We start from the raw sequence: 60,948 nt of genomic DNA, 5'->3' as shown, positions 1-60,948 counted from the left end.
GATTAAGGCAGCCAAACTGAGTACACTCCAGAGAGACTTTGGATCCCAGCTTTACACACTTCTTTCCATATGAAACTTTCAACATCAGACTGTTAAGAGGCACTGGTACTGTGCTTCCAAAGGGGGGTGTCTGGAACAGAAGTGCAGCTCTCACAACTGGAGTTACTCTGCTAATTCCCTCTGATTCTGACATTGTAGAGTGAGTAGGTAGGTGCTCTTTTTTTTTTGCTTAAAATGCTTGCACATAGCATGGATAAAGCAGGGGAAAATGAGGCCGTATTAAAAGGGCTGATTTAGAAGGAAATAGATTGCAGACTCCTGAAAAAAATGTGCTTAGTGTTATGGGTTACTAATGTAATAAATGTCACAGGGAGGTTACGTTCTACTTGAAGCATAAAAGTAGGGTAGAAATGCCTTGTTGGACATTGAACTCTACCTCCAGTAGTGCTTCTGAACTATGGCATTTGTATTTAAATCTGTGTTCAAACCTTTGTGACTTGCTACATGACAAAGGTTGTTTGTACTGATTAAATACATGGATTTGTATCTCCTAATCTCAATTGCTTACAAGAGTTTGCGAGTAGAAACAGGACAAATATAAATTACTGATGCGTTCAGATGGTATTGTATTGTTTTTTATCTAAAAGTTTTTATCACAAAAAGATGACGTTTGTTCACATGCTAGCTATCACCTAAGTCACTTTCGAGACTAAAAATTAAGGTTACACCATGGTGCTAAGCCTTCCCATACACCCGTGACTAACGGGTCTGTTGCAGGCTGTGTCTCTGCTGTGTTTCTGTGGGCTCTTGATAGATGCTGTGCATTCAGTGTAGTCCGGGAAATCGGAGGAGTGCTGGATCTCAGCGACGTTTCTGGGCCAGACCTTGTCTTGGCTAACTTGCATTGTCTGATGAGGTGTTCACGCTATCTGCAGTGGAAGATGATAGATTTGAAATGCTGTTATTTTGCTTGGCGTGGCGCATATTTAATTGAGACTGTTACTGAAAGAATTGCTCTGTCGAGGACATCATATAGTGCTCTCTCAAGAGTTCGTACTTCATGGTGGGATTTTTTTGTTCTAAAATTCTCAACATCAGTCTGGTTGAAATCAATAAATTCCTGCCAACTCTGACAAAAGTGCAGAGTTGGGACAGTGTTTAATGTTTTTGAACAATCACACTCAGGCTCTTCCCTGTAGTTGGGAATGACGTGATGAGAAACTTTCCACTACTTTAAATGTTAAGGAATCTCTGAGAGTATTTAAAAACATTCAGCTGCAAATGTTCCATGGTTTGGGTGGTTTCTTGGAGTACAGCATGTTCTTCTTCAGATTTTCATCCAATCTAGATGCTTGTGTCCCATACTTGTCTCCATGGTTCATTTGTGTCTCTATCATAAAGCACGTGAAGTGAGTGACACACGCATACGAGAGGCAGATCTTTGTGGAGTGTTTCATTTTAGGAGTGATCTGCTAAAGGCAGCTGAACACAGGCTGTTTGTCCATCACAAGACACAGAAAATGAACAGCTCTGCAGGCAGCCTTGATGCAGGAACACGATTTGGGAACAAGCACTTTGAAAATACTTAAGTTGCGTGTATCCAGCTGGGGTCTATGTAAAACTCCAGTATTTTCTTTGTCTCAACAGTATCTATCAACCTAAGTAGCTTTTGGAGATTTGCTTAATGTCAGGCTCCTCCACCTCTTCCTAAGTTTTCTGTACGTTTCTGCCTGCTAACTGACAGAAAAGCAGCCTGGCACGTACTGGTATTTTAGTTCAAGTGAACATTGCAAGGAGTTGGGGGGAGGGTTTGTGTTCTCTGTTTTGGTCTTGTGAGTGTAATAATTTCTTGTAACTTGGTAGTTCAGCAACATTAAGCGTTTTTTAATTCCGCTCACCGCAGTGCCAATAAAGCAGCGGGAGGTTTCCTGTGGAGGACCATTACTGTCGTCATCACGTAGGCGTCCTCGGCTCCCTTCTGCTGCCAGCATCCCGCGTGCTCAGGCCGGCTCTCAGAGATCCCAATCGCACCCAGACAGCGCGGTTTGCTTTGCAGTTTTATCCTACGTGACTTGGGCAACGTGCTAGGTTCTCACAAACTCCTGGACAGTTATTTCACCTTCAGGAAGCACTTCAGGAGTGCTCAGAGGCGAGCACTGCGACCTGCCATTTTTTGTTTTTTTCACCCATGACATTTATTATGATTAGGCTGTGTTTTGTGGTGCCCTCTGTGTGTAGACAGACCCTGCCCGTGCCTCGCAGAGCGGTGCTGTGGCGATGCCCACACACAGCCTGAATCGGGGCAGGGTCACAGCGCCCCGCTCGGGGGGACCCCGGGGCTCTCTCAGCCCCCCACACCCCCGTGTCAGGCCGTGTGTCGGGGAGCGCCGTCCAAGCGCCCCTTGGCCGTTCTTTGTCCAGACACCGCCGACCCAAACCCGAGGCGTTTGAAGCGGCCGCCCCGCGGGGCCCCTCCCGCGGCGGGCCCGGCCTCCAGCTCCCGGCCTCCAACTCCCGGCAGCCGCCGGCAGCGGAAGCGCGGCCCCGCGGCAGCGCGGGGGATTCGGACTGGGGCCGGGGCAGGGCCGGGCCGGGCCGGGCCGTGCCGCCATGGAGCTGCCGCTGCCCGAGGCGCCGTGGCCGGCGAGCCTCACCCCGCTGAAGGTGCGTGAGGCGGCGGCGGGGCAGGGCGGGCGGGATGGCGGCGGGCGGGAGGCCTCGGCAGGGCCCGGCCCGGGGCCGGCGGTGCCGTTGGTTGGCGGCGAGCCCTGAGCCCCGCGTCTCGTTTTGCAGGCGGTGGACGAGCTGCTGCGCTGCGGGATCTGCTTCGACTACTTCAGCATCGCCATGATCATCCCGCAGTGCTCGCACAACTGTAAGTACGGCACGGCCCGGCACGGCTGTAAGGATGCAGCCCAGCAGCTGGCGGGGGCGGCCTCGTCCCCTCCGTGTCACCGCGCTGCTGCCTCCTGCCCCGTTACGCACAGAGCAGGGTGGCAGTGACGGGCACAAATCCTGGCGTTCTGACTGCCCTGAAGCCTGGCTTGGTGCTCAGCTGGCAGCTTCGGTCAGACAGGGCCGGATAGGCACATGGATATGATGGGTGGTGTGGCCTTCATCTCTCCCAGCAGATCCAGGACTGGAGAACGATCCTGTGGGCCTTACGGGCTGGCAAAATGCTCTTGGGCCTTATCCGGATGACAAAAAGCTGTTGAAAAATATCCTCATCAAAATTTCTCTGCTTTAGCATGAAACAGACCAGCCATCATACAGCTGTTTGTTATTTACGGGTGCGCAGTGCAGATGTTACTGATCCCATATGTCCTTTACAAAACATGCAGCTCGCCTGCTTGCAGTATGGCCAGCAAGGATGTTTCCCTTGTGGCACTTCAGAGGGGCAATTTGGGACAAAAGCTGTGAAGAGGCCACCAACTTCTCTACATTGGTTATTGCTGCAGCCGCCTTCTGACAATACAAACACTTCTTGTCTGCAATGATGCACTTAAACGCCACCTTTTCCTAAAGTCCTTCATATAAATATCTTTAATAAGATCATAAGGGCAGAGCAAACACAGAGCCGTATGGCAGAGAGCATGAAGTGTTACGTGATAAAATTTCCCGTGCTGCTCTGCCTGCCTCAGGCTGATATCTGCTGGAACATGCTAGCAAAGTGGTGTGCTGCAAGTCAGCTTAGGGAAAGGCACACTGCCTTTTCTCTCTTTAAAATAAATACTTATAATAGGTTTGGAAACAGCAGCACTCCCTCTGCCTGATGTCAAGGAGAACAAGGTGGTCAGGCAGCAAAATTTACTTTAGCTTGACAAAGCTCTAGCTGTTGAAAATGGGCTATTTGTGGTGGGGAGCACTGGAAATGCTCTACAGCAACTGGTGTTACACCCTGCCTGTGACGCGGCTTGGTTCAAAGGCCTGTAATTCAAAAGAATGATGGAAGTGCTCCCTCACAAGTCCTTTGGGGGAGCAGTGCAACACGCTGCTGGGGACTGGCGAATGCGCCTCGTTACCCCTTAGCAGTGGCACCAGGCTGAGGTTGTCTTGTCCTGCTTTAATGAAACAAAAATGCACTTCTGCTCCTGCCAGTGGGACTGAGAGTACATGTTGAAAGATACTTGCATAAAGATCGCCATCTAGCAAACCTGTCCATATTTTATTCTATGGAAAATGGTGTATTTTCAGTATTGCTGTGTTGTGGAATATTCTTGCATATACTGAATAAAAAGGAAAATATAATAGCAAGCATGTGTTGAAAGAAGGCCTGTTTAAAAATGATGTTTTTTCTTTTTCTAGATTGTTCCCTTTGTATACGCAAATTTTTGTCCTACAAAACTCAGTGTCCAACATGCTGTGTGGTAAGTGTTTTTTTTCCTTTTTTGTTGTTGTTTCTTTTTTGACCAATCTTGGGATCTTTTCCCTTTGGACTATGCTAAATAATTAATTGTGGTCATATATTACCACCTTTCCTTTCAGTGAGCAGCTATTTAGGCAAATTGTGGTGCTCTTATACCTGAAACTCTTCTATTTCAGAGATACATTTATGTCAGCATAGGCAGAAATACATGTAGCATCAAAACTCCAGTTTTGGCTCAGAACTGAGTATAAAATCTGTCACGAAACGTTTAGTATTGCCTCCTGATTTGTTAAAATAAGCCAGCATTTAAAATGTGAGCGCTGAAATTGAAGCACTTGCATTTTCCATGTTTGAGTGTCCTCACTTCCAGTTCCAGGGCACCCTTAGAAGTGCCCACAGAGCACCTAGTGACGGAACGCACTGACTGGACGGTGTGGCTTTTTGGGGAGGAGAGAGCTATGTTTCACAGCCAGGAGAGGAGGTGTTTTCTGTGAAAATTAGGTTAAATGTGAGAAGCGCTAGTGACAGGTTTGGCCTGCTCTGCAGGTAGGTTATTATTACCATCTGACTTGAAGGCCTTTTCTGATTAAGGAGCACAGAATACAATTTATTCTAGGCCTTAATCTAGCTTTTCATCTTAAGCCAACTGGGTTTTATTGAATTCCTAAAAATGATAGGCTGCCTGAAAACAATGAATGGTGCTTCAACAGTATTGGCAAAATAGAAGTAATTTTCTTTTTTGTTGCTAAAGCATGAAAAGACTAGACTTTTCAAGATTGGAACAGATCTATCTGTAACATTGTCAGTTCTTAAAACAAGTGCAGACTGATGTATTTTTCTGAGAGTACATTTTACCAATGCCTTCTTAAAAATCACAGGGATTGATGTGAGCAAGACTCATAAAATTTTTTTATGACAAAAGAATAGATAAAACCAGAGAGATAAAAATCAGAAATCATTTTAAAAGAATGAATCAAATGCGTAATGCCTCTCATAATTCATATTTTTATTCCATTTTCACTACCGAGATTAGCGTTTTCCTTCATCTGGTTTCATTCCTTGTTGCTGAAGGTTCCTTTCACATTCATGGGATCCCTGTTGTGTTTTCCAAAGTGATTAGAACTGCACTACGATAAAGCATTGATGGAGACTGGGCACACTGGATTTTGTTCTTTTAGCTTCATGCTTTATTTTTGTGTATTGGTGATCATGTTCCAGACTTACAGTGCTCTGGCAGTTATTTTAGAAGTTTTTCAGAAAAAACGAATGCATAAAGATGCTTTATGCATCTTTATTCACATAGCAATTTTGGTGGTTGAAGCATTGATTCACAAAACAAGTTATTGGTCACTTGAACACTTTGCGGATATTGCTGTTTTTACTGTATTTGATTGTTCCTTTTTTGCCCTTTTCTTTCTTTCTTTCTTCTTTTTTTCTTAATAGGCAGTCTCAGAATCTGACCTGAAAAATAACCGGACGTTAGACGAACTAGTAAAGAGCTTTAATTCTGCAAGGTATTGTGTAATTTTATGAATGCTTTCTCTGGTTTGGTAGTTTGAAGGGCAGATGTGACTGAATTTGTTTGTATTAATTCAGATCTTGTGCAATATTCAGTGTCTGCATTTGTGCTAGAAACTGAAATTGTGTTAGCAAAGAAAAGAAAAGATTCTAACATCTATATTCTAATAATAAAGGATTTGATGAAGATGGTTTATTTTCCAAGTCTTGAATGCTACAAGACTGTGTTAACTGCATGAGACACAAAAGATCTGACCATATAATGTGTTTTGAAAACATGTATAATTAAATTGTATAGTGAAAAATCAAGTGAAGTGGTATAAAGATATTATCTTAAGATTTGTTGTCAGATTTTTTTTTGGTAGATCATCTTTACAATTAAGGCAGGTGACTGTATTTGGCAACGTTATTTATTTTAAGTGTCATCCAAAATGATGTAAAGATCTGTGTGATCATCTTTGTGACATACTAACTAATGAAATCCATTCATCCTGATAACCAGCTGTACGCTTAAATTTTATTTTTGGCTTCCTTAGTTCCTTTGCTTAAGGCCAATGCCTCCTGAAATCTCTGGGAACTTTTTGTGGTATTCTTTATTTTCTTTTTTAATTAGAGTTTGCCAGTAAGACCCTTAAGATACATGCCTGAAAGTACTTGGTAGAAGAGTTGCAGCCTTGCAGTGATGGTTCAGATACTTGTAGTGACCTGCCACTTGCCAGTGGAGGTTTCCTGCCTCTTGTCACCAAGGCAGGAGCCCATGTGGGTGAGCAGAGTAAGGAGAAGCGTGAGGAGTGAGCAAAAAAAAATCCAGCGTTGGAGAAATGTCAGATGAATGGTTGCACGTCTGGAAAATTCCTGCAGTTTTTCAGCTGAAGGTTACGGTCCTCTCGGGTGATGTGTGGAGTCTGTGTAAACACATTTCACTTTTGTTTCAGGTTAGTTGCTTTGTTAGTTACAGTCTCTCCTGGCTTGTAGGAAGACAAGCAGATGCTGGGAGTTATCTTCTGTGGTGAAAATAACGGTAATAAAGATTTTCTTGGAAGAGCCTTCCTAAATGTGCATAGGAAATTCTGAACAGAATGATTTTGTCCAGTGATAGTGGTCAGCTTGTGAGGGAATTCTCTTGGTGAACTCATTGGATAAGAAAAATGTACGTGTTGAGGGACAACACGTGGGAATCTTCCTGGATTAGAGAAGTAATGGAATATTGTACTTTCACCGACGTTTCTGTTCATTTAATTTACCTTTGATCTCCTCATCCCTTCAGAAGACATTGACAACAAAATAAGCCTGACTTGGTAAATGCTTTCTGCAGTAGACATGACATTTCTTCTATGATCTTTGTTTTCTTTTGGTTAGGAGCAGCTCTGTGATTTGCTAAGCATTTTGCAGGTATTCCCATGGATATGGGAGACAAATACGCTATCATCTTTTTCTCTGAAATGAACCTGGAGCTTGAAATCAGAGGGATTCTTGGCTTCAGAAGTGATATGAAGCATAATTCATGCTATGGCTTTGTTTCTTAAGAGAGTTGCTATGTGATGAAGAACTAATCTTCTGTATGGCCACTATTAGATTTAATAGATTTTATTTGGAGAATTGAAATTCTGCAGTTCCAGTATTTTAGCTGTAGTGTTTCCTACTGATAAATGGGTTACTGTTATTTGGTAACATCTAATTTTGCAGGGAACGAGTAGTGCTGACTTGGATCCATTATGATAATGAATCTTAAACATTACATTTTTTTGACTGCTTTAATGGATCAGTATAAATCTTACCAGAGTAGTTTAATACCCGTTCCTTCTGTGACTTGGAGTTCAATCAATTTCTCAACATAATATCTGATCAATAAACCTAAAACTGTGACGTTCCGTTCCTTATTGGAGTGGGAGGTGAGAGAGCTGGGGCTGGGCTCTTCTGGGTCTCGCTAAGAAAGGCCTAATGGCAAATGGCTAACTAAGGTAACTGCTTTAGCAAGACAGAAGAAGAGGAATATAGGCAGTGGATAAATCTTACATCGCTTCAGATGCTGGATGCTCTGTGTTTTTTCTTCTCTCAGCCTGATGCTGCATTTACTCAGCGAGTGGTCCTGAGCTAGGAGAATGCTCGACCGGACAGTGTTAAGTGATGAGTGTCGTTAAATCACAGGGGCGTTGCTGGTTTCTGCCCTAGAGATGTTGGTAGAAGATGAGCCTTCTGTCTCCCACCCTCTTCTTCCCCACCTTCTTCTTTGTTTCTCTTCAGCCCTCCCCAAAACAAATCCAGACTCCAGGGTCTGATTTGTGAAGCGTGCGAAGCTCTCCAAGTCCATCCTGCCTTGACTTTGAGCCTCAGGTAATTTAGCGTTTATGAAAATCAGGCTTTAAATCTTTTCAGCATTTCAGAAAACGCAAATGCATTTCTGAAGTCAAGCCTGTAGGGAAAGAAAATGTTAATGTTGCTAGTACTTAGCAAAGTAAAAGCTGTGCTCCAAGGTCAGCGCGTGTGTGGGAATGGTAATCATTCTAAATAGACCTGAATGCTGATCCCATTTGTACTTATGCTCAACATTTAGCTTGTGCACGAGTGTTTGCAGAATGAGAGCCCTCACGGTAATTTGTGCTCAGTGAGAGTTGTCTTTGGAGTCCTTCCTGTGCAAGCCCGTGCAAGCTCTGATACTTCCAAGTGGCAGGGAGGGCGTCCGTGGCGTTCCTGGTGGCCCACTGGTGTTGTGTTCGCTGCGAGGTGGAGGAGCTGTTCTGAGCTGGCTTTAATCGGTCAGAACCTCCCGTGTTGTGTTCAGCAACACGTGGAGATACTGAGCAATGAATGTGTTACGGGAGTGCATCTCTCTGACCAGTATAACCCGTAGGGTGTTCTAGTGGGTGCAGAGCAACCTTTGCTTGGTTTTCTCTCTGCTTGTGCTGTGGTTTGTGGGCAGGATCTGTCTTTGGTCAGGGTGCTCCTACTGCTGCAATCTTCCTTTAGGAACAGTGCTTTTATGTGCTGCATTGAGACCAGTCGCTTCCAAAACAGTAAGTGTAAAGACAGGGGGTTGTTTTAAAATTAATTCCATTGTCCTTTAATAAAGAGACTATTCTGATAGAAATTGTCAGTTTCTGTATCACATAATTAGAAAATTTAGAAATTAGAATTATGCTTGCATGAGTAGAAAGCTAGTCATTGCTGGGAGAACAAGCTGTGCTTTTTTCCTACATGGGGAAGAAAAATATGTTTTCACTTTCAAAGTTATAACTTATTTTTTTTATTAGGGTTACTTGCAGCTAGTGAGTGAGAGGAATGAACACATCCACTCTGAATGCGCTTAGAGAGCAGGTACTGTCGGTTCTGAAACACTGATGGATGTCCAGGAGTAATGCAGAAGGAATTTCGAGGGGAGGACAGCCCTAGTGCTACTAAAGGACAATTTCTATGTGAGTTTTTCCTAGGCAGATTTGCAACCCTATCTCTTCCTCTGAATTTATTTGTCTGGAAGCATTGGATGCCCATCTACTTTCTCTGCTTTATAGCTTCTTTGGCAAGGGAGGAGTAAACTGCCCATAAAATGGGAACTGGGATCTTGATGGAAGAGGACGCTGAAAAATTCTGTGTGGGTCTTGCAGACTTGCAGAATAAAATTGTCACTCTCTGCCAGGCATGCTTTAGCATGCATGCTAAAATGGGTATCCTTTTACAGTTCTGCCTAAATAACAGGAATTCCCTGCTCTAACCCACACCGTCCGTTAAGGAGGATGGATGACAGAGAGGGATTTGTGTCGTGGTTACAACAGTGAATAGGACACACTAACAGCTCGGTTCATATTTCAGTCTTCAAAAGGTACTCATGCTCTTAAACCGAGGCTTGTCAGTTGTGACACATTTACTGATTCTTTGCCAGTACAGTAAAATTGTATCTGCTAAAACCTTCCCGAGCTGATAGCCTGTGTTAAATTCATAAGAGCATATAGTAGATAATGAGGTAGAAGTAATCAGTAAAAACTGCATGCAGAATGCGAAGCGTTCTAAAAATTGTGTTGTGTTGTCCTGACATTTGCCAACCCAGTCAGTTTCTGGGTGAGCTGCATGATGTGGGGACGGCAGACAGTGGGCTTTGCTGGTAATCTCACGCATTCTCCCGAGTCTCCTGTCCTTTCCTCTGTCATGACAAATGAATCTCCAAACGTAATTGTGCTCGCCAACTTTATGTGAACAGCACCTGTCAGAATTCATGTGAATAACAAGAAATTTGAGCAGTTCTGCCTTGGTGCTGAGGAAGGGGAGCGGAGGCTGGCAGGGTAAGGCCAGGCAGCCACCTGGGTGCTGGGTGTGCAGAGCCACTAGGTGTCATCCCGCGCCGAGGGACAGCCTCACAGCCAGCCCGCCTGTGGCTTTTCCCTACCATTTTGAATTTAAGGCTGGCATGGTCTGTATTTTCCCACCAGAAGAGGCATAGAGACTTACTGTGTTTTGGCAAATGAGTTATCGCACTCTTGGTGTTCTTTCCATTGATGCTGTACCAAAATCGGATCCCTTCGGAAGATTTCTTTAGGTCTTTATCCTTCACATCAAGGAATAATTCCGTAAGATTATTCATACAGCAGTGGTGTAATTAAAGCAACCTTTATTATCGACTTATTGCTAGGATAGGTTTTGTGTTTTTTGTGTTGTTTTTCTGTTTCCTCTCTCTCTGTTTTATACCAGGCCACGTTGCATTGAGAGGGCTGCTGCAGACACTGACGTTTGCTTAGAAGATTTCTCAGTTCTGGCTGTCTCCATGCAAGCATTAACTCGCTGCACACGAAGCAAGGTGGTCTTTTACCTGGGTAGCCCATCCTGCAGCTTCAGAGCCGCTCTCCCCGAGTGCTGTCGCTCGGCTGGCTCCCGAGCTGCCTGTGAAGCTGATCCTATGACAACAGTAGCTAGACCACTCTGTACTTGTGTCAGCTGGGGAATTAACCTCCCTAAAAGCTTCCAGTCCATATCTAGGCATGGGCAGACAGAACAACATAGTTGTGCTGCCACGCTTAATTGGGCTTGTTTGTACTGCAGAGAGTCAGCGTCTTGGGATGGCTGCGAATTGCTGCTGACAAACGCGGTCATTACATGCAGTAATCCAGGAAACTTCAACTCCAAGTCGGGTTTCTGAGTCCAGCTTGAATGTAACCACTGCAGAACGTTGTGTGCTGAGCTGATTCTGTTCATTTATCAAAAACCTATCTTAAACTGGTAGAATTGTAGGGACACCCCGTGACTTTGCACCTGCTCACAACATTCATATATGCAGAAAACTATTAATTAGGTATTTTCAGACGTGATAAATCTTTACCTTAAAAGACTTAACAGTTTTCTAAGTAGTTACCTGAGGCTCAAACATCTTCAGCTGTAAAATCTGAAAGCACAGCTGTACTTCAGACTTAGTATGGCTTCTGTGCCATCGTGAAAGTGCAGCGAGAAACAGTGTAATGGCAGTGTGCATTCTGTAGGTGCATCACTCACAGTCTCTTACTTTTTTCTTTTTTTTTCTTTTTTCTTCCAGAAAATGAATAGTAAGTAGAATTAGGTCAACTCTTATTTATTCTTTTTGAGTCAAAAACTTTGCAGGCTGAGAATGTAGACTTGTGTGTCTTAGGGGCAATCCCTTCTGTTCTGCAAACATTATGGGAACAGTGTGTTCTCACTGGGCTGCAACGCGCGGTTCGAGCTCCTTTCTCTTCAGCTCATTGCACTGGGTAAGCGTGGGGATGTCCTGAAACAGCTGATACCTGGTCAGGTGTCTCATGCCATATGTGTGGTGGAACAGGAAGGTGATATAGATATATACGGGGAAGTCATATGGTTTGGGGGCTTAGGCGGGGCACAGAAATGAAGCTCAACTCCCACAGCTGTTCCTTTCCAGGGGCTTTGACACCTCAGATGGAGTGAATTGTCAAAATCGGGGCGGTAAGGTCATGGCATTTCATTAGAGAGCAAGTACTATTGCCTCTTTTTTTTTTTTATTGTAGGACTTCTGATGGTGCAGTGGGCTGGGGCTTGGCAGGTGATGGTGGTGAGAATGGCAGCGAGGCAGGAGGGAAGCTAGTAATGACCTGGGCAGCTGTGCTTGTGCACAGCTTTGTGCTGTCTGTGCTTGGAGGCCTTGGCAAGTGCCTTGTGTGCAGGTTGCTGAGGGGGGATTGAGCAGGAAATTAGAGGGGATTAGGTTAACAATCGCACATGTGCTTTTGCTGGCTCTCTTTGGGTGGATGACATGAACTTCTTTGTGACCCTCGGGATGTGGAGGACTTGTCAAAGTGTCGGTGGGTAAGCACAGTGTATGTGGTTCGCATACTGTTGCTGTGGGTAGGGAAAGCCTTCCCTTCACCTGTGGTGATTCAGGAGTGAAAGTGAGCCCTGAGGTATGTGTGCAGTCTAGACAGCTGCAGCGCTATGCAGCCTGCGTGCCAAGAATGCGGGCTCTGGCTTCACTTGGCTTGGATTGATCCGTGTAAAATGCGTGGCAAAATAAACACAACTCTGCAAAAAACCCCAGGGGAAGTAGGAGTAAAAATGCCTTTGAGACCTTTTTCAGTTGTTTGAGTAGGACAACAGACTTTGTAATTCTTTGCATTAGCCCAAAGCTAGGAGCGCTGACGAGACAGGCAGAACAAGCCTTCTCCTCCCGTGTTCCTACTGATAAAACTCGAGTGTATTTATTTGAGAAGAATCTTCAGTTTAACATCTTTACGTTTGCTAGCCCTGAGGAAGGCAGCGAGTGAGGTGGAGGAAAGCCACACATCCAGGAGCAGTCGGCGTGATGCTGGAGATGGAAGCGGGCTGTCTCGGTTCTCCCTGTACTGAGAAAAGAGTGGAGACTTTGTGCCCTTTGGCTGTTCAGCACTGGAGTGTGTAACAAGGACTAGCTGAGGTTACCTGACACTCAGCCTCAAGGGCTGACAGCCGTGTGGTCAGTGGGATTCTGTTGGGCTGGGAGCTCTGCTCCTAGAGAGCATGGGAACACTCCCTGGTAGGCCCCGTGGTTTCAGGAGCCACGGTTAGCTGTGATCTTCAGGAAGGGGGGAAAACTTTGTTCTTTGTTGCAGTCCGTGTGATGTGTTGACACTCGTTTTGTTACGTTTGCAAAACGTTATTTATTTTGTTTGAAAGTAGGGAAAATATTTTTTTATATCCTGCTAAGCGTGGCAGTGCTGAACTGTGGGGCTCCTGGTTTGCGTGGGCGAGATGAGTCCCAAGTGCTGCATGTTAGCAACTGGACAGTGGGGAAGGAATGGAGGAAAACTCCAGCTGTTTTCCTTCTGTTTTCTTCTCAAAGGAGAAGCTAGCAATGCTGTTAGATGTAGCTAACTGCACGTTGTCTTTTGGATACTTCTAGGCAACAGCTGGTCCAGTTGGTCTTGGATACTCCACTGATTTCATCTCCATTGGCCTGTAGCAGGCGTTCAACTGGCAAAAGCCACGCTAGGACTCCTGCGTCTTGGCCAGTTTTAAAAGAAGAGGTGCCAGTGATTGACAGTTTCTTGAGAAAGGAAGATGTTTGCACCCTGACAAAGACAGATGGTCTGGCAGAAACAGATCGGAAGGTTTGCAAAACTGAGAAACAGCATAACCTCTGTAACAGCTCTGCAGAGGCTGGTGGCAAAGACAACGAAGTGGGATCACAAGAGAGTCCTGAATGCACCAAAAACCGTGAGAAACCTTCTACGTCAGTGGTAAAAGTAGTCAACAAAGGTGAGGGGATTAATTTTTTTTTGTTCTGCTCACTTCCCCAAGTCTGTAGCTGCAGCTGGCTGCGTGCATTAAAGTAGCATCAGTCTGTGGCATGCATCTCGTTTCTGCGCTGTCCTGATCTGCACTTAAAGCACGGGTGTGCTCAGATGCTTCCTGCTTTGCTGGACTGATTCGTTCAGATTACTGCTACACGCATATTCTTGATGAGGGAGTTTGGGCTGATGTCAAGTAATTAAATTGAGTTTGACTCTTATAGATTCCTTTGTATTGTGTAACAACTCTTTTAAAAACAAACAGAAAAGTTGCACAATAGATTTATTGAGTAAAAAGTGAAGTCATTTTCTCTTTTTCTTCAATTTGATGAGCAGGCAGACAACGTTGATAGTTGTTGTTCTCTTATATCCTCTGCAACCATAAGCAAGGTATTTTACAATTTGTTTGTTACTTGAGGGGTACACCCCCAATCAAAATGATCCTGGTTTCAGTTCTGTTAATGTTCCTATCCATACATTTTTCAGATGAAAGTAATCCACTTTATTCTCCTGTAATTGTAGATTAATTTATTGAAGCATGGAAATGTCCATTTATACTAATCAACTGCAGAGAAATGACAGTATCTTCTTAATTTTGACATCACAGCAGGCATCTTATTTAATTAAAAGTCTAATAAGATCATAGAATATCCTGTGTTGGAAGGGACCAGCTTGGAGTTGGTTGGAGTAAAATTTTGAGACTCAGTAGTTCATGTTTATATATTCTTCTGTTTAACAATTTATTTGACTGAAGTTTGGGAGTTCATATGTATTCACTAGCTGGGTAGGATGTAATACTGCCAGAAGAGTGGCCATATGAAAATGGTATCAGCCTGGCCAGAAGGTATGTTTTCTGGTTTTATTAATCAGATTTGCTCACATTAGGAATTTCAAACTAATACGAAATTTTAGCTCTCATTTATTCATGAGCAACTGAAATTTTCACTTGCTGACCTTTTTATGACCTTATTAAATGCTCAGGTATGCATTACATTGAAATTCCTTCAACAAATGCAAAGTAGTTGGTCACAGAATATAAATGAGTGATTCAAAACGAGGCAGTGCTGAAGTTCTTCTAGTAACTATTAATTGTTGTGTTAAGAATTGAAGTGTAAAATTCCAATACAATACTTACGAGTAGTCTATTATTTTGTTAACCGTGCCAGTTAATTGTTGTAAGTCAGGGACTGTAAAGCAGAGTTACCAGATAGCTCTGAATTCACACATTTCAGTGTTTATACTAGGTTGTGTTTTGCTTCTTTTTAAAAATCCAGATTGATTGTCTTCATACTACTACAGACAATAATGGTTAGAGAATCTGTCTCAGGGTGTTCGTTTAAAGTTACCCTTTCGTTTTTTTTTAAAGAATGTACAGAATGCAATTGCAAAAGACAAATACTTCAAGTCTGTGTTTTGACTGTCATTACAGGTGGCCTTCACAAGTACTTCTTGCAAATATGATGCAAGAAGAATTCGGACATGGGTGGGGTCAGTTACAGGGCAGTTGTGAGTGAGTGAAAGTCACAAAATTGAGTTATAGGCACTTCACAAAGAAAGGGGGGTAGACTATGAAGCGTGGTCGGATCACAGAATTCCTGTGAGGTTAACTAACTCATGTGTTGATGTGAGCTCTGAGACCCACGGATTTGAAATATGGAAACACGATGTTAATATGAACAAATTTTGGCTATACTGCTCTATCAAAATACAACAACCTCTTAAATATAGGAGTGAAATACTGCAAAAATGAAAGGGATTATCACAGAACTAAGCCTATGTTTATATTGGCAGTGCTAGGTTAATGATTGGACTTGATCTCAGTGGTCTTTTCCAACCTAAATGATTCTATGATTCTGTATTAGTCCTTAGGGTTCCTTGTAGCATGCATGTTCTAGATTTTTAGTACAGTTTTAATTCCCTTTGATTGCAGGGAGAAAGATGAGATGCATTCTGATATTACATAGAAAGGGGAATAACTTCTTGAGAGTGAAAATGAGTGCTAGAAATGAAGGTTCTGGACAAATGTGCCAAAACTTTTTTTCAGAAACCTGGAATTCTGTGCTTGTATTTTACTACATCAACAGTTAGTTTTTCTTATGAAAATACCTGATTTTTGTTGTAATATACATGCTAGTAAAACCATTCTCCCTTGCTTTCAGTGGAGTGTCCTGTTTGTGGGGTTGCTATTCCAGATGAAAATATAAACAAACATCTAGATAGCTGCTTGACCAGAGAAGAGAAGAAGGACCGCCTTAGAAGGTAAGAAACACCTCAGAACTTTTTGTGTGCATATGGCTATTGTTCTGCACTGAAATAAGAAACATTAGTTGATGGGTTGTAATAATATAGTGGATTGTGCTTGTTTCTTGATTACCTGTAGCATATGCCAATGTAAAATCACTCTATTGCTCATCTGAGAGTTGTGTCTTTATTGAGGCCATTTTCATAGAAAGCTGAAAAAATCTCATAATCAACTTTGGGGTTGCAGTTTTAATGCTTTTAAAACTTCCCCAACTAATTTGTGCAGGACATGGCAAGTATTTGTCTGGAAAGTCTTTGTGTTTCAGCAGTCTGAATGCAGCACACATCCTTCGGAAACCAGACTGAACATCAGCTTCATCCTAATGAAGATGAGCAATACTGAGTTTGCTGATGTGATTTGAAGCCCTTGCTGTCAATATTAAAAATGGAGCTGCAGTACTTGTTACTTGGGAAGTGGCGTTTGCACAGTTCCCTAAAGGAAATCAGACGAGACCTCTTGCTTTTTGTATGTTTGAAATGCTCTTTGTGCTAGATGAAAAAGTGCTCTGTCTTCCTAGAGCTATTGCTGTTGCATTAGTCAGACGTTGTGTGATGTGCCATACGTCGCTCATGGCTGAAATCATTCCTTCAGCTATTCCTTACCCAAAGTGGGTGAAATGCCCTGTAAAAATGCAAGTCAGTATTTGTGTTCTTACTAGAAGTATTAATGAAAAAATGTTTGTTTCCTCTTCCTTTTGCAGTTCTACTCAGAAAAGGAAACCTATGCCTAAAGTTGTTTACAACTTGCTCTCTGATCGTGAGTTGAAGAAGAAACTAAAGGAACACGGACTGTCTGCCCATGGGACCCGGCAACAGCTCATTAAAAGACACCAGGAATTTGTGCACATGTATAATGCTCAGTGTGATTCTCTAAATCCCAAATCTGGTAAGTTAGAAATTCTAGGAATGTTTTTATCATCACAAACTTTTTGTATGCGTTTCTCTTTCTTTTAGCTCACAGGGTAGGAATAGGCTGGTTTAAATATTTGGAATGATTATAAGATCCTGATTTTTGAAATCATGAATTAACTTGCCAGCTCTGGGCTTGGCGTGTAGGAGCAAGCGTATGAGAAAAGCAACCTTGCAATCAACACTATTTGATTTTTCATTTTGCTCCTCTAAACATTTTAAGAGCTTGAATAAGAACTAAAGAAAGGGCAAGTCTGTAAGTGACTTAGGTGCCAAGCACCACCACTTGGTTTGCACCATGAAAATAAATATTGGTGTGTCTAAAAATTGTTTTCCAGGACTTTGGGAAATCTCTGTGATGAGAACCAGCGCATACAATTAAGATTGCGTTTGATTTCAGCAAGTTTTGGTTTTATATTTCATTTTAGCAAGACTTAGCAGGGACAGGGTCTTAGCAAGTTTATGCCTGCAAGAACAGCACTTGTATCAAATTTCAATGTCAGCGATTTGTGCTGGTCTGGCAGTGCAGCTCAGTCCCCTCAGAGCCCCTTCCCGAGTGCCCCCAGAGGCAGGAGAAGACGAGTGGCTGCAGTAGGTGCTGGAGGTAGGCAGCCCCTGGCAGGCAGGCTGGCAGGAATCGAGCAGCCCCGACGCCAGTGAGGAACAGAACAGACTGCTTGGTGCTGCTGCTGCCATGCTGGGCTCGGGGTGAAGGAAGGGAGGCACAACCCGGCTCGTGCTGCTGCTCCTGTGCAGCCGGCAGCCACGGGAGGTGGGCGCTGCCCTGGCTGGAGCCTCCTGCCTCTGCTGGAGCTCAGCTCTGCCGCACGCCTGGCTCTGGCAGCCTCATGATGTGCTAGGTGTTGCCCTTCTTGGAGTGATTCTTCACTTGATGCTCACGATGAAGCAGCAGGGAGCCCCTGGCTGTGTAGCTCATCCAAGCTAGCTAAATGAAGTTACACGGTGCGTTGCACTCTGCTTTAGCTAGGATCCTCTAACTAAGGCAACGCTCTCATCGAGTTCTGCCTCCGTACCTATTTATGAAGGGTAAATTATTAAACTAGCATTTAGGATGCAGACATGCATTTTTGATGGTAGCAGTGAACCTAAGGTCACTGTAAAATACAAAGCATAGATGCCAAATTCCTGGATTTTGCTTAAACCAGTTTTGAACAGGTTTTACTCCTTCGCAGCATAATCAGCTTCTTGTTCTCTGCCAGCTTTACTCTCTAGTGGAAGTGTTTGTTTTAATAATCTGCGTAGCTACCTGGTAGCTCTGTGAAAATGATTAAGTGTAGAAAAGTTTGTAAAAGTAAACATCAAAATAAACCATGCAGACAGTGTTGTGTAATGTTTATATTCTTTTGAGGTGTCTGACCTAATGGTTTGGGTGGGTTGTAATTCATACTTAGTCTATGGGCTTTGAGTATAAGCCTGCAGACAGATTTTTGTTGCCTTGGAAGGTACTCCTTGGAGATAAAAATAAGATAAGCAGTATATTTCATCATTTTCTGTTTAAGGATAGATTATAAAATGGAAGCTTTTTATAAAGATGTGCCTGTATGCCACAGATAGTGTACAGTGTGGTAGAGAAAGATTCAAATATGATTTGAAAAGACTACACTTTGCTGTGACTTTGGTACGGAGGAAACGTGAGCACGAGGGCCGAGGAGCTGCGGGAGGCAGCTGCCGGAAGCGCTGCCCGGCGCTCGGCACTGGCAAATGTCCCGAGTGCTGGTGTGAAACCTGTCGGCTTGTATGTGCTTGGGATCTGAGCCCGAGTTTCACTGTTGGAAAGCTAAGGCGGGTTTGTCTCCGTGATTTAAGTTAACAGTAGTTTCATTTAGTGCTGGGAGTGCTCTAACAGCTCCTGTTTTAACGATCTGTTTCTTGTGTTTTCAAACAGTTGCAGAGATTGCTAAAGAGCTGGAAAAGAATGAGAAGATTCGGGTTCAGCTTGAAGTTAATAAAACTGGTGAAAGTGTAAGCTAATTATCCTCGTTCCCAAGTTGGGGGTGGATAGGAGAAATCGTAGTGTGGGCACTGAGCACGTTTGCCTGTCATGTTACTGTGGCAGCTCCCAGGTTCCCCAACTGCGTGTTGGACTTTGCATGTACCATCTTCTAATCACGACTTTCTCATATCGGTCTTTTGTCACGGGCAGTTCTTAGTGTACTGCTGATGTCCCTATGGCCAAACCACTTAAGTAAGACCTTTTTTTTTTTTTTTTGATTACAATGAAGATTCTTGAGAAATGTTCCTCTTGGTCATATTGGAAGATTTTGACCCTCCTTGGTAGTGCGGGGAATATTTTGCTTCCTAGAATTCTCTAGGATTTATCTAACAAATTCCTTGTTTCCATATTAGCAATAGTGCCTGTTCTTTTCCCATGACATATGATACTTTTGTGACTTTTGGTGCACATTTATTGCACAGTATTAGGAAGTACTTTTTGGCCCACACACGCTGGATGTTACGTGGGGCAGTTTGGCTTCGTCTCGTTGTCTTTGTGAAAGCAAAGCAAGACAGCATGTATACGTACTTTAAATATATATTTCTTTATATATTTATATATTTGTGTATTACTTTATATTACATCACTGCAGATGAGGTAGTAAGAACTAGTGGGCGGGGGAATGAATGGCTGAGCCTTCGTCCACTTAAGTCTGTAGTTTTAAAGTTTGCAGCTTTATCAGCTTTTTCTCTTTGTAAATAAACATTCATGTGCTTTCCGTAGAGCTTGACCTTTACAAAGGATCAGACAGAGGAAGAAATAGACAAGATCCACTCTGGATATCGTAAGTAATATGCAAGTTTCACTTCATTTTCCTCATTAAGTCATCTTTTTTTTTTTCCCTCTGTGCTAAAACACACACATGGACACACACCTGTTTATTCCCCACGCCCCTCAGTTTAATAGATGAAAGCTGAAAGTTCTCTTATTTGGGCTGAAATTTCCTCTTTGAAACAGTCTCTGTTAAGAGAGAAAGCTCACTGTCAGGAGGGGGTAAAATTGAGGGGGAAGCCTCCTTGAGACACCTCCATTTATGCCCTTTCTGCTTACCTTCTGGTTCTCCTCCGTGTTCGCTGGATATAAAGAGCAGCAGAGTTTTCCTGTCAGCCTCCCTGGATGCACAATGCACAGTTGTGTGGTTTCTCTGGGAACCCGTGGGCAGCGTGAGGAGCAGAACTCTGGAAGGACTCCCTGAGACCCAAGCATTGCCGGGCATGTGGGTGGCAGAGTCCTGTTGCTGCCCAGGCTGCTGAGGAGTTCTGTTCCAGTTTCCTGCTCGGTGTAAGAGTCTGTGTGATTCGTAAAACCCGGGTTTTGAAATACAGAAAAGCAGTTGTGACTGCAGGGAAAGCTGATTATGCTTTGCTTGAGAGATTTCACCCTTGTTTGTGCTGGGCTTTGTGTTTTGCCTCTCTGTGGAACCATCTAACTGACTAACCATCTTTATTTGTGGTTATTTCAGAAGCAAAGATTCTTGTGAGATTTAGGTTGCAAGACTTGCATCCTGTTTTGGTAATTCATTGCTGAAATTGCTCATGTAAACTGATTTTTACAGGTGATTTGTGCGTTTGTACATCAGGGTTTAAATAGCACTAATTCATTCGTAGCTCCCTAATGTTGTTATATTATTTGCAGTTTCTTTCCTGCTGTTACCCACTCATTTCACTTCACCTGCACTGTGCTTGTACTCTCAAACGTGGTGGTTAACCAAGGAACACTCAAACAATATTCAGTGAACGTTAAGCTTCTCATCTTTTGGCCATGGAGGAGCAAAGCACTGAGAGGACAACTTGTTCTGATTATACTTAAGGGTGTATTTAAATCTGCAATATGGTCACATTTCCTGTGTTTCCTTGTGTTGCTTCAGGCATATAAATTATTCCATAATGCAGCTAGATTTAGTCTTGTTGATTTTAGTTGGTTTTCTGCAAAGGCTAAATAAGGACCTAAATCTTTAGCAAACTTTTCCCTTGCTTTTTGCTGCTCTTCCTGAGAATATTTTCTTTCTAACTGTACAAACTGTTTGTGGTTTTGAATATGAAACATTCTCCGCTAATTCCAAGTAACTGGTTAATAATTACTCTCTTGCTGTGCAGAAGTCTCTAGCACTGTAATGCAAAAAAAACAAACCCCAAACAAAAACCCCAACCCAGCCAGTAACAAAAAACAGACAAATCCCCCTTCCTACCACAACAAACAAACAAAAAACCCCTACAAATCGATTAATTCCTCACCTAGGTATTTTTCCCTGTGAACCTTTGATAGCTCTCTAAAGACCAAACCCAAAGTTCAGTGACTTGGTCGACCCCCAGAGCAGAGCAAATGCCATGCAACTGACCATGCCCTGCTCATTCGGGTCGTATTGAACATGGTTTGGAAATTTATCACGATTAAGTGAATGAATTAGCCTCAGGAAGCTGAATTGAAAATCTAAAATCTAAAATTATAAATTCATAGGAAGATGTGTTTTAAAAGTGGTAAAGCATGATGAACAAAGATGTAAATTTTAATTAATGTCAGCAAATTATTTCAAGTAAAAGCAATAGGGAAAATGTTAGCTTGAAAAAGAAGTTAAAATTAGAGGACGGTTAGAGGTTAAAAGAACCTTCATCAAATGCTTTTTTTGGTGTAGCCTTTTTGTTTTTCCTGAACTTCAAAAAGCTTTATTAGGCAATAAAGGGTGTTTTTTCCCCTTTTAATTTGCAACATGTATATCCTAAACCCTTAATTCACAGCTGAATTGCTGAATTAATTTAACTCTGACATGATTTCGGTGGAAAACAAAACAAAACAAAAAAAACTACATCCTTTATTTGTGTGCATTTCCATACAAAACACACAACGGAGTGGAGCTATGGAACAGCCTTGCTGTAAAGCAAGGTAAGGCAGCTGGGATAAAACCCATTTTTTTCCTACCTTCATTACAATTTTCCAGGCTACTGTCAAATTGCAAATAACCCCGTGTTGTGTGTGTGTGTTTTTTTCTTTTTTTCTTTTTTTTCTTCTTCTTTTCCAGTATATGAAGTGTTTTTGAAAGACCAATTAATATTTTGGCTTGATGAACCTGTGGTTGTATTATATGCTAGATGGAAACTGCTTGAGCAACCGCCACGGTACGTGCCTGCAAGGTACAATTACCTGCAGTGTCCTGTGCAGCAGCTTCCTTCTGCTCCTTGGGAATTCACCAGTAGGCAGTGGGATGTTTTCCCTTCAACCCACTGTCAACCTCATTCTGCATTTTTCATGGGCAGGCCTTTATATCAAGGTTTTTTTTTTTTTTTTTTAATATATATATGTACACACACACAAAATACAGATATATTTATTCAGAAAAATTATTCTGCTGCTCTTCCAGTGTATAAGTCATAATTTGCAGTGCTATTCGGATGCTTACTGACCTATGTCTTGTGTTTTAAATATTTTTAATTACACCTGCGATGGTTTGTTACTGAAGTACCTGTAGTTTTACAAAATGTGCGCGGCGTGTAGCTGCAGCACAGCTGCGATTTATGTTGTATTTAACAGTGCCTCGTATTGCCAGGACATTTCTTTTTTAACTTGAAAATCCTTGTAGTTACAGCACAGAACAAAGCGACAAAAAATAGTAATACTGGAAAAACTGAAGCACCAAAGGAATTACGTAATAAATGTCCAGGGCTTCAGCTACGAGCACCCAGGACAAGAACTTTTTATTACAAGGAGCTGTTGACCTTATGTGGTGTCTTCAGCTATGCAGAAAGGGAGTAAGTTTGAGACAGTACGTGGGAAAATCATTTAATTTTTTTCTTGTGTGGGGCAGAACTTGATATCGTTCTGCTGTAGTGCTTTTCCCCTCCCGTGGGTGCAGCAGGGGACGCTGCAGGTCAGACGCAGCGCTGAGCGGGCGATGTCCTGTCCTTGAGGAGCTGCCCTGCCCCATCCCTGTCCCTGTCCCCATCCCATTGCTGCCAGGAAGATGTGCTGGGCTGCAGGAGGCTGCAGGGCCCGCAGGGGAGCCAGACCCTGCCAGAGGGTCAAGGCGTGCTCCGTCCTCGAGCTGCTTGACATTGCCCCTTGCAGAGGACAGCAGAACAGCAGTCTCCTGGCGGGCTGTGCGTGCACTGCGAGCCCTCTGCTGGGGTGCTGGGGGGAGCAGGGTGGTTTCTCCTCGCCCCCAGAATCCTCAATTCCCATTCAGCGAGGAACTGGGAAGTGTTCCCTAGTGAGGCTGGGATTTTATAGTCAAAGCAGCTTTGACGTCTCCGTGGCTGGTGGCCTGGCCAGACTTTGGAGAGGCAGCAGGGAGCGTGCAGCAGGGGCTGTGCTCTGCTCGCCTTCTCCTGCCTTGGAAGCAGCAGCTCTGCCACGAGGACGTTCACGATGTCCATCAGCCCCTTGTGCCTTTGCACAGGAAACATTTGCAGTGCTTTCTCTGTAGGCTAAAGGCTTTAGCCGAATTAATCTGTTTTTCTCAAAAGGACAGATCTGTTTCTGGGAGTGACTTTTTGTTGAAAGTCCTTCCAAATAAATTGATATTTGCTGTCTTCACTGTAATACATCGATATAAAACCGTGTATGGGCTGATAGACTTCCGTGCTATGCTAGCTGTGGGTAGCTGCAGACAGATATGCTGTTAGAGGAGAAGTTGGTGTATTCTGTCAGAAAAATGATGTGTTCTCCTCGTGCCTGGTGAGCATGAGGTAATCACATCGTCTGTTTGAGGAGACCGCGTATTTTCCCAGCCTCTGAGTAATCTAGATAGGAAACAACACTGCTCGGAGCAAATAGCAGAGGATTACTTAAAACATGCTGAATGACCAAAAGGGCAAAGAACATGCCAAAGAGCAATTAGCTGTGATTAGAGGATCTCAATCAAAAAAAAACACACCATAATAACCATGATACAAAGTCTTCAGAAATTGCTTTACTGCAGAAGCAGGGGAAAAATCCAAAGCTACGTTAAAGCAGCTGACAGAGTAGCTGTGAGATTGCACTCGTTCTCTGTAGTAGGGAGGACAAACTCTACTATAAGGTGATAAAATACGAGGTGTGACAGCTGGGCTAGCAGCATGGGGGTAGAATCTTTCACTTGCTTTTGTTAGGTGATTGGGAAAAGTGCACTTCTGGGAACATGGGGCTTTGCTTGGTCGGCAGGGTCGGTCACATACCGAACGGTCTCAAAAAGCAAAGAACTGGGATTTTGGATTTCATAAATTACAACTGGAAGGTAAATCAGCTTAGAATAAGAAATTTCAAAATTCCTACCTGGGCTTCCCTGCACGTTGGGGTTGGGCAGCGTGTTGCTTTCTGCTCACAGCTCGAAGGAATCCCCGTAGTTAGCCTCTGTAACGCTGCAGCGTGCGGCTCCAACCACAGTTCTGTTTGGGCCTGTTGCTTTTGAGAAGTGCTCTGTTGGAGAGTCCTGGCATACCTGTGATTTCCAGGGCCCTAAAAGAGAAATGTGATTAGGTTAAACTGGGAGATTTGTAGGAAGAATGGTCAAACAGGCTCAGAGTTGCGGTTAACTGAGGACACCCCTGTCAAGCAGCAAGGCCAGTCTGCCAGATCTGTGGGTACTGTGGGGAAGAAGACGGCACCAAAATGTTCCTGTGTGGTTGGCATTTGTGTATTTAGTGCACGGCAAGCTCTGGAAATCCTTTGCCCTTCATTGCTCCTAGCAGTGACCTGGCATTGCAGTACCAAGCAGTTCCCCAAGCTGGTGCCAGCTCGGGGCACCTCGCTCACCGTCTGCCCCCGCCGACTGGAAGAGCTGGGGAGGGAGCAGCCAGTCCCCGTGGCCACGTCCCCCATCCAGGCTGCACCCAGGGACACACGGAGCGCTTCCCATTTTGGAATAGATGCTTGTTGTCTCTTGGCAAAATGCTTTGAAATGGCAAGCATCAGTTACACAGGCCTCCGAGCATCCAAAGCTGATGGGCTGTTGCCCATTTGGATTTGGTGAGTGACACAGAAGTGAAAAATCTGCTCTTAATTGCAAATGAATGCTCTGAGCAGCACAGACCCTTGTTCTGATTCAGGAGAGAGAGATCATGTGTGGATGCAGTCCTGGTGCCCAAAAGGAGTTGAGTTCTTCATTGATATTAGAAGTTACTACAATGGTAACTGAAATACTTAATTTCAGGGAAAACAAACAAACAAAACCAGATACTAAGAAACAAACACAGTTCTACTGTGCAACAAAATAAGTTTTAATCTGTGCAAGTGTTCTGGACTACTGGGTAACCAAAAGCGTAAGCACTGATTTGGATTGGTAGTAGAATATGAAACTTTTTTGATGAAAGAAAAATGTTTTTAATTCAGTATTTTGTGTTTATTTCTATTCACAGCCTTTTCACTTCTTACGGTGTATGCTTCGGAAGTTCTGTGGCAATGACCAGTCAGCTCGTTGCATAGTAATGCACTATTGTCTTTCAGGAAAAAAGCACAGAAATGAATTTCAATTTTTAGTGGATCAAGTAAATAATCGGTGGAAGAAAAGTAAGAGGAAAACGGAGAGTGCTGAAATCAAAGAAGAACCAATTGTTAAAGAATTGGCAGCAGGCACAGGTTAGTAATGTTTTATGTAATCACGTAATCCTTCTCCACCACGTGCCCCTTGACCCATACTAATCAGTGGGTTTCCTGGAGAAATGTTCTTTCCTCCCATTGTTCTTCTCCCCAGTCCTTAAGGGAAACAGACAAACAAACAAACATAAAAATCAAACCTTAGAAAGATTGACTGCCATTGATTCTAATGTGATACTTAAACACAACCCATAATAAATTAGAATTGGATTTTAATGTGACGGTGCATGTGTGTGTTGTATTTTAGATGCATAATTTAAGTAGCAGGTGTAAATGAGGTCTGGTTCTGATGCAAATCCACCAAAGTTGCTGATAGTGGGCATGTGGCAATTGGTACCTTTGGACTGAGGGTGCTCATGGACATTGCCTGCCCTCCTGCTTCATTACTGTGATAAGGAGCCAGTAACTGGGAACTGGGAAGGTGTTGGTGTGGACTGGGACAAGTGGGTTTTGTCTTCAGCCTGAAGGAGTAAAATACTTCAGCATCTTTTAGAATGTTTAAAGAGTATGTTGCTTCTCTTTTTTTTTTAAACTTGCTTCATTTTGTATTTACGTCCTTTAATACAGTGAGAAGTGGGGATGCACAGCTGCAGTTACTCAGCTCTGCAGATGTGCTTTATGAGTTCGGAGCAGCATCCAGCGCGTTTGTAATCTTCACTACCAACAGCACCGAAGAAATACCCCTGTGTGCTTTTATCTTGTTCCCTATAGGCTTTTTCAATCTCATTTGTTTTATGGTAGTGGGTGCTGCGGCAGTGTGCATTTATCTTAGAATGTGATTTAGAGCATTCCTCAGCCTCGTATTTGCAGAACTGTGCTGTGCTTCAAAGAGAATCCATTGGCCAGAGCTGGATGTGTTCTGCCTGTGTCCTTGGGAAAATGCAGCAGCTCGGTCTGCACTGGCCCTCACAAATCCCTGCCCTTCCTGAGTTGAACTGAATTAGTCTTTGGTATGTGTCTGTTTCCTGTGCTGTCACCTCTAGCAGAGCACTCAAGAATAAAAATAAATGAAAATACCAATAAAGTAGTATGAATTTTATCCTTATCATTTCATGCAGACCTTGATGCAACGCATAATCCTTTCCATATGAAGGGTAAAAGTTAAGGAATGTCAAGTTTATCTCATTTGACATAATTTACAGTGATGTCCCTCATCTGTAGCAGAGACAGAAGCAATGTGTGGTTAGATAATGGGATCACAGACCGAAATATTAATTTGTAGCTGTGGTCTGTGGAGAGATTGGCTACTCTGAGTTTCTTTAAGCTTCCATGCAGCCTTTTTCTTTGTGCTCTGAAGTGTAAACTTTGAGAAGCTAAGGTAAAACCACACAGCTTTTGCAAAGGAGAACTCAGGTAGAAAATAACTAGATCAGTCCTATCACCCTGCAGCGTGTTGGCTGAAGTAGACAAGAGCACCTCAGATGGTGCTGACAAATCTGCAAAATGTTTGTTATGCTTCCTGTACACTGAGCTTTCAACAAGCTTTGAAATTACAGTTCCTAGGTCTATGCCAAACGTCTGCGCATGATTGACTCTTTGTAAACCACTTAAAAAAACAAACAAAAAAATATTTAGGGGTGAAAGAACAAATGCCTACAGCCCATTTCCTCCATCATCTTCGTTAACAGCAAATTCCTTTTTATTAAATTGGAAATGATAATAGTGGAAGAAAGAAAACCAGCAGCGACTTATTGGCTTGCAATTTGAAAGCATTACTACTGAGAAGAACAGCTTCATACGCATTCCTTCCCCACTGTATTTCCTGTTCTCACGGAAGTACATGGTAGAATTGTACAGAATTAAAATGTATTTTTATTTTTTTTGTTCTAAACCTTTCTATCTCCCGTTGCTCTTCACTGTAGTATTGGTGGATGTAACTTAAACCTTTCGCAAACTCTTGCTCTATTCCGATGATGTTTTAATCATCCCTTCCTGATTTACCTGATTTTGATTTGCATCTTTAAACTTAAATAGTTGATTTCCAGCCTGTATTTTGTAACTATTAAACATGCAGGTTTTGCATTGCCTAAGGGAGGTACTGTAAGAGTTTGATAAACATTTTTGGTACATTTTGGGTTGCATTACTGCCCAGGGTCTTTGCTATTTTTCATACGTTAATGCCAGTACTGTTACATCAGTTAGACAGCGGGCTTGCTGTTCTGACAATCTGCTGGTTTTCTACAGGCAGAAATTCGCCTGCTAATCAATACTCAGCATAAGGGAAAGGACAAACCCTAGCTGAATTCAAAGCTTGTTTAGCTTTTCCACATGGTAATTACAGCTCTGTGTGGCCTCTTCTGTCAAAAACAGTTTCTACAGAGGTAAAAAGGTTGAAGTGGTTTGAGCAGCAGTGTAAGTTAGTTCCCAGAAGTCTTCTGCCCCCTCTCCTGGACTGCCTCAAGAAGGATTATCGACGAGCTGAGTCTCGGTGTGGCTTTAATGCTCCTCGCAACTGTCTACTTAAATAACTCATTTGAAAATATTTGTGGGTAGGGCATAAGAGCAGCTTATCTTTTTGTATTGTGCTTTCTGGTCCGTATTTATTCTCTATGTGGAGAGGTAGAAGGCATCTTTTGAGAGAACTCTTGTTCATCTTCTAATAGATAAAAACATTTGATACAAAAAAAATGAGAATGTTTTTACAGTTTGTTAGCTGTGTTGTCTAGAAATGCTTTTTCCTGTAAAGATAAATGAGAATGACAATTATATAGATTAACATTTAATCTTTCGGAGATGCATAAAGAAATAAATCATGTTTCTTTTGTTGAAAACAAGCTTAGTAACTTGGTCTGTAAAACTTCCAAGCTATCAAGCTGTCTTGTGCAATGGCTGAAGTGAACTGGTAGCAAGACCCAGAGAAAGGAGCTGTCTCATTAAGTGTCTGCTAATTTCTGAAACAGTTTCATCTTATGAAATGTGACAAATATCCTTACCCTTTAATTCTCTTTGTCTGCATGTGAAACTCATAGCAATGGAATGTCTCTGTTGCAGTCTCTGGTTCTTAGAGGTTGCTTTTTGTTGTTGCTTTTTTGTTGCTGCTGGTGATGTGTTTTTTTTACTGTGGCAGGAAAAGAAATTAAAACCTTTGAAACAGAGTTTGGGGAAGTAAATAAGTGGGAATGAGGCATTGGTTTTCTAATATTTTTAAAACATTTGTTTTTCTTAAAATCTATCTCTAGACTGAAAAAAAAATAATAATATTTTGCTTTGTCGTACTTTCCAATCTCTACTTTTTTTTTCTTGGTAGAAGAAGATCTTAAAGAGCATAACTCAACTGCCATCCTTGGAGAAGCCCAGATACTCAAAGCAGAAACTCCTGATGGCAAAAGCAGTGACCCCCATTCTGCAGAGGAAGGCCAGAGACCAGTCTCTCTTGCATTCTCACAGTCATCTGGATCAACAAGCAGGTTAGTGAAGAAGAGTTCATTCCTGCTGGTTTGTACTTGATTAATTCAAATATGGAAATACTTTGTTAGTGATGTTGGGCCCTGTATATTTATATTCTTCATCAGAGGGGTTCCTCAGCTGTGGTTACTGATTTACTCTTCTCTGTCTGCTCAGTTGCTTGAGGGATGCAGCTGAAACAGGAAACTATTTAGTGAATTCTGCACGTAACGGCCTGATAGAGGGCTGATAGTGCAAATGTTCCTTTTGGTACAGAAACAGCCAGCAAAATGTCTGTTGGATCAGGAGAATGTTTGGTGTTTCTTTTTTACTGCATCATCTTCCCTTCTGTTTAAGGATTTATTTGGAGAAGACCAAAAATTGATATAACTGAAGTCTTAATAGCTCTTTGAGCTGAACAGTGCTGTGAGAAATAGAATTGAAATGACCCACTACTGCGAGTCACTGGAAGAACATCACTGATCTTGAAGTCCTAGCACCCATTCACTTTCTTCATGTGTTTAATTTTGCTTACTGAAGTTTGCTTTATTCAAACAGGAAATGAAGGATCAAGAAATGCTTTATAAGCAATGTAAGGTTTTGTGGTTTTGGTAGCTCAGTGCTGACTTTATAGAAAAGACACTCAGCTGTTACTGCTGATAAGGTGTATCTAGGTTTTGAAGATAGACTTCATATCTGTTGAAGATATTTACTTCATAATTTGCTATCTAATACTTTACCAATTGTCAGTGATAATCGTGATCAGTGCTTAAACATCCATTTGCAATACCTGGTGCTGTGATCCCAGTTTCTGGAGGAAAAGGGAAGAAATCTAGGATAACTGTTCTTTTGGTATGTGTCTAAAAGCAAGAGAGCTGTCGCCATTCTCTAAGAAAGTGATCTCGCTATCTTACTGATAACAGAAGGGAGAGGAGGAGGCACCCTTTGCAGGTCTGCATTATTAGGAGGAGAAAGGTTGCTTATGTTTGGAAGTGGGAGATATTGAGAGGAAGTAGCTGAAGGTGAGGTAGCAGATTGACAGCTGAGCTAGGAGTAACATTTTCTCAATTTCCCAAATATTACACCCATAGCATGCGCCTCTTCCTCCTTGTTCTGCAAATATGAAGAAGAATACAGTGCGTTGCTTCATCAGTGTTTATTCAAGTATCAGTTTAGTTGTTGAAAGATTTAAAAGAAGCATTTTTTTAATTCATTTTGATTCACAAAGTGCTTTTAAAAGTCAGCAAGGGGACAAACGTTGCCTTTCAGCAAGGTAAATGTTAAAGAAAATGTGAATGAAAGCCTAGGAAGATACTGGGGGGAAAAAAAAAAAACCAAGCAACTCGGTGATTACACCAGCTGTGTGTGAAGCAGCATGCCGGGCACTGGGCCCTTCACTTAGGGGGCAGAAGCTGGCCGTGATGCTTTGTTCCAGTGGCTGCTTTTACACGCTGAAACCTCAACTTCCCAATTTGCAGCTTGGGCTGTGGCTGTTCTGCTGCTGCCAGATGCCTCTGGGGAGCTGTGATGTGGCCGGAGCCTCACGTCTGGTCTGTGTGGTGGTGGTGGCCGGGAACCCAGGCAGAAGCTCTCTCGCAGGGCTCGTGCAAGGCCAGCTCCTGCAGGTTTGCACTGGATGTCACGTTTGACAGGTGAACAGATGATAGATGGAGCTGCCTCATCTGCACTGTGCTGCTGGTACAGCTGCCCCAGAGCGCTGATTGTTGTTTCGGTTCCATAAAATAGCTGCCCTTAGCTTGTTTTTCATCCAAAATCTGAGTGAGATGTTCCTGTCCTTCACTGCTTTACTCAATTTATTTTTTTGAATGCAAGCCAACCTTTTGGCATGAAGGACCTTGGAAAATCTGGAATTTTAATCTGACAGAGTGAGAGAGTTTTTCTTTTATTAGCTCATCCAAGGAGTCATTAAATCTGTTTCACTGCCAGTTTGGTGTATGAAGGACATCCTGAATGACCTTCCTGCAGCCTTTGACATTACGGTTAAGTTCTCGTTCTTCACCTTTCTCTGTTGGCAGACGTATTTTTATTATCCTAAAGTCTGGATGAAAGAGTGTCTAAGAGACTGTAGGAAAGCTAGCTAAAGGATATTAGCATGTAGCAGCTACTAATGGTTTGAACGTACTTTCATGAAACAAGTTGGCAGACTTCCTTGGAAAGTGCATTTGTTTGCGTTATGTCTGGCTCGGGACAAGGTTGTTTATTCCTTCTTTTTATGTATTCACTCTTTCCAAGTGAAGTATTTCCATAGATTTCTTGAACCAAACACAGGATCTCACAGTTGTAAAGATTGGTGGGTATGCATCACAGATATTTGGACCTTCTTTAAAAAACTAAACCAAACAAAAACCAAACCAACCAACCAAACAAACAAAACAAACCCAAAAACATGCTTAATAGCTCCCTGTGGCTTTCTCTTAAATTCAGCTCCTGTGGAACAGGACCAGAATTACCAGAGTCTGCACAGAATTGTTTTTTCACAATCTCTGTGGGATTTTTTCTTTGTTTCCTACTTTGTACGTATCCCCTAGTTTGTATGAGTGGTGCATTTTTATTTATTTTTATTTCAATTTAGGGCAGTTTGCTTAACCTTAAAAGCTAGCTACTGCACTGCTCAAGAAGTTCACCAAAGAAGTTCAGAAGTTTTCAGAAGTTTTTTTCCTATTATATTCTGTATTTTTGTCACTCTCTGGCTGCCATGGGGTTAATGCTTTAAGTTTAATGCAAATAAATGGAGCACAGATTAAAAAAAAAAAAAAGAAAAAAAAATGAATGGTTTAGATTTGGGGGGTGTTCAGTACCATTGTGCTATTGTACCAAGAAATGGTTTTCTGAGGCTTACATTTTATTTCTGATAATAAGAGGATATCCTTTGAGAAGGGTGAACTTTTTTCACATTGAAATGTCAAAACTTGAAATATATTTGGAAGTCCAAATCTTTGTGCTGCACTTCTAAAAGTGCTCTAGAGAGCACTTCTAAACGGAGGGCTGATACTATGACGGATTAAAAGAAAATTAGGATTTTGGGTGGTGTATAGAATGAAACAGAACAGCCTTAAATCAGAGAGCTGACAGGCTTGTTTTATGAGACATGCTGCAAGTAAATTAATGATTCTTGTATTCAGTTGTTTATAGGAACTCCTGCCTCTTTTCAAGCTGATATAAATATTTGAATTTCTGCATTGTACAGCTAAGGGAGCAGTTGGTCAATATTACAAATGAATGCGTTTTATAGTAATCGCTACCGTGCAGGTATTATCCAGAAGTCGTTCCTTTAACTGAGGAAATGGAAACTTTGCACCTGCTGGAAAAAAGGGACAGGCTACAGCAGCGATCCGGACAGGTTTGGTCTTGGCATAAATGGATGGTCACCGCAAATTAGCAAAATGCTCATAACAAATAAGCAGCAAAACAAAACCTTGACCTCTAGAAGATATTTTTTAACAGCTATGAAGTTGTATATAAAGCTTTCACGGAACTTTAGTGCTCTGTAGAAATAGTCCCACTGCGTTCTTTTACTTTCCGGGACTGAAGCCAAGTTTTATGCAACTGTTTAAACAATAGGAGAATTAAAGAGAGGCTAGGTAGGACAATGATAAGGCAGTTAATGAGCCGTATAGAGGAAACGTTCTATTAAAAGGATTTTATAAAATTGGGATAACACTCAGCCATTAAAAAAATTACTTCTCTTTAAAACTTTGGTGTTAGAAGAAAATGTCAGTTCCTGATGACTGGAGTGGAGGACTTGCAGCAGCTGACAATTCGTCTTGGTGGCCTCGTCCGAATGGTATCACGTCGTACGGTGAAACACGGGGATTTAATTCTGAAGCCCTGGCTGAGCAGTGCTGTATGTGTAGCTTGTATAAATCTCTCTGCCTTTGGGATACACAGACCTGCTGCAGCTTCTGCCAGGCGAGATTCTTGCCCAAGCAAAGGGCCTCATTTGCAGTAAGTGTGGCTTTCGGGCACTGAGCTGAGAAGCTGCCCATCAGGATCTAAGGCCTGCATTTAGCTGGTCGCTTACTCCTGGCTTTAGGTGCTTTGCAGAGCGTCAGCTTCAGCTCAGCAGCTGGAGCAGACGTACCGAGGGAGCTGTGCTTCAGCTGCCGGCAGTCGGGAGGTCCCTGCATGGCAGCACCCTCTGGAAACCTCTCGGTAGGCACCGGCTTGGCGGGGTGCTGACAGGGCAGGACAGCTGAAAAAGCTCTGTGGGTTCCTGCCCTGGCAGCTGACTCAGCCTGGCTTTAAAGAAGGCATCGTCCTGAGCCCTGGGCTGCCCATCCCTGGCACGTGAAGGCAGTACATGAAATCTGTTTTCATCGGGGGAAAGCTGTCTTTCTCAGTTCTTGGTACAATTTTGACTTAATAAATCTTGTGCTGCTTTGGCTCAGAGAAGATGAACAGAACAATGTTAGATGGGAGCAGTTCATCTTTGATTTTTTTTGGCCTCAAATACGAGGCCATTGTGGAAGGATGATGATACTTTTCTGCTATGTTGTTAATTCATACCTTTCTTCCAAAAACTGTGAGCTATAACATATGGGCAGAGAACAGCGAGGCCTGGCAGAGTCCCGGAGAAGTCATTTCAAACAGCAAGAGCCGATGGCCTCGGGGGAAAGTCACGGCATGCGGCGTGTGTCCAGGGACATCAGGCTGTAGTCACAAGTCTGTGGCCAGACTGGTAAGAGTGATCCAGCAGATCTCTTCCCTTTCTGATGACAAAGCCTCAAAGACGTGCTCTCAAGCTGCGGAGGAGGCTGTTGACAGCCAAGATAGCCTGGAAAAAGTCAAGGAAAACACTGGCACAGCGGAACCCATGGAAGGTTTTTATAGGTGAGGACCCTCCGTGGGGAAGGAGTCCCGGGAAGGTTCAAGGCTGGCAAACCTCCAAAGACAGGGAGATGAAGCAGAGCTCGGTGGTGCCTGCGGTGTGTGGTCCGAAGAGGAGGTACAGGCAAGCCAGGGAAGAGCGTGGTAAGCAGCTGCCCCGGGATGTTAACACAAGACTCACGGCCCCTCCAGCAGCAAGCTGATGCTGCTTATTGCAGGCAGCCTAAACTCTTGGAAGGGGAGGTGGAAGCAGGATAGGAAGGTTGAGAAAAACTTTTCCTCGCTGCTTGTGGCTGGATATTCACCTTCAAATGACATTGGTAAATGAAAGATCCTGCAGTTCATGCTAGCATAAAAAAAAAGAAAAGAAAAGGCAAAAAAAAAAAAAAAAGCACCGTGCACGTGCCAGAGCTAAGTACATAATGCACAGCAAGATGGACTGATTAAAGGACACTGGCTGTTCACCATGCAGCCAAGAAGGAACTTAATCTGCCATAAAATAAACAATTCAAAGAGACATTTGCTCCTTTCATTTTTAGAACGAGACATGTTATTCACACTTACGTCAGCTTTCTTCTCCCTATTTTAAGGTGGTGTGCTTATATTAAATTTTTTTAAAAGGGGGGGAGGGAGAAGAGTAAAATCTAAATGATGGTCTAGAAAGGAATAGTTTACCCTCGGCTGTGTATAAGTGCCCAGAAGAAACTAACCTGGGGCTGGGGAAATGCTTGTGATTGGAGTCATGATCTGCACTTTTTTTTCAGCCTGTAGACATGAATGAGTCTCAGAAACGAAACCTCTTCACACCCTGTCACCATGGTTGTCAGCCTTTTACATCTTGAGCAGTTATGTTTCTGAACGCTAATGGTTTTGCTGTGTAAATTTAATATCGATGGTCAATATTCTTTTGGGGTAAATATTCAGTATTTCAATAAATAGTTCAAAAATGGCTTTTGATTTTTTTCAAGTGTACTGCATGTTTAAGAATTTTTTAATTAGCAAACCAGTTCCTGTCTGCATGGGGGAAAAAAGGTGTATAATAACTTCAACTCAAAATCAAGAGATTGCTTGGACTTTTTTAAAGAAATTGCTGTTTAGCAGACTAGATACAGAGAATTATTTCAGCAAGTGACTGTCTTGAGCAATGGGATTGTTTGAAGAAATACAGAAACAAAGGACATTTTAGCCATAGCTGAGAGGTTCATAGCCCTGCAGCGTGGTTTTGTACAGCGATGTGCGTGTATCCTCAGTCTCCCAGCACAAGAACAGTAAGAGCTGGTTCACTGGGAGGCTCCGATGGCTCTTGCATTGATAGCCCAGTTTTATATACACGCACATCCTAAGGTGGCAGGTAATTCCGGTACATTTTGTGCTCAGTTTTCAAATAGTTTGGTAGGCACGAACTGTGAAATACAAACGCAAATTATGAGCTTGCATTATTGTTCTGAGTGGTAGCCAAATCTTTTCACTTTTATTGTTTTGCTGTGACAAACATAGTGATAAATGATAAGAAGAGTATATTTTTCAAGGCAAGAAAGTACATGATGTTCAGGCATCAAACCTGTTCTTTTTCTATTTTAGGGGACTAAACACACAAAAATATCCCTCTACCTCTATTTTTAATGTAACCGGAGCTTGAAGACAGGATTCAGAAGTGTAACTCATTCCTTGGGCAGCCAGTTTGTGTACCAAAAATGAGTTTTTGACAGAATTAAATTTTTCAGAGTAAAAAACCCCACTAGATTTCAAAACTTTTTCCATCCACCATTGTTTTTACAATGTGCTTTACCATGATCTTCCTTTGAGTGTCTCATATTAGATCTAGCAGTGAAATAAGAACTCCTGCTGTGTCTCAGGGCTCCCTGGCCTTCTCCCCAAGCACTTGTACATGGGGCTGGGATTTGGGCTGCACTTGCTCCTCTTCAGGTATTGTAAGTGGTGGGATTGTTTCATCTCTGCATTAATTTTGATTGGTCCCTATATATACAGTTACTGCTTTTAATTTTAGGTGGCTTTATTTCCCAATTGAAACTGCTCTGTTGAGTAACGCTCGTAATTAGATAGATTTATTCAGCAGTTCATAAAAGTTCCTAGGGAACCACAGACAAGTTTCTAAAATTGCACACACAACTTTAAAATCCATTTTGTTTCAAAATAACATTCTCCATATGGCACCAGAGCTTTGTGTATATTTTCGGATTTTTTTTTTCCTTTTTATCTTTATGACTAAATGTCTATGTATTAAGGGTGTCTGCTAGGCTCCGCCGGTGGTGTTTTTCTCCCATGCAGCCCCATCAGTGCTCAGCAGTTATTGCTGCAGTAACTGCGCATGGCTCATCTGGTGGATCTGGCTTCGGAGGGGGAATGGGCAGCAGGAGGAGACACATGGGTAACGGAGGAAGAAAACCCTGCCAGCATGTAGGAGTTGCACACCATTTATCCGTTTCCTGAAAGAAAGCCACAGGAGCACAGGGATGGTGTGCGGAGATTGAGGATTTGGGGCTGGTTTTCTTACTGTGTTTTAAACAAACACAAACACTGTTATCTGTGTATAAAGTTATGACACTGGGGCTGTATTTGCCTGCTGGCTTCTAGCAAATAGGATTTTATTATTTTTTTTTTGAAACTTTTATAGCAAACCCAAGGGAACTGGTGTCCAGTTGCTGTCCAGTGTCATGGTTTACACTGAAATCTCCCAACTGTTCCTGTAACATAGTTTGTCGTGTAATTTCTGATACAAAGTCGACTGAGTTGCCATGCACCTTCTTGAAAGATTTCCAGAAAACCTTTTCCAACTTGTTGGTTGATTTCCCCAATCCTGTGATTTGACAAATATTTGGAAACTTCACAGCAGTTTGTATCATGTAACCTGAGCACACAGTGAAAGGTATTTATAAATAAACAACCAGAATATTTTGTTCACTTAATTCAGATTTTATTGAAATACTACACTTTCTAGTGTTTTTTTTTAATATTAAGCATGTGATGTCTGACTTCACTGAACTCATACTTGCAGTTAATTAAATATGTACAGATCTGTGCAGCTGTGTGTGTTTGTGTGCATACACACACACACAAAGGTAAGAAACGATATCATGCACCATCATTGCGTGGTGCATGGATGGAAGCAGCCGTGTCATGTAGTCCTCTGAGGAAATGTGTTAGCCCAGCTCCTTCGGGAGCTGACGTAAAGCCGTAGTTTCTCTAATTGGAGCAGGAAGTAAGCCAGCTACTCTTTATGATTCCAGATGGTTGTTTAGACTCTCTTCCAGTGAGTGTTGTATAACTCCTCACTACTGGAAAAGCTCTAAAAATGCATTTAAATTTTATATAGGCCTAAGTGTTTATAGCAACAAATTAACCATAAAGACTTAACGCATTTATATGCATGGTCTTACACAAGCAGTCTGAGATGACGCTTTTGTCTCTTGGTACTGCGACAGTTTGAATTCCTACAGAATGAATAGTTTTGTCTGGAGACCTTTGGTGTAGGTGCTGCTAGAATAATTCACTTGTTTTATGTTTCCTTTCAGCTCCAGTTCAGATATTTTGAGAGATCTGGAAGAGGCTGAGATTTATTCAGTGTCATCTGACAGGTGAGTAGAAATAGATGGGTGGAAAAGTCCGTAAGGCTGATTTCCAGCCTCTTCCAGTTTGTGGAATCCTGTGTTTTCAACAGAAGAGGCAAATGCCACTAAAAAGTCAGGTTCATGGAGAATCTCCACAGTTATGTAGTTTGTACAGAGGATTTGAATTGCAGGAAAGTACTGTATGGATGTTCCAGGTCACTAGCTGAAAATCATTGTTCTAAGGTGTATTTGAGTATGAGTATGTCCTTTTTTTTCTTTTTTTTTAAAGAACTGATTTTTGTAGAAAACTGAAAGAACCCAATCTTTTATTATATTTAAAGCTATATTGTTGTCAGTCTTACCTACATCTCTATGTCAGTTGAACATCCTAGAATTGTAAGATGTATTTTGATTTACTTCTGTTTGAAGAGAGAAGAACATGTTCTTGTTTTAAAATCTTAATATCTTATTTCTCAAAAACAAAAATCCCCTTCTGTTAGTGGTAATATGTAAAATTTGGGTCTAGCTGTACAAAGAAATACTGAGAAACTGCCAAAGATTCCTGAAGTGACCCAATGAAATATATGAAGGTGAAGAGGAAGTATATGGATAGATGGGTGGTGGGGTGAGTGAAGGGATAATGAATTTTGTAGTAGTGTAGTGTTAGATCAACTGCAAAGTTTGGTAGTTTTTGTACAAAGGACCAGGAATGAAGACTGATGCAGGCTGCAGAAGTAGTACTGTTTACCCTTACAGCTGAAGTTGGCTTGAACTGGAATCTCTCTTTGAATATCACATCCACTTTGGTACTTGATCTTAGGAGAGCAATGAGAACTGTATCACATTTAATTCTTAGTCTGCTTTTTAAAGAGTATTTATAACACAAATTTCTCTATCCACTATGTACGTATGTGGTCAGTAGATCATGACATCTCTAACAATTCATGGTTAATGACATAAGTAATATTTGAAACTCAAAACGTGTGTTTAGACATCTGATGGATATTAAGGAGCATTAATGGAAGCACTGACAAAGCCTTGATTACAGCAGTGCCAGAGGTGAATGCTGAAGTGCATCAGTGGAAAGCAGAAAGTAATCATTAAGGCTTTCATGCAGAGACAGGCAGCGCTTTGGGAAAATGAGTGGTGTTTGCTGGAAGGACACTTACAAGCTTACTGCATTTTGTAGTACCTGAAAGTAACTCACTGAAGATGGGCAGTGGAGTATAAAATACTCGGCTGTGTGTATTGTAGGTGCTAGGCGTAGTTCCCCGGTGATGGTCACCTTGGTGGTGTCGCCATTTGTCAAGATGACAACTGGCAAAACTATTTTCTGCAATACTGCATAATGTGCCATTGCTTAATTTTGGCATTTTTTGCTCCTTGCATGGTTTAGAAAAACGGTTCGTAGTGGAAGAAGAAATAGGAATATCAAATATGGAAACTGTTCTTTAATGGGGTGTTTCTACTCGGCAGAGTTGGATGTTAACATCAGTTACGATATGCATCCACAGCAAAAATCATTTGTCACTTTGATAATTTTCTTCACCCCCAAAACTTCCCAGTCACTTGTTATTTTCATTTAATTGAGTGATAATGAAGTTTGGCCAAGCTGGTAAGTGCAGACCAATGTTAAGTAAAGCAGATCTACAAATTTCATTAAAGCTGTTGTTTTTTTCTCTTCACTGCAGAATGGGATCTTGCAGGCAGCAGAGTGGTACAGTAGGCGCATGGTCAAACGAGAGCTTCGCTCTGGCAAGCTTAATATGTGAAGGCATAGGCCAGCATACCAAAGAACATGCAGATGGTATATTTCATAAGCAGCACAGATTTTTATTTTTTTGAAGTTGAGTTGTGCCAGAAAAATAATCTCTCTTTATTTTTGTAAGAGTAAATAATTGGATATTTGCAAAACAAACGATATGGAAATTTCAGCTTCTGGCATTGTATTTTAATGTACTTTTGAACGTAAGATAATTAACATTCTGCTTTGGAAAAATGTAGGCACCAAAGCTAGAAATGGGCTGAAATTAAAACAGTAAACCTAGCCTTTCACTAAATGAGATTTCTGCTGCATTTTCTGTTCTAAATAAATTGTTCTTGCAATGGCAGCTGTACTTTGCAAACAAACAAAACAAACAAACAAACACACACAAAAATCACGCAACCACAAAAACCCACAATCCTTCTAATTCCCCCCCAAACAAACAACTGAACCCCCCAAAAAATCAAGAAGGTGTTCTTTGTAAAGTGGCAGGATCGGTAGTCTGAGCGTTGTTTGCCTTGGCTGTGTGTTACGTTCTCGTGGAGCCTTCCAGACACTTGGCCTGCTGGCTTCGAGGTGCATTGCTGTCCTGCACCTGGAGAACAGTAACATTCACAAAGGATGAAGATTATTGGAACTAAGATTTTTTTTTTTTCATGCAGAATAAAAGCCAGTGGCTAAGGGCCAACTTGAATTTCTGTATGGGAATGCCTTTTCATTAACCATTTGAAATTTCTTGCTGAGCTTGACAGGTATAGTGCGTTTGGTCTAGGTCTGTTCTCGGCTTAGGTTCATGTGCAAATTGTGTGCTGAGGAGAATACTTTCAAATAGTCCCGTATTCACAGACTTTGCAGCCTGTAATACCTGTAAATCCCAAATGACATTTGGTATTAGGGGTGACAGCTGAAAATCAGAAAATGTAACTGTGTGCAGCCCCAGAGAATCTCACTTTGGAGGTAAGCACCACGTTGATGACAGGCCTGGCTGTGGAGCTTGCTGAGGCTTCTGTCATGGTAAGACCAAGGAGAGGAACCTATCACTATTTAAAATGCAAATCCTTATCATTGCTCTTAGTTTAGCACACAAAAGGACAAGCTAATATTGCTCCACAGCGTGATGTTAGAAGCAGGATTGCTTTGTTAACTGAAACAGAGGGAATTGTTTTCCTTATGTAGATGATTTGGTTTTGTCAAATGCGATTTTTCACTACTCTTACAAATAGTATCTTCTAGTCATGGCATGTTTGGATCTCGGTTGATGTCTGTAGCTTCAGTTTCTGAAAGAAACCTCATCTGCAAAAGTTGGTCGGACTGTAACCGCGTCTCTAGCTGTAGTGCATCTTCTCAGGTGGCGAGAGATGTGTTCAGACAGGGGAAGTTCTGATCCTCTGGGTGTTGTGCATTTTTCAGTGGATACAGTGATTTCCTGAGCATCTTAATTTACTTGATAGATCTAATAAAGAAGCGATAAGCATTCAATATTCTGCACTTAAAATAAATTGTGTATTTTATGAAGCTCTTAATGAAAATTGAGACATTACATAAATTCCCTAGAGACTTCTTTGATTTCCACTAATTGTCTTATTTTGACACAAAGAGATTAGAAGGTAATACTCAAAAAATAAACCCAAGTATTATTGTATGATGTACTTGCTATGTAGTTGTGGAAGTGCACAGATGGAGCAGATTAGGGATATTTTAGTGGCAATTTGGAGCATATTTTTAGCAAAACTTCATCCCATTCCTGAAACTTATTTACGCACAATTTCAGTGTTCTGAGCTTTCAAAACTTTTTTTTCCCCTTGCATTTCTCATTCTCTGTTCTGAAATAAATCCACTTGCTGTGAAATAGTGCTGTAGGGACTACATATGTTCACATCACTCTATCTGATGAAATTGAGGCAGCGTTTCAGGTTCCAGTAACCTCTTGGTGACCACTTAATGAAAGTCTTACAGTTCCATGATGTGCATGTCAAGTAAGTAAAGCATGACTGCCGGCTGAACTGCAGGTTTCGGTTGGCTCTGTGGGCAGGACCAAACCTGAATGCCTAAAAATTGAAAGGTTTTGTAGTGACTTTGCCATTCACAGCTCACCTACAGCTGTTTGTGAGAGCTTTTAATGAAATTCCAGAGGTGAAGCCTAGTGGGTATATTTCCTATATGACCGTGTTGCCTGGAGAAATACAAGTAAACAAATACATAAAAGCACAACCAGTCATTACTTGTTCTTTGTGCTTTGTTACAATGAAAGATCCCTGTCTACCTCAGAAATGTGCCACGGTGTTCTGAGAAACAAATTTACTTCATCCCTAAGGTAAGGATGGCAGCAGCTTTTTTTTTTTTTTTTCTTCCCTCTCAAGTGTGGGATGCTAGAAGTGTCAGAGTTGGGGATAAATGACCGTGTAGTATCTTGTCAGGGTAGTTTTGTCCCTGACCAAGCCAACAACATTATTACAAAATGAACCAAAAAACACGGGCAGGGATCTGACTTTCCAAAGGATTAAAATCTGCACATTTCTGCAGAAGGCCAAGCACATTTGTTTTGTCTTTTTAATATTGGTGGCGCTGTGCCATGGGACAAGCAGATCAAAGCCTCAGAGTACAAAAATGTTCTTATCCTAATGAAAATGAATGTAACCCAAAGCTGGATCTATTTTAAAACCCCTTAAGAAACCAGTCTTTTGTCCTTGTACAAGGAGATGTGCTTGGTACCTGCCTCCTGCTCCCCCAGCTGCACAGATGTACCTGAGCTGGTGCCTGTTTCTCCCACGACCCACAGCTTTTACTGCTCTGTGCTGCTGGTGACAATGGTTTTGCAGAATTCTTGGTAGACAAGTGGCTTCAAGTTCAAGCTTAGAAACAGTGGAAGGCTTTAATCCTTCAGATACAAATTAAGTTCCTGATCCTAAGCAGGCATCTTTGTTCAGGTAAGTGTTAATAGCTGAGGCACAGGGAATTGAATCACATGTGACCTACTCCTGGAGACAGCTGTGTAGCTGAATACCCTGTTGGCTTCAGTGTTTTGCTGGCATCTAGGATTATACAAATGCTGAAGACTTTGCAGGTTCATGGCATGGTAAGCATTTCATTTCCATGTAAGTTAATTCCTCATCTGGTTAAATGCTATTTTTTTTTCCTGATGTTTGCATTCAATCTCAAATTCAAAGAAAAGTAGAAAATATAAGAATTTCTTATAAAACAAGATCTGGATTTAAGTGACGTCTGTAAGGTCATCTGTAAAGTGGTTGAAGTACTTCTAAACATAGGCATGAGCACTGCTGTAAAAAAAAAAAAAGTATGTAAATGAAAATAAAAATCAGTTGTCTTCTTGTGTGTGTGTGTGTGTGTGTGTGTGTGTGCGTGCCGGGCACAACTGGGCCCTTGTGAGGGCTGTGTTGTGTAGTGTTGTGGAAGGCAGCAGGGAACAGCTTGGCTGCTTGTAGGGCTGCGCTCTCAAGTGCACACACAATCAGTGAAGAAAATGGAAAACAATACCGAGGGGCTCGGAGGGTAATAGTGAAGAGCAAATTAGATGAGCAATCCTATTAGAAAATAAAATTGCTTGGCTGTCTGTGCTGCCATGTTGCTTGTCAGGAATGCTCCATAACAGAGCAGGGAGGGAATTAGCTAATCAGCTCGTTTGTGATCTGGAATACTGCGATTATTTCTGGCCAGGCAGCGAGAGATCTTGGGAAACTGCTGGGCTCTGCAGAAGGAGCAGCAAACACAGGAACTGGTGGAGGTTAGAAGCAAGTATAAAAATCTGTAATCTGGGAAAAAAATCTTGCTAGATAACTAAAAAGAACTGAAGTTGTTTAAAAAAATCATAGCATTTACATTTAGTCCTGCTCCTAAATGTTCTTTTGCTGTATTGATCATATATTTATATTTTAAATAAGGTATTGAATGTCAGGAATTATTTAGCAGTTTTCTGTCAAACTCTAGAGAGGGTGTTTCAAGCTAGACCTCAACAATTCGTTAGTAAATCAACGATACAGTTCTTTCCAAACTTCTCCAATGTGCCAATGGTATCTGATAAGATGATCTCAAATTAAAAAAAAAAAAAAAAAAAGATCCTTTCCTTTTTTCACTGCCCTGTACGTGTGCATTATCTCTGCTCATATATAGCCAAAAAATGTCTTTGGGCAACTGCAGCAACTACTTTCAGGGAGGGGAGCATTGTTTAATACGCTTTTAGCTTTGTTTAATGCAATTAGGTTTTGGAAGGAAGTTCCTTAGGCTGTTCCGTGGGGCTGGTGTCCCCGGAGCAGGTGCTGTGCCGGGGCAGGAGCTAGCTGCTCGCTGCCAGATGCGCAGGGCTGAGGCTGTTGGGTACCAAAAGCGTGGCTGCAGTGCTCCAGCTGGCTACGGCTGTCCTAGCAAAGTGCCCCAGGATGGGAAAAGCAAACGTGCTTACTGGGTGGTGCACTGACAGCTTGCCTGCCTCGGTGCAGCTCTGCGCCCCTCATCCATTAGTGGCCAAAGCCGTGCGCTCTGCAGGGTGGCTGGCGTGTCACTGCCACGGGGTTGCTCTCCCTGCAGTGCTTCTGCGGTGTCATTCATCAGGGGCTCAGCAGTGAGCTCAGCCACACAGCTTAATGCTCCTTCGCTCTGTCCTGCGTCTGCAGGGTTGGGCGGAGAGGCCAGTGCTCCCTGACCTAGTGCTGCCGACACGGCCCGCGTGCCACACACCAGTTGGGTGTGAGCCATACAGAGAGCACTGGCTCCCTTGGGTTGGTTGAACATAGCTAAATCAGAGCTTTGTTTAAAGGAAAAAAAAAAAAAAGAAAAAGTTGGCACTCCTAAAACATCCGTGCATCACTTTATGAATACTTCCATCAGCCTGTGTGTTTTCGGTTGGCATGGGGCTGCTGCTGGCAGCGCACCGCTGTAATGAGATGTTTCAGAGGGCTCGGTCCTTGCATTTGCATTGAATTTAATTAATGGAAAACTCTGAACTATGGCAGAGAAAAAACTCATTGTGTATGGCACATACATAATGAGTTTTTGCTGATACCTGATTTCACCAAGTTTTAAAACCTCAGCTGCTTCTGGGTTAAAATGAGTGATCCTTTCCTCTGAATGGGTGCAGGGGATCAAAACTGGGGAATGGAGGGGAAAGCTGAGAGGGGAGCGCTGTCGGCTTCTGTCCTGATGCATTACAGAAATCATCTGTAAGGTTTGCAGTCTCGAGGACTGGCTGGGGCTGTGCAGGGTGATACGTGTGTGTAATCCCTGCCTCCTGAGCACTGCGGAGCTGTGGGTCTGCCTGCACTCCTGGCTGCACCTCGGTGCCAGGATGCCAACTGGTCTTCCTGGAGGTGGGTATTGATCTGAGACAAGAGCTCTGTTCCCATCTCGATGCTGAACTGAGCTGTGAAATGCAAGTCGTTCCTGCTCCGCTGTGCTAGCATGTGTCTGGCTGCAGTCAGCAGGGACACAGACTTTGGCGTTTGACAGTTTTCCATTGTTATTTCCAGTTGTGAATGTACTCATCCTAGCAAATGGTTTAAAAAATAAATAAGATTGTGTTTACAAGGAATGTTTAATTAGTAATAGCTATTGATGGACGAGAGGTATCTTTCATGTCAACACCACATAGAGTTTCAAGCTCTCAGGCTGGCTGATGGAAATTTGCTGCTTAATTTAAATATGGCTAGTTTTTATTGTTTAAATTAACTCTGTGACTAAAAAGAAAACACTTATTTGAGTTTCCAGTGGAAAATTCTTTGTCCATAATGAGAAGAACCTCTGGCGAGGGGAGCCTGTTTAAAGATGGGAGTCCTGCAGGCTTTCCTTGTTGGGGAGCCATCGGCATCCCACTCGTCCTTTCCCTCGGTGGCTGTGTTTCAGGTAGATCCTACTGATACAACAACCTCATGGCTTCACCAGAGGCTCTTCTCTCTTATGGATAAAGCACTTGCAAGGTTGCTGCTGCTCTGTCCTGCTCCAGTGCGGGCTAGTGATGGAGGAGAGGTGAGGAGTGCTCTGTGCATCCTGTCCTGCCACCGGCGGGTCACGTCACTGCCCCCAGTGCCTGGTGGCATGGGGCAAAACAGTGCCAGGAGTGTGTTCAGGGGACTGGAGAGTGCGTGGGTGCTGTCATCCTCGAACAGAGTGGTATTTGTGTTCATCACACGCAGTAACAGCCCCGGGTTGTGTGTGCCTACGTGCTGCTTGCAGTGCTTTAACACAGCCTTCAGTACCTGCCATGCTTAGAGCATCTCAACACCAAAACCTTTTTTTTTTCTTTTCTTTCAGCAGCCGTCTTCTGGATTTGCGAGTTAACAAAAGGAAGTCGTGTCAGCCCAGACTGCCAGGAAAAGATCAGCTGCTTCCCAAGAGTAAGCGGAAGAAGAGCTAGTGTTGCAGGGCTGCGGAGCTCAACAGTGCAGAAGGATTAAGACTGAGAAATAAATCTTATTTTTTTCCTGTTTCCAGTGTATCTAGGTACTTAATAGTAAGCACTGAGTTTTTGCATAACTGCCATTCAAACTGCCTTAAAATAACCAGACGAGTGCGCTGACATTTTTTGTTAGCAGCACTGTGTGCAATTTAACTTCAGCCCTGGGATAACGTCCTGGGCTCCTGCTCCAGACGCTCGGTGAGCTCTCCGCAGCCAGAGGAGAGGATCTGTGCTTGGCCCTGTTCCTGCTCGCGTTGAGCAGCGGCTTGCTCTGCCCTGCTGCAGGTACCTGCGGGGCAGCGCCTCGCTCGGGGTCGCCACGTGCTGGTGCTGCTGTGTTCCAGCGTGGACAGGAGGGACACGCGGGGGGACAGTCCCCAGCTCTGCCCCAGAGTGGGTACTTTGAGGCTCTGGCTGCACATGACTGTATGAAAATCCTTGCTCTCTTAAAATAAGAGGGCATGTCGGAGGAGTAATAGATTTTTTTGATTCGGTATAATTTGATTTTTGTAAGTGGAATAAACTGTTAAACAATTTCTGTTCTACAGGAATACGCAGGTTTTGAATATGCCCTTGTAAATATGTTCATTCCTAAATGCCATTATTTCAGTTCAGTGTCCTTATATTTGATACCTGTCAATTTCTTCCAAGTATTCTAGCTTTAGAATAAATATTAGCCTTAAAAGGTGTTATTTTTCTTAGAAGATGATAGAGCTTTGTAATGAAATAAAGCAATACAAATTAAAGTCAACCTGAACAGCAGAGCAGGTTCTTGATGACTTTGCATGGTTTGTATTCTGCTTACAAGCTGTAGTTTTAAAAATGGTGTTACTGAACTCTAAAGCTTCGGTGGTAGCCTTTCATCATGAGCTTTGTAGAGAAAGCACTAAATCTGTGTAAGATTGAGGTTCGTGTGTCTTTGGACTTCAGACTATGGCTGCAATTGGGACTATGCATTTTGCTTTCAGAAATATTCTTCCCCAGGCTGTGAAGCAGGCAGTATTGTTGTTTATACCTTTTGTGTTCTTTGATGCTGTAATTCACTGTCATACACAAAATAGCCTCAGAAAGCTCAGTAATACTAGAACATAAAACATGAGGTTGGCTGTAAGGAGGGATGTGAATACACCCCTAACACGGTGTGCAGAGCTGTGCTTTTTGGCCTTATGTTTGCTCAGTGCACACCAGCTGTGGCTGTGTGCAGCTCTGAATCCGAGGCGATGTAAGTGCGGTGCAGTTTGGGACGAGTCACAAAAACCTCCTGTGTGTTAACACAGGTGCAGGAGCAGGCGTTTGGGATACTGAATCTCCTTCTTGGTTTTAAATCCCAACCACACATTCAGACAGCGTGGGCTGTAAGGCTGAGAGCCCTTAATGATGCTTATTCATTATGGGATGGCCATCTTGCTGAGGTCAGCCTGAAAATTGTAGTCTTGCTGCTGTGTGCAGCACGAGGTCCTTAGCTCTGCTGAATCAGCAGGGAAAATGAAGGTCCTGCAGTCCTTAGCTGAGGGGAGCTTTCCTTTTCAATAACTGTACTTGTATCAATAGCAGATACTTCATGTTTTGCTTTGAAACCACATGCCACTTGTAGAGTTAAATCTGAAGTTTAATGGCAATAAATACTGATGTGAGATGAAAACGTATTTCCATGTCCAGTAAGGATAAATACTCTAATTCATTAAGTGCTAGAAAGTACTTAGAAAATCGATACAGAAAGCGGATAAGCCATGTAAGTACACGCAGTTGCCTTTTCATTGCTGATAGGGAGCACTGTGAGGCCTTGGGAGCTTTCCCCTGGGGTGGCCTGGGGCTGGCAAGAGATGGCCCAACTGGTTGTAACTGGGACAGAAAAAGGTGAGAAACTGGATAGGCCAGGAGGGAGCTGTGTCAACCCAATGGAGAGAAATTTGAAAGGAAAAGGGAACTGCCGTCCCAGATTGTGTTAAAAACTATGGAGTGATGCACAAACTGCCCCGTACAGGTGAGTTAAGACCTGCGGAGCGATGCAGAAGCTGCCCCGTACAGGTGAGGCACGTTGCTGCCGGGCACAGTGTCCCCCACATGGTGTGAGGTCCTGGTCCCCAGCCCTTCACTTCTGCCGTCGGGGCCAAGCAGGCAGCATTTGGGTCTCAGCCGGCTGCTGCGAGTCCCGTCTGCAAGGCGGTGAGCTGGGGGTCTGCTCCTTCTGCTGATCTCCTAATTTCCCTAAGCAAAGTACAAACATACACAAGAATGGCAGAGCTGCAAACGGTGCCCTCCTTTAGGGGAGAAGGTCCAAGTGAGCGGGTTCTGATCTCAGGGGGATTTTTCCCCTCCCCGTTACTGCTCTGTCCGCTCCCTCAGAGGCAGAGCTGGGTTGGCACCCTGGGCTACCCTCAAACAGGGCTGCTGCTGCCGCAGCCCTCCAGCTCTGGGCACTTGGTCCCGTTGGTTAAATCATCGCAGCGATACGTTTAGGTGAATATTCAGACAACTTCTCATCCCAGCTGCCAGTTGGTGGGAAGTGTTTACTCTTCCCCTTAATCCCCCGCCATCAGACATACTTTATGGAAAGCGTAATTTTGGAAGATTGCATTGTTTGCTAGGCTCAGCCCGGTTTGGGGCGCAGCGGGACGAGCTGCTGCTGAGTACATCGTGTTCCAAGCAGAAGCTCTCGGGAGCTCCCTCGCCCGTCCATCGCAGACGCCTCTGACTCACGTGAACCCCGCGAGGTCTCAGCCGACAGCTCGTCCTGCTCGGAGCTGGCATTTCTTCCTAGCAGCGGGGCTGGGCTCCTCCAACAGAAAACTCCCCCTTGGATGGGTGCTGCACCTCGGTGCCAAAGGCTGGGGTGGGCAAGGTCCTGAGGTCCCCGCAGGTGGGGGCTCGGCCGCAGCTCCGCACCGTGCCAGGGCATCGGGGCTGCTCACTGCACGTGCTTCAAGGGATCCCACCCCAAATCTCTTCTTTAGGGTGTCTCCATGTGCAGGATGTGGGCTTGAGTCATCATGGAAAATCTCCATGTCCTTCACGGTGCCCCAGTTCGATCACTGATCGTTTGAAAGCTGCAGCTCCCAACAATTAGTAGTGTGTCAGCTGCAAAGCTGCTAATGGGAAAACTGCACTAAATTGTGTGAAGGCAGAAACATGGAGAAAGCTAGGCTGCAAGGCAAAGCGTTGTCAGGAAGGTTTTAAGAAGGGAAATCAAATTTTCAGACCGTAGGAAGAAAGAGGTAGTTCAGGCAAGTTTGCTGTTGCATAACTACCAGGGCCTCTGCCTCCAGCGCGGCGCGCTCGCTTCGCTGTAAGCACAATAAAGCTGTCATTTCTACCCGAGTAACACTATGTGTGTGCACATATGAGCACGATACCCAAAAAGGCCCCGAGGAGCCTTCTCTTTGGAGCTGCAGTGTGAGATTAAATGAGCTCCTAACTGACAATTGTTTTCCTAATTTTACCTTATGATTTCTATTTGCTGCCAACCGTGTTTGCGTGCATGCTGGCTTTGGATGAACATCTGTGCAAAGCTCGTTTGCTCCATAATTGTAAATCATTTGTGCAGCTCTTCACTAAACCAGATGCAGAATTTGAGGCTTTTGCCTGGGTTTTGGGGTTGAACTGGAATTTTGTGTTCGTGCACACAGATACGGCTGTGATGAGCTGAGCTCCTGACAGTGCCGGGTGCCTTACTCAGGAGGCCTTCGTTTCTGCAGGCAGCAAAAGAGAACTTTGAGATGCAAGTTAATAAAATATTATGGGGTTCAATACTTACTCTCTTTTGATGATACAAGGTTAAATATATATCCTCAATAAACAAAATGCACTTGTTTAAACTAGTAATTTAACAAGGAATTTAGAAATTGGAGTGGCTGGAAGCCTTTTTGCATCGTCCTTCCTGCAGGAGAGTCCTGCAGCAGGAAACCCTGTGTGCCCGTGTGCGTGCAGGGCTGGGGCAGGAGGCCCATCACAGCGCCGGGCTGTGCCCACCGGCTGCGTGAAGAGGCTGGGAAGAGGCTGCGTGAGCCAGAAGGAAATGCACGAGGCGGTGCGTATTTTCCTAGGGATATATTTAAGCTTGAAGATGGAAACAGGCTTCAGAAGCCTGCTGGGAGAAGCTGCGGTGCCTTAATGTTTAGTGTTGGAAGGGTCTGGCATGAAAGTCACAGGGAAGAGACTCGATAGCTCCAAAAGTCCCCACTGAGCGCGTGCTCAGCGATTGCTTTTTCCGTGGGAGTGCTGGTTTCTGCCGGAGGGAGAGGAGTCTCCCCGACGGGCTTCTGAAGGGGAGCCGCTGTCAGCAAATGAGCCATTTGCAAACGTGTTTTAAATCATCGGTTTGATATTTTCTGCAGGCAGCTGGAGACCACTTCTGCAGTGCAGTCAGACTGTGCATCTTTAAGCAAACTGGTAGCATTGCCATTTTCACCAACTCTAGAGTGCTGCTTCTTTTTTGCATCCGCTCTGCCCTGTTGTTTGTTTGAAGGATGAAGGTTTAACAGCCCCTATCCCGAGCCTTCATTACTGTGCTGCGTTAAAAGCCAAAAGGGAGGGAAGGAATCACAGGACTGGGACACGTAATTGTTTTCTTCTCTCTAGCTGTTGTTGATCCGCTGCTCACGGATCTTCTCGGGATGTGTTCTGCCAATTTCTCCGTAGCAAGTCCCCTCTGAAGCCTCAGCCTTATGCAACGCCGGCTCGGCATCCCCTGGGAGCCGCGCTGCACGCACAGCGTGCTGCCTGTCCCTGCTTGGCTGCAGGCTCAGGGCCACGGGCAGCCCCAGCACCGTCCTGCGCCCTGGTGCCGCTCCGTGCGCTGGGCAGCCCCGCGTGGCCCCTCGGCAGGGTGCGACCTTCATCAGCCCTGCTCCTGCAACGTGCCCCCATGGGATCTCAGCGTGCAGATATTTACCTTCCTGAGCAGGCGGGTGTTGGGAAGGTCAGCTTTGGATGGAAAGCAAATGAGTCCTGCCAACGTCCCTGAGGCCTTCTCCTACCGGCGGGTGCTGGGCAAGGCACGGAACTTCTCCGTGCCACAGCTCACGCAGCCGTGAGCCGGTTTAACCCCGCCTGTGTGTTGGAGCTGAGGTGTCAAGCTTCGCATGATGGCAGCTTGGAGGGTCTGTGAGAGCAGAGTATTTGAGAACATTTGGCAAACACCCCTGCAGCCAGGGAACCGTGCGTGGTGGAAGAGCTCTTGGAAGCGGAGCCCCAGCGGGGTGGGAGCTGGGCACAGCGGGGGCACGGGGCCTGGAGGGCCCTGGGGAGCACCGTGCGAGGGAGGGATGGAGGCAGCCCTGGTGTGCCCGTGGGCAGCAGTGGGGCCGAGCACCTCGCTTCCCAGCCGCAGGGCAGCACGGGGCCCCAGGGAGGTGCCAGGGACCCCTCCCTGCCTCCCCCTGGCCCCTGCAGCGCTTCGTGTGACGGGGCTGTGCCCCGAAGGGCTGTGCCGCACGCTGCCGGGTTCAGATCCCCGTCCTCCTGCTCTGCCGAGACACGCCCGTGCCAGACAGATTTGGCGTGACCCAAGTGTAATGACAGGATGTGCTATTCCTGTTCCTTTTGGAGTTCTTTGGGACAAAAAGCCAACTTTCCCACAGATTTGTGCAGAAAGCATTCGAACGGCTTCCAATATGTCTGGTGGGTCAAACTGTGCAGAAACAAACTGCCGGTGTAATTCAGTGTAATACAACTGGGAGCAATTCACCCCGGTGGTTTTATTTCTTTAGCTCATTTTTTGTTGTTGAAAGCATCATTATGTAAAGGCGTTAGTTTTGCTCTTGCCTTGTTTCTGAACCGGCAGCAGATGCTGTGATTGAGCTAACCAGCAAAGAATTCTCTCGCCTTATTCAGCTGAGAGCAGGCACCGCGATGATTCATGTGCTACGGGAGCTGTTATTCCTCTCTCCAAGTTAAATAGATATTTGTTATTTTGCTGATCTTTGGACCAAAGGAGGTGCTACGAAAGATGGTAATTCATTAATTTATAAAGGAATTTTGATCTTAATAGCGGAATCATCTGCTGCTGCAAACTGTGCTGGTGCTGCAGAGGGAGGCGGTTTGGGCCGACCCGAAGTGCCAGCTTGGGTTACACAACTCCCCACCAGGTACTTGTACCTCTGGCTCATCTTCAGCGATGGCAAAGCTGAAACGTTTCCCACGTGCGTTGCTTTATCCCGGCTGAGCAGCTGGCTCTGTGGAGAGAGGCAGCTGTGGCGTGAGAGCACATAAAGCCAGGAGCCTCTCGAGTGGTCAGAGGGGAACTGGGAAATGGGAGAAGTTTTGGGTAGGAAGTAGCCAGCTGAGCTGTCCGTGACCTGCAGGCTGATGTCCCATGCTTGTCTGACAGATGCTGAGCTCTTAGGTGACTCTGTGTTAGGCTCTCATTACGAAATATAAAGAAGAGATTTTATCAGAATTTATTAAAACCATTCGGTTAGAGAACACACCTGTGACTAGGCACCGAGCTGTATTTTAAGGCTGTTAAGCCAGATCTCAACAGCACAAATGACTGAACACTCCAATTTTGCTTCTCATTTTAAAGCAAGATTTCCAGTTAATGCTTCCAGCCTTTATCACAAGGCCATAAGCAGCTGGCCATTAGTGATTGTTGGTTAGCAAAGGTTTAAATCAGCAGAATAGTCTTCTGCTGATGCATAGGCATTGCTTTCCTTGATCCTCTTCTCTCCATGCCATGCACCCGAGTGCCGTGCTGCTGAAGCTGGGGGTGGTTGCAAGCGCCCCTGGACGCTCCCGCTGCTGTCAAGTGCTACCGAGGCTCAGTTGTTAAATAGCTTGCTAAGACGTGCGAGTGTGTGTGTGTGCTTTTATGGAGAATGTGAGCCATGGGAGGAATAAATACAGCCGAAGGGAGGTCAGTACAAGTCAGGGTTATCTGGTGTAAAGGTGCACTTTGTGCCTCTGCTTTGAGTCTGCAGCCCAAAGGCACTGGAACAAGGGCATCGCGTGGCCTCTGCGAGCTTCTCCTCCCCAGGTAAGATCCACACGGGTGCAAGAAGAGGCAGGTGGCCGTGGCGGTTTGCTTGCAGGGAGCTGTGTCGCTGCCTGCCCCTTGTACCTGTGGGCCGGGTGGTGGCACAAAGCTGGGTGCCTGCCCGGAGAGCCACAGCACCCCGTGGTGTCTCCAGGGGCTGGTGGGTGCTTCGCAAGCCATTTCACAGCCCAGACATGTTAGGAATAGAATATTTTGTTTTGCTTTGTTTCTGGGGGTTTCAATTGCTGGTGTGAGCTGTGTAGGAAGCCCTTCTTTATAATGTGACGGAGAGCACTGCAGCAATAAAATAACTTCCTTAAAAATAACATTTCCCCCGCACGGCAGCAGAACTGTGCAGCCACCCCCTCCGCAGCTGCTGGCATCCCTAGCTGAGTGCTAAATCTTTACAAAAGCCTTTTAAAATCTTTTTCAAATAATTGCCTTATTAAATACTCATACCTCCTGATTACAGCCGAGCAAATAATTCACAATGACTATTTTCTGGAGGGAGCTTTAACCATGCTTTCTCTCACAGAACTTCCACTACCACCTCATAAGTAACTAGCAGTTATTTATTGCTCATGTTGGCTCACTGGATTTTTAAATGCTGTATTAGCTTTTGCTCCGACAACCAGTCCTTAGACAGGTCCTTGAAACCAATTCATTGCGATATTGAGATCTGAGCTCTGAGAGAGGCACTTCTGCCTGGAAGTACTGTCCACAGCGACATCACTGTTTGCCTTCTGCAAGCACTTGTTTGCTCTCCATTACCGGCACCTGCTCTTATCCCTCCTCTGCTCTCCAGAAACAAGAGTGCAAGACCCTGATTTGATCTCAGCTGACGGCGTTTCAGTGGAGCCCGAAATGCAGAAGGGCTGCTGGAGGGAACCACCTGCAGGATTTCCCATCCCTGCTGCTGCGGGTGTGCGTTGGTAAGGGGCGAGCAGGAAGAGGCAGAGATGCCTCCACTGCGGCTGTGAGATAGCATCTGCTCTGCAGGAGGCAAAGCACATGAAAAACCACGTCCTAGCACTTTCAAGGGTCTGTGTTTTAGAGGGCCGGTGGGGCCCCGTGACTAACGGTGATAATTGCTGCTTTTAAACGCCCGCGACCTCCGAGTCACTGAATAGCTGCAGCAGGTTTCGCTGTCAGGGCAGGGCCATTTACAGCACAAATTACTGAAAATTACAGAAAAAAAACCACGTCCATTTCTCAGTAGCTGGACATCGATCCGTGGATGCCCCAGCGGGCTGTTTGCACCACAAACGACTGAAGCCCCTTGCAGCTGCCGGGGCTCTCAGCAGCACTCAGCCACGCACCACACCGGGGCCGTGGGGTGGGCGAGCACCGGGGGGGGGCTCGGTGCCAGACCCCAGCCAAAGCAGGGAGGGGAGCAGCTGGGCTGCTTGTGAGGAGCTGGGATTCCTACACCTGCTGCTCCCAGAACTGCTGCTCTCACCAGCACCTGAGCAACAGGATCACCATACCCAGCAGGGATTTTGGAGTATTTTGGGGTGACTTTTATTCTGTTTAGTACTGCTGGAAAAATGATTGACTGCTTTTTTTTTTTTTTTTTTTTTTTTTTTTGTGCCATTCATACCGACAGCTGAGAGAGGGGTATTTATTTCAGTGAAGCTCTTAATGACTGGAAAGGAAATGACTTGCAAGTAATTATAAATAGCTGCAAAGCTGAATGCATGCACAGATTCACTCGCTGCTGAGACATAGCAGTTTTTCTCATGAAATTCTGCCTTGTTCCTCAGACAGATTCCTGAAGACACCTTGCTGGCCGGGCAGTGCAGTGCCCAGGCACAGTGTCAGCTCGGGGTGTGATGACCCCAGAGGCTCAGGCGGCCTTACAGGGCCCACGGGGGACCTGTGAGCACAGCCACGGCTGCCTTTACTCAAGCGGCTTGGGCCTGGCCGTGTTTTGGCTTCAAGGGAAACCCAAGGGCAAGGCTGATGTTGGCTGGAACAGCGTTGGGGCCTGGGTGTTTGTGGGGACGGCTGCCACAAAGGAAATAATTTATTAGTAAAAGCGCTCGTAAACCAGCCCCATTTACAAAGCAACAGGCTTTGTTTTCAGCCGAGGAGCAGCAGCGTAGCAATGACTCATTGATGCTTGGTGGTAGAAGCGAGCCATCGAGAGCTCATAAAATCATCACCAAGAGGTTTAGTGGTGCCGTGGTGCTGCGTGCCGTGGTGCTGGGTGCTGTGGTGCTGTGTGCCACGCTGCAGCTTCCCAGTGTGTCCCGGAGCCGCCAGCCCCGTGGCCTGGCTGCTGCCCATGTGGCCCGCGGGTGGGCTGCTCCTGGGGACTGGTACAGACCCCACTGCCCAGCAGGAAGCACTGCAGAAATGAGGAGAAGTGAGGAGCCTTTTTTGTTTGCACTGCCTCAGTTTCTCTGTAGGAAACTGGAGCTCCCAAGGAGTGACTGACCCTGCAAATTGAACTAAATCAAACCCATCTTCATTTGGCATAGCGTTTTGGGTGGCTGCCGCAGAGCAGCAAAAGCTGCACCCTGAGACCTCTGGAGGCTCAGCCGAGCCCGTCCTGTCCTCACTGCTCTCCAGGGAAGAGAGCAGGAAGCAAGGCGTGAGCAGCCAGTCTTTCTGGGAAGTCGTGGTTCCTGTTACCAAACCCCAGCCCTCTGTAGCCTGGGATAATCCAAGGCATCTGTGCAGGCGAATGCGAGAAGCCCATCCCTCCCCCTGCAGTCTAAGCCCGCTCCTCCATAACCTGTACTTTCTGTTTTGGGATGGTAAACAGAGGATATGCCTGAGAACTGAGATTTTTTTTTTCCAAAATATTTTTTTAGAAAATCTAATTTATAGAAACTTAAACAAGGCTGTCTGAATAGCTTTCACAGACTTACATGAGGCTTTAGCATGACGGTGAAATTACAAAAATATTTTTGAATGTGTTCATAGAGCCAGCCTAGCTTTGGGGTAATCTTTGGGTCTATGAAATAAAAACAGACAACAAGAAATAGTCTCCTTTTTGGAAAGGATAATATCAAATTATATTTAGCTTAATATTTAAATTAACTAACATTCATAAACATCAAGATTCCTTGCTTTTAATTCATAGGATCATAAAATAAATAATTAAGCAAAGGAATTCTGGATGAGAAACTTGGAATGTGGGAACTGTCTTTTCCTGAATTTGTGCAATCTGAGCACTCAGAGTAAGAAGGTACAAAGTACATTTGATTATTAAGATTACTTTGCATGCCATGATGTACAGCATTGCTCCCTTAAACTCACCCCAGCAGCTGTGTGTATGGAAGGGAGATGTCTTGCCAATGCTGCTGTTTCTCTTTCATTGCTAAATGTGTGCAGGAGCTGGGGAACATTCTTCTGTTTCAGGGGTTACTAAAACCCATTTTATTAACTCAAGAATATGACTTGGTGAGTGAATAAATGCACCCACAAACTAGGCTGAAAGTACCCAGAAACCTGGTTTCCAAGAGAGATACTGAAGTTATTTTGAAGACCAGATAACTTGCAAAGTTGTCTGAATGTCCAAAATTGTGACATCTTCAAAATTTGTGTATATATATATATGTATGTATGTATGTATATTTTAACAACATTTTGCATTTGATTCAGTGTTTTTCCTTTCACCATACAGCTTCTTTTCCTTTAGCTTTGCCAAAACAGCTTGCTAGCTGTTTTTTAAGGGCAATGTTGATATCCTACTTGTAGGGTAAGGCCCAGAGAGGAACAAACTCACCAAGCAGCCATCCATTGTGGTAGGGCAATTAGCAGGATGGTGCTTGGCTCCTCCTGAGAAATCTGGAGCGTTTTCCCTTAACCTCCCGGACTGGAATGGTGGCTGTTGTGATGAGCATGGGAAGCGTGGATGCCGGCAGTGATTGGTACTGTTGTTATCAGGAGATGGTCTGAAATGCCCCCACTGAGCTCTGGCCACATCCCACTCTGTGTGAACACAAGGCATCGTTGGCACCTTGGGTGCCGCGTCCCAGCCCCAGCTGGCGGTGCCGCTGCGTGGACACACCACGGTGTGCACACAGACCAGGCTGGCAGCAGGCAGATACCCTGGCTGGAATTTGGCACACATGGCTGGGTTCATGGCTGTAAGAAGGGCCGTGGGAACCACAAAGATAGCCACAGCAGGTCAGGACCTTCCTCTGCTCCTTCTGAAAGAACAAGCAACTGAGAAAATTAAAGGCAGCCTCAGGGAGCGCGATGTAAGCAGCTGCTCTCTTTATTGCAAGGACAAGTGTCTTATGTGACACATGAGAGCAAATGTAGGAGTGAAACGAATGAAGGGAAGCAAAATGAAACAGATGAAAACCCAACTAAATGGAGAAGTGTGCAATGAAAAGGAACTGAAATGGGTGAAAAGAAGAGCAAGATTGCTATGAGGAGCAGAAGAGGACCAAGAAGAGCAGAGACCCTGTAAGCAGACTTGAACCAGGCTGTAAGTACCCATAGAGGTGAGCAAGGCAGACTCCAGGGGCTGACTACCCAAATTATTATTGTGGTTTCAGTAATTTTTACATGTATCTGTTTGATGTGGTGTCAGTGCAGTGCGGGAGGTATGGGATTAGGAAGTATTTGGGATATTTTATAGTATGGGTGCACATCTGCGCAGATACATTTCATATGGGTTACATCCCAATTGGGGCACGCTTCTTAATTCTTTGTTTTGTGGAAGCATTTAAGAGAACGGCTTCTAGTTGGATGCAGTCAGTCATGTGAACCCAGCACGGAAATAAAGCTCCAGAAAACATGTTTGATAGCAACCAGAAGGCATGGAGTCAGGTGGTGTCTCTGTACATGGCAGGACATTAAGTTGTTCCTCTGCTCCCAGAGGAGGGAAATGCACAGGCTTAACCTTCCTTGCAAATGTACTCTGCTATGGTTGGGCCTAATGGAAGCTCCAGAAAATTTGGTTTTCAGCCATGCTCCTCATCCTGAGCTACACTGCGGATAGAATAACAAGCAGCATTTAATCTGAGCACGTAGAGCAGAGATTCACCAGGCCTGCGGTTTGCTGTTCTGGGCAGATCCTGGTATTTTGGCTCTAAGGGGACAAAACGGAGGACTACTGTGGGAATTGGCCATAAAACTGGTGGAGTATTTGTGATCTCAGACCCCAGATATTGCACCTTGAGGACTCCAGTCACGGGGCTTGGGCAGCACGAGCTCTGCAGGAGCTGCTCGGAGGGCGACGGTTTCACCTTGCTCTTTGCCCATGGCCAGGCCACGGTGCTGCTGCCAAAGCCCTGGCCAGCAGCACTGCCCCACGCCATGTGGTGGGCACAGGCACAGCTTCACCCTGAGCTGGCACCAGGGGTGGAGCAGACTGCAGAAAACCGGGTCCCTGCCTGGCCGGCAGCAGCAGAGGACTCGCCTCGGTTCCCTGCCCGGTGCCTGCGGCCTGGACCCGGTGCCTGTGCGCAGGCCCTGCAGCCCGGCAGGGCCCAGCACCTCAGCGCCCCGCTGTCCTCTCGGGGTTGCCTCCGCTCTCCCGGTGCTTCTCATCAGGTTCCGCAGCTCTTATCCTGGGTATTTACGGGCTGCCCTTCTGCCTGGGTTGCAGCTAGGGACGCTTCCTTCCAGTGCTAAAATAAATGTCTCAGCTTGTAAATAGGAGAGTCCTCTGTGGGTTGTTTTTCCATCGCTGGATAACCCAGAGCCTGACAGAGAGAATTGCCTGGGCGAGGGGCGAATCTTCCCATGCAGACACACCAGAGACTCGTTAAGTGTGCAGTGACTTCCAGCTCTTTTTTCACGCCCCCCCCCAGGGAAATGCTGAATGGCAATGATGTGGTGACCTTTAAATCTCTCCGCGAGCCTAGCATTAAGACAAAGATGTGAACTCAGGCTTCAGCACTCAGGGTTAAGAAGAAAACAAGTTCAGCCTTGCAATTAGTGGTGTGTGTCTGTCTGTTGTCCACCAGCTTTCTGTCCCATAAACAGAAAGTGTCAGTTACTCTGGGAGGTGTTGGGACACTTACGGTCTCTCACCATTAGTTATGTTCTTTCCTTGCAGTTTGTATGTGGGTGCCTGGTAGTTGCTGTCTTTGGAATGATTTTTTGGTCTTTTTGGCAGCTGAAGTAACTCGGAGGCTCAGCAGGATGCCAGGAAGATGAGCTCAGGAAGCACGGTCACTGGCAATGCCACTTCCCTGTGTGAAGCTGAAGGGATAAAGCCCAGATACATCTCAAAGGAGCAGGGAATTCTGCATCTCCAACAGCGTTGGATCCTGGCTTATAAATGCTGATGATTTATCTGAAGCACAGCTTCTGAGCGGTGCTACTCTAAATAAACACAGAAGTCCCACTGCAGCATGTTTGATAGGAGCACAGAGCTACCCAAAGCAAAACCATTCTGCATTCCAGGAACGTTTCCCAGAAGAACAAATTATTTCTCTGTGGTGTAGGTATGTCGGGTAGGTGACTCATATATTGCCTCTGCTTTGAACAAAACTGTGGGTTTATATCCAACTAATAAATTCCACTATCTCCAGTCTGTAAACTGCTGCATCAAAACACCCATGCACCAGAATTGTAACATTTCCATTGGTTTGGTTTTTGCAGACTGGGGCAGGAGCCATTTAATCTTCTTCTCTGCAGGCCTGTATGTCCAGCCCCTGCAGCCTCGAGAGGGATGTGATCCCCACAGCCTCCTCTTTTTGTTCATAAAATTAGTGTTTTGCGACTACTTGAATCATCATTTTCACCCTCACCATGGCAATAACAATCCTGCTTGCTGCCGGATCACAGACTGTGCTTTTGTCCCTCTCTAACCTCCTCCTTCTCTTTGTGCTCAGGATGCCCTTTTGCCTCCAGTGGTGTCTGCAGCTGGCTGCTCTGTCCCCCTGGGGCTTGGGCCAGCAGCTGCCCTGGTGCCCTGCAGCTCATGCGTCTGGCTTGGGCGTTTCGGTGGGCACAGGACCCAGAGATGCTGGAAGGCTCTGGTGGGGCTTTGGGCTCTGTGGTCCCTGCTCATGGTGCCAGGCGCTGCCACCAGGATGGGTGCAGCGGTGTCCCAGGAGGAGGCGCGAGAAGAGAGCACAGCTGGCAGTCGATGGAGGAGGGAAAAGCGGGCAGTCGAAAAGGCAAGTGGTGAGCTCCAGGCACCATCCCCGCACACCCCAACGTTACTTTGGTTTCCTTGGGGTGGGGAAACCTCGAGCACACGGTGAGAAACCTGTGCTTGTTGGGAAAAGGCTGTCCCCGTAACCTGCCCCAGTACTACTAGGGCATACGCATGTGTGAAAACCGCAGTCATTATCAAAATGTTGAATTTCCCATGAAACTTTTCATGGCACGTTTAATGGGCTGTGCAGAGCCCGTGGGACCCCTGAAAGCTTGATGGATGCTGGTGACTCAGGTCCCCAGAAGCGTCTTGTCCGAGCTTGAACAAAGTCTCATATAAACCTTGCAAAAGGGTTTTATAAAGGACAAACTTCACTTCTACTGCCCAAAGATATAGTTAGGAGCACAAAGAGGAATTTTTCAATTACGTGAGTCAGATTCTCCCTCTTGAATGTCTGCTCAATTAAAGAACTCGGTGACGAATAACATGTACATGCTGTGGAAATGGCAGCTTTTATAGCATCCTGAGCCATTCAGCAAGAGAAATGATCTCCCTTGCCGTTTTCAAACCATGTTGCTGTTGTTTTATGGCCTTTTTGTAGCAGCAAGTTTGGGCTTAGACTCCCATTTGCAAATTTTCATTTTGCTTTTTTGTGTTAGGGTTACCTCAGGTCTGGACAGTGTTCTGCACAGGCATCTAATTGGTACTCTCAGGGTTACATATACGCAGAGTGACATGCCATGAAATCTTGTACTCCCCCTTGTTATTTTCCATCTTAAAAGACTTGATCCTGTTATTTTCTCACTTTTTTGCTGTTTGGGACCCTGTTGGTCCACAGCCATGGAGCCCCTGCTGCCGCCCTGCCTGAGCGGAGCCTTCCCAGGCAGGGGCTGTGGGATGCTCCAAGCCTGCTTTGGTCTGACGCAGCTCGCCCAGGGAACGCCAGGGTCCCGAAGAGGCCAGAGGCAGTGGGTGAAGGAGGGAGGAAGCACAAATCCTCGTGAGGTTGGCAGAAGTGGGGAGAAAGATCGCGATTTCAGGTGCATGCAGGTAATGTTTTATCGCCATGTGGTAAAAGATAGTAAAGCAATAGTGAAGGCAGTGCCAGCTGAATGCGGAAAATAAGGAGCCATTTTAATTCTGTAAAGCCCTCAGATGCTTCCTGTGGAGCTAAAAGACAAACGCTGTGCTGGTGGACGGGCTGCGGGGGCACAGCCTTCCTGGGGGCTGTGAGCACACCGAGCCGTCACAGGGCAGGGGGCACCGTGTATGTGAAAATAAGGCCAAACCATTTTGAAGTTTCTGGGGTTTTTGTTTGTTTGGTTTTGAGTAAACTCATGTAATTCCATTAAGGCAGAATTGAATTGCCCTGACTTCTGCCAGCAGAGATCTGGCTGATTGTGTTCCCTGGTGAAATGAGGGAAAATGAAACTAATCTGACCATTAGGAATAATTACTCAAAAAGAAAAATGACCGGGGTGATAATTACTGCAGAATGGATGGGGTTTGTGCACAGGCAT

General features: G+C 44.5%; 1 protein-coding gene across 1 annotated transcript; it reads left to right on the top strand.

The window, feature by feature from the left end:
* Window positions 1–2,610: 2,610 nt before the first annotated feature.
* RAD18 (RAD18 E3 ubiquitin protein ligase) lies at window positions 2,611–45,338 on the top strand (the record flags this gene model as incomplete). The annotated part of the gene is made up of 13 exons (XM_084292623.1): window positions 2,611–2,664; window positions 2,794–2,875; window positions 4,306–4,367; window positions 5,810–5,880; window positions 13,233–13,588; window positions 15,780–15,879; window positions 16,623–16,807; window positions 18,737–18,813; window positions 19,568–19,628; window positions 25,259–25,390; window positions 28,656–28,815; window positions 37,174–37,236; window positions 45,236–45,338. The coding sequence occupies 13 exons, from the start codon at window positions 2,611–2,613 to the stop codon at window positions 45,336–45,338; spliced, it is 1,506 nt and encodes a 501-aa protein (XP_084148749.1).
* Window positions 45,339–60,948: the final 15,610 nt, after the last annotated feature.

Source organism: Netta rufina, assembly GCF_964035555.1.
Source record: "Netta rufina genome assembly, chromosome: 10".
Classification (NCBI taxonomy): Eukaryota; Metazoa; Chordata; class Aves; order Anseriformes; family Anatidae; genus Netta; species Netta rufina.
Note: the sequence above shows the minus strand (reverse complement) of the source record. Positions and strands in the feature narration are given on the sequence as shown.